Source organism: Oncorhynchus nerka, unplaced genomic scaffold (assembly GCF_034236695.1).
Source record: "Oncorhynchus nerka isolate Pitt River unplaced genomic scaffold, Oner_Uvic_2.0 unplaced_scaffold_1113, whole genome shotgun sequence".
Lineage (NCBI taxonomy): Eukaryota > Metazoa > Chordata > Actinopteri > Salmoniformes > Salmonidae > Oncorhynchus > Oncorhynchus nerka.
In genome coordinates, this window is record NW_027040209.1 from 135,306 (window position 1) to 195,325 (window position 60,020).

Here is a 60,020-nt window from a genome sequence, read left to right on the forward strand (position 1 = left end):
AGGGACTGGGCTGCAAAAGTAAAGTAGTCAGTCTTAACTCTTGATACTCCCATCCCGGATCCGGGAGCGTAATCATCGACTGACACTAATTAGCATAACGCAACGGACATAAATATTACTATAAAATATTCCTTTCATGAAAATCACAATTTAAATATATTGAGACACATCTTAGCCTTTTGTTAATCACCTGTCTCAGATTTTAAAAATAGGCTTTACAGCCAAAGCAAGACAAGCGTTTGTGTAAGTTTATCGATAGCCTAGCATATATTATGTCCAGCTAGCAGCAGGTAACTGGTCACGAAAATCAGAAAAGCAATCAAATTAAATGGTTTACCTTGATGAGCTTCGTTGTTTTCCTCTGAAGACTCCAGTTAGATAGCCAATGTTCATTTTTTTTCCGAAAATATTATTTTGTAGGCCGAAAAAGCTCCGTTTGTTCTTCACGTTTGGCTGAGAAATCGCCCCGGAAATTGCAGTCTACAACGCCCATTTCTTTCCAAATTAGCTCCATAATATCAACAGAAACATGGCAAACGTTGTTTAGAATCAATCCTCAAGGTGTTTTTCTAATATCTATTCGATAATATATCCGTCGGGACAATTCCTTTTTCTCTAGGACCGATTGGAGTAATGGCTACCTCTGTACTTTACGCGAGAAGAATCTCTCTCGGAGCCACAATGTGACCACTTATGCAATGTGCCACCCCCCATACGGCTATTCTTCAACAGAAATGTGTAAAACTACGTCACAATGCTGTAGACACCTTGGGGAATATGTAGAAAGCGTAAGCTCGTTGATGGTACATTCACAGCTGAATAGGGAGTCATTGGAGCGGTTGGCCTTACAAAACCTGGGGCACTTCAGGTGGATTTTTCTCGACTTCGCTTGCAACATCAGTTGTATCATTATGCGTACAGACAATATTTCTTTGAATTTGGAAACTTTAAGTGTTTTCTATCAGCTGTCAATTATATGTATACGTTTTTTTCCAAAAATGACAATACTGCCCCTAGAGTTCCAAGAGGTTTTTAAGGGTGGGACACAGCCAGTTGATTAAGGGTGGGACACAGCCAGTTGATTAAGGCTAGGACACAGCCAGTTGTTTAAGGCTGGGACACTGCCAGTTGATTAAGGCTGGGACACAGACAGTTGATTAAGGCTGGGACACAGACAGTTGTTTAAGGCTGGGACACAGCCAGTTTATTAATGCTGGGACACAGACAGTTGATTAATGCTGGGACACAGCCAGTTGTTTAAGGCTGGGACACAGACAGTTGATTAAGGCTGGGACACAGACAGTTGATTAAGGCTGGGACACAGCCAGTTGATTAAGGGTGGGACACAGACAGTTGATTAAGGCTGGGACACAGACAGTTGTTTAAGGCTGGGGCACAGCCAGTTGATTAATGCTGGGACACAGCCAGTTGATTAATGCTGGGACACAGCCAGTTGATTAATGCTGGGACACAGCCAGTTGCAGTTGATTAAGGGTGGGACACAGACAGTTGTTTAAGGCTGGGGCACAGCCAGTAGAATAAGACATGTGAAATGAAAGCATCCAACAGGAAAATGTGAGTAATGCCAGGAAACAGAGACAGTGGAGCGTGTATTGATACAGTGTGGACATTATTGTAGAGAAAGAGAGAGGATGAGATCTAGTATGAGGGAGAAGGGGGATACAGGAAATTAGTTTAAAGAGTATAGTGAGTAGAACGTCATTAGATATAGTCGCAAATATTTTATCTTTTTTAAGAGCAACGTGGCTGACAGGTAGGATTTAATTTCTCCGTGTCTCTGGCCCACACTCCAGTACAGTAGGTGGCGGTAATGCACCATAATATAGGATGCCAACCGCCGATAAACCCCACCAAAGAAGACGGAATACTGCTTCGTGATTCCAACGCATACCTCGGAGCTCCGGTATCAAATGTAACATAACTATTTAAACATTTAGAATAGGTTTTACTTGATTTGGGAAGTTGTGAATTCCACACGAGACTGATTTTTTTGTCGAGGGAGAGTGACAGCTACACAGATTTGTTTGATAAATATCTGCTCTTCAAATCTATTTCTGTAATTGTTTCTCAGCCTGAACTGCAGCCCGGAGTTTCAGGATAAGACGGTGAACGTGCAGTGTTTGATTTCGGACAAGTTTCTGATCAAAACAGTCATGTAAGTTTGTTACGACTAAACTTCAACGTTGGTCTGCGCTGTCCACTGTGAGTTCATGTCATTTCTAAGTTTGCTTAAAAATGTGTTAATATCTAATTCACATTTGGAAGACTATAACATCTTTACTGTACCACTTTTATATGGAGGGGAGGCTAATCTACATTTCCCCTTTTATATGGAGGGGAGGCTAATCTACATTTCCCCTTTTATATGGAGGGGAGGCTAATCTACATTTCCCCTTTTATATGGAGGGGAGGCTAATCTACATTTCCCCTTTTATATACAAACTGAGTCTACAAAACATTACATGCTCTTTCTATGACCAGGTGAATCCAGGTGAAAGCTATGATCTTTTATATGGAGGGGAGGCTAATCTACATTTCCCCTTTTATATACAAACTGAGTCTACAAAACATTACATGCTCTTTCTATGACCAGGTGAATCCAGGTGAAAGCTATGATCCAGGTGAAAGCTATGATCCCTTATTGATGTAACTTGTTAAATCCACTTCAAATCAGTGTAGATTTGGTGAGGAGACGGGTTTAAGAAGGCTTTTTAAGCTTTGAAACATGGATTGTGTCTGTGGCATTAAGGATGAATGGCCAAGACAATAGTCTGAATGACTAAAACCAGGTAGAAAGTGTGTAGAAATTATTATTAAACTTTTGATTTTATTTATTTAACCTCTGAACTCTTTCTTTCCATTAGTATTTTCAACAGTTATTAGCAGCACTATTTAGTGAATTTGGTAGATTTTTGATCTCAAACCAGTGACTTTAACATTAAAGTATATGGGCAAAACTGAATTATTGACAATGGAAAAGTTGTTCCCTTGTCATGTAATTGGTACATTTACTATCAACCCCCCCCCCCCCCCCCCCAAATGGATCACGACAGACAACCTGGTTCAATTTGGGTCCGAGGCAAAACCAGTTGAGAACCACTGTATTAGGCTAGCCCAATACTGGACTACAGGAGCTTATCGTTACTCCGTGTAGTCCAAGGACCTTAGCTAGCTACATGTTCTGTTTAAAGGCCAATATGGCTCTGGTAGCCGAAACCGACAAAATGCTACATCCTGAACGTGAATCGATTCTCAATTGCGGTACGGTTCTAGAAGCAAAAATCCCTTTAGTTTCTTATCACATCAAAATAATTTCACAACTAAAAAAAATACACTCTTACCGGTTGGTGCCAACAGTATTTTTCTGTGACAACACGTTGGTGGCATCATTCTCCTGTTCAGGAGACGCAGATGGCTAACTGGCATCGGTAGTCCACTCTGTCTTCCATTGACATGCTCTTATATGGACATATGACTGTTGTTGGGACACTAACCATATATCAATTTAACACTAAACCTAACCGTGTATCAATTTAACCCTATTTATATATATATATATAGTGGGGCAAAAAAGTATTTAGTCAGCCACCAATTGTGCAAGTTCTCCCACTTAAAAATATGAGGCCTGTAATTTTCACACAAAATCACATTGTAGGATTTTTTTTAAATGAATTTATTTGCAAATTATGGTGGAAAATTAGTATTTTAAAAATGTACATACAAAAAAAGACTTTAGGGGAGTCTCAAAGTTGGATTTGATTTACCTTGAATATTGCAACCCATTTGTGTAGACTATTAGCCAGACGACCTGCTGAGTTTAACAATAGAGACTGAATTGATCCACCAGGCGACCGCTTTTTCCTCATTGTTAGGCTATTTGATGTGGAATCTTTATGAAGGTTTATGAATGGAAGCTAAATACGGTATATAGATAATACACTGCATGAACTGACGGTAGTATTTGGCGTTAATAGACTGGTTTCGCCGCGACAACTTTCTAACCAAGCTGGGAGATCATTAGAAGGGGACGGCTCATCACTCAGGTTCAACTAAGATTATATATTCAAAACAATCTATTGGTAGCTGATCAGTATGTTGCATAAAAAAAGTATTTTTTACCGATAGCCAGGGTTCAACAGTCACACTGTTTAGTGAGTTCAACAGATCATATCAAATAAAGGTTAAATAAATTAAATCTGGAGGCAGTAGGATGACCGCAGTAGAATGACCGGGTGTAGGATGACCGCAGTAGGGATGACCGCAGTAGGGAGACCAGTAGGAATGACCGCAGTAGGGATGACCGCAGTAGATGACCGCAGTAGGGATGACCGCAGTAGGAATGACCGCAGTAGGGATGACCGCAGTAGGGATGACCGCAGTAAAGGATGACCAGGGATGTTCTCTTTGATTAGTGTGTGTGAATTAGAGCCATTTTCATGTCCTGTAGCATTCAAAACATTACTTTTGGGTTTGAGGGAAAATGTATGGAGTAAAAAGTACATTATTTTCTTTAGGAATCTAGTGAAGTAAAAGTTGTCAAAAAAAAAATATAAATAGTAAAGTACAGATAAATACATAAACTACTAGTAAAAATACTTGGAAAGTACTACTTAAGTACTTTACACCACTACAAGTGAGCCAGCTGTGATCAGTACCATCAGCTGGGAACTGGAGAGTGGGTCAGGCTGGAACCCCACTTGGGTTCTTGAGAGCTAATCTAAAGTAGGAGAAATTGTTTGCTGAATGTATTTGCTGTCAGTAAGAGCTAAACTGTGATATTTTAGTGATTAGCTGAAGCTGTATCGGCTCATGTACAGTATCCCGGACAACTTGTGGGGCGATAGATGTACATACTGTTCCAGCTAACCCTGTCCATGAATCATTCACACCTTACCAGGCTTCTACACCTTTCAAGCTGAACCTGTTCTTATTTATTTCAAATCCCCACATAGCTGATGTGCCCTTGTAATGGAGGCAGCCAGGCCTGTCTGTGTAGTTGTCTGTCTGTCAGCCAGGCCTGTCTGTGTAGTTGTCTACACCCTGATGACCTTGCTGAAACTATTCGCCTGCCTGCCTGCCTGCCTGCCTGCCTGCCTGCCTGCCTGTATTGCTGCCTGTATTGCTGCCTGTATTGCTGCCTGTATTGCTGCCTGTATTGCTGCCTGTATTGCTGCCTGTATTGCTGCCTGTATTGCTGTCTGTATTGCTGCCTGTATTGCTGCCTGTATTGCTGCCTGTATTGCTGCCTGTATTGCTGCCTGTATTGCTGCCTGTATTGCTGTCGTGTAACACTACCTCTCCCCCCTTCTCCAGGGAGATGTTACTGTGGGTGTTAGGGGTGTTGCTGCTGCTGTTCTCCAGTCTGGATGTGTGGTACTTCGTGCGTGCGGCGGTCACGGTGGTCAGGGCCTGGTTCCAGAAGCCGGTGTGGGACGTCCTGGGGGAACAGAGTGTGTCGGGACGCGTCCTGCTTCACGATATCGACCTGGGACACATGAACAATGCCCGATACGTCCGGGAGTGTGACTTCGCCAGGTTAGATGGGTCCCAGGAAGCTGAGTTCTCTGTTAGTTTTAACATATTCCTTTACCCCAGTAGCTCCTAACCCCTAGAGGATTCCTTTACCTCAGTAGCTCCTAACCCCTAGAGGATTCCTTTACCCCAGTAGCTCCTAACCCCTAGAGGATTCCTTTACCCCAGTAGCTCCTAACCCCTAGAGGATTATTTTACCCCAGTAGCTCCTAACCCCTAGAGGATTCCTTTACCCCAGTAGCTCCTAACCCCTAGAGGATTCCTTTACCCCAGTAGCTCCTAACCCCTAGAGGATTCCTTTACCTCAGTAGCTCCTAACCCCTAGAGGATTCCTTTACCTCAGTAGCTCCTAACCCCTAGAGGATTCCTTTACCCCAGTAGCTCCTAACCCCTAGAGGATTCCTTTACCTCAGTAGCTCCTAACCCCTAGAGGATTCCTTTACCCCAGTAGCTCCTAACCCCTAGAGGATTCCTTTACCTCAGTAGCTCCTAACCCCTAGAGGATTCCTTTACCTCAGTAGCTCCTAACCCCTAGAGGTTCCTTTACCTCAGTAGCTCCTAACCCCTAGAGGATTCCTTTACCTCAGTAGCTCTAACCCCTAGAGGATTCCTTTACCTCAGTAGCTCCTAACCCCTAGAAGATTCCTTTACCTCAGTAGCTCCTAACCCCTAGAGGATTCCTTTACCTCAGTAGCTCCTAACCCCTAGAGGATTCCTTTACCTCAGTAGCTCCTAACCCCTAGAGGATTTCCCTTTTCCCCAGTAGCTCCTAACCCCTAGAGGATTCCCTTTACCCCAGTAGTCCTAACCCTAGAGGATTCCTTTACCTCAGTAGCTCCTAACCCTAGAGGATTCCTTACCTCAGTAGCTCCTAAGAGGATCCCCTCAGAGCTCCTAACCCTAGATTCCTTTACCTCAGTAGCTCCTAACCCCTAGAGGATTCCTTTACCTCAGTAGCTCCTAACCCCTAGAGGATTCCTTTACCTCAGTAGCTCCTAACCCCTAGAGGAGCCTTACCTGTAGCTCCTAACCCCTAGAGCAGTGGGTCACCAAACCATTGCCCGCGGGCCGGATACGACCCATCAGCACATTTGGCCCGGCCCTCTGAACAATACCAGAGACGCTATCGAATTTTTTTCCTATTTGGCCTCCAGAAAAAAATCCTAGGCCCGGCCCTGTCAAAGAGAGAACGGAATAATGGCTAAAAGGTTAGGTAAGAGAAAATTGATTCAGAATGCAGGGTATTTTAACCTGCAGTGGACAAACGATTTTTTTTTTGTTCAATGCAAAGAAAAGGCTGTTTGTCTCATCTGTCAAGAGACGGTGGCGGTATTCAAAGAATACAATCTTCGCCCCGACACTATGAATCCCGTCACAAAGACAAGTACGATAGCTTGCAAGGCCAAATACGAGCAGACAAACTCTCAAAGCTAAAAAGTGGACTACTGTCTCAGCAGAATACATTTGTACGCCAAGCTCAGCTGAACCAGGCATCCGTTCGGGCCAGCTTTGGGTTGCTAAACTGATAGCAAGAAGCGGTAAGCCTTTCACTGACGGAGAGTTTGTTAAGAATGTGCGGATGCTGTCGCTGAGGGGTGTGTCCTTAGAAGAAAGATGCATTTAATGCCGTAAGTCTGTCGGCGAGTACAATCACCAGACGCGTTGAAGAAATCGGGAGTAATGTATATGCCCAGCTGCAGCAGAAGACAAAAGAATTTGACTTTTTTTTTTCATTAGCACTGGATGAGAGCACGGACGTGCAAGACACAGCAACTGCTCATTTTTATTCGTGGAGTTAGAGCAAACTTTGAGATATGCGAGAGCTGGCAGCCCTCCAAAGTCTCAAAGGGACTACAACGAGAGGATATTTTTGACAAAGTGTGCCAAACCATGGAGAAGTTGGACCTGACTGGTCAAAAGCTAGCTAGCATCACGACTGACGGGCTCCTAGCATGGTGGGCGAAACTCATGGTCTAATAGGACGCATGAACCGGGAGTTGGAAAAAGGGGTCTCACCGCCCCGCTACGAGTCCACTGCCTAATTCACCAGCAAGCACTGTGCTGCAAAGTGTTGAAGTGGGATTCTGTAATGAAGGTTTGTGGTGCTGCATAAACTTCATCAGAGCAAAGGGACTTAAACACAGGCAGTTCCAAGAATTCCTGTCTGAACTGAGCTCCACGGACGGAGATGTGCCACCACACAGAGGTCCGATGGCTGAGCCGGGGCAGAGTTTTGAGGCGTTTTCTGACTGCTACCCAAATTAACGCATTTCTTCATTTAAAAGACAAAACGGTCCCAGAGCTGATCGACCCAGAATGGAAATGGCACCTCGCATTTTTAACAGACGTGACAGAAATACTTAACAGCCTTAACTTGCAGCTACAAGGCGAGGGGAAACTCATTTAGGCATGTATTCACACATAAAAGCATTTGAGGTGAAATTAGCGCTGCTTTTGGAACAAGTGAAAAGCGCAACTTAGTCCATCTTCCTGCTACCCAAAAACCTGTCGACAGAGAACCCAGTCCCGTTCCCAGCTGAAAAGTGCGTGGAAGCACTGGAAATGCTGAAGGCGGAGTTCGGTGTGCGATTCAGTGAACTACATGTTCATGCAAAAGAAATCCGTCTTTTTCAGAACCCCTTTGTTGCGACATTGATGAAGCCCAGCCTTCATATCAGTTTGAGTTGGCTGAGTTACAGAACTGTGATGTTCTGAAAGACGCATTCAAGCCCAACAGTCTCATTGACTTCTATGCCCCTCCCAAACGACACATCCAAACATCAAAAACACGCAATGAAAATGTCCACAGTTTTTGGCAACGACGTATATTCATGAAAACCTTTCTCGCATGAAACTGCTGAAAACCCGATGAGATCAAGATTGACAGATGAACATTTGCATCAGTGCTTGAGACTGGCTGTAACTAGAATGGAACCTGATATTCAACTTCTCACCAGCCAGATGCAGGCCCACAGTTCACACTGATGAACATACATAGGTAAGCTCACTTTTCTGACTTGAATGAGTCATTCTGAGCATAAACAAATATAATCATAATAAAATCTACTGGGATAAAATCCATCTTTACAACCATACTGGTAGTGAAATGTATTGTGCTGTGTAGGTGCTGTATCACTTAGTTCAGTTTCTCAACCTGCTTCTTTGTGGTTTTCACAGGGAAGTTGATGAGAGAGAGCTGCAAACAGCGGTGTCTACAAGCCTACTGGAACCTACAAAAGGATTATAAGGAAGGAACACAAGAACTTTAAGAGACTGCTCATGTGTCAGAGATTCTGCTCTGGCAACTGAGCTGAACTTTTATCTGTTAAGATTGTGCATGGCACGACAGAAAGTTAATGTTCCATGGCTTTTTTTTCTATGAAGAACCCAGAGAGGGTTATTTAGTTATTATTTATTTCCTGTTTTTTCTGTGAAGAACTCAGAGAGGGTTATTTAGTTATTATTTATTTCATTAATAGTGTTATTATTTGTTTCCTGACTTTTTTTCTGTGAAGAACCTGGAAAGGGTTATTTGGTTATGTGTGGCTTTCTGGAAAACAATAAATTTTTTAAGCTCCCCTACGATCGTCACACTTTTTCTGTTACAAACTGACACCGGCCCCCCATCAGAGAAGGGAAAGTTGTGGCCCTCACAGGAAAAAGTTTGGGGACCCCTGCCCTAGAGGATTCCTTTACCCCAGTAGCTCCTAACCCCAAGACAATTGTGTGTGTGTGTAACGTCCTGTACCCACACAGGGTGTATGATGATGATGTGGAAATGTTGTCCTCTCTCAGGTTCTCCCTGTACAGTCGTAACGGGGTGTTTAAAGCCTGCAGAGCCCTGAGGGCCACCATGGTGGTGGGGGCCACTACTATCCGCCTGCGCCGGGCCCTGTGCCTGGGGGAAGCATTTGAGCTGCGCACCAGAATCGTGGTCTGGGACGAGAAGGCCTTTTACCTAGAGCAGCGTTTCGTCTCCTGCAGGTGTGTGTCTGCTAGTATAATGCCTTATGGACTTCAATGGAACTGTGTATGGCACGGGGACAACTGTGTATGGCGCGGGGACAGCTGTGTATGGCACGGGGACAACTGTGTATGGCACGGGACAACTGTGTATGGGGGACAACTGTGTATGGCGGGACAACTGTGTATGGCACGACAACTGTGTATGGCGCGGGGACAACTGTGTATGGACAACTGTGTATGGCGCGGGGACAACTGTGTATGGCGCGGGGACAACTGTGTATGGCGCGGGGACAGCTGTGTATGGCGCGGGGACAGCTGTGTATGGCGGGGACAGCTGTGTATGGGCGGGGGACAGCTGTGTATGGCGGGGACAGCTGTGTATGGGGACAGCTGTGTATGGCGCGGGGACAGCTGTGTATGGCGCGGGGACAGCTGTGTATGGCGTGGGACAGCTGTGTATGGCGCGGGGACAACTGTGTATGGCGCGGGGACAACTGTGTATGGCGCGGGGACAACTGTGTGTGGCGCGGGGACAACTGTGTATGGCGCGGGGACAGCTGTGTATGGCGCGGGACAGCTGTGTATGGCGCGGGGACAGCTGTGTATGGCGCGGGGACAGCTGTGTATGGCGCGGGGACAGCTGTGTATGGCGCGGGGACAGCTGTGTATGGCGCGGGGACAACTGTGTATGGCGCGGGGACAACTGTGTATGGCGCGGGGACAGCTGTGTATGGCGCGGGGACAACTGTGTATGGCGCGGGGACAGCTGTGTATGGCGCGGGGACAACTGTGTATGGCGCGGGGACAACTGTGTATGGCGCGGGGACAGCTGTGTATGGCGCGGGGACAGCTGTGTATGGCGCGGGGACAACTGTGTTGTTTACAACCTGTTTTGGCTTCATGTGTTACATCCCATATTAATCAGTCTATCATTGTTTCCTCTTCCAGGGACGGTCTGGTGGCAGCTGTCATGTTGTGTAAACAGAACGTCATGCGCAGCAGTCCTGACAAGATCCTACAGTTCCTCTGCAAGAGAAAAGTAAGAGGAGGTGGAAGGGAAGGAGGGGTGTGGGGGAGATGAATGACTGGATGGGAGGAAGATGAATGACTGGATGGGAGGAAGATGAATGACTGGATGGGAGGACGAGCGACGGATGTAGAAGTTGAGAATTGTAAAGGAGGGCTGCTATAAGTTTTAGTCCTCATAAGGAAATGAGGGCTTGGAGGCGTGGCTCTCTCCTGTGTGTGTATGTTTGTACGTGGGAAGAGTTGGGACATCTGCCAAAACACTACAGTTACAGGCACTCAGCCTTCTAGATAACTTTAAACCGTCTAACCAGGAAGTAGCCTGTAACTTTAAACCGTCTAACCAGGAAGTAGCCTGTAACTTTAAACCGTCTAACCAGGAAGTAGCCTGTAACTTTAAACCGTCTAACCAGGAAGTAGCCTGTAACTTTAAACCGTCTAACCAGGAAGTAGCCTGTAACTTTAAACCGTCTAACCAGGAAGTAACCTGTAACTTTAAACCAGGAAGTAGCCTGTAACTTTAAACCGTCTAACCAGGAAGTAGCCTGTAACTTTAAACTTTAAACCGTCTAACCAGGAAGTAGCCTGTAACTTTAAACCGTCTAACCAGGAAGTAGCCTGTAACTTTAAACCGTCTAACCAGGAAGTAGCCTGTAACTTTAAACCGTCTAACCAGGAAGTAGCCTGTAACTTTAAACCGTCTAACCAGGAAGTAGCCTGTAACTTTAAACCGTCTAACCAGGAAGTAGCCTAGACTATCTAGCCAACTTTTTTCTTCAGCCGGTTTGACTTTGGATAGCCTCTCTGGGGCTAGTTAGGAACGTCAATATATTCCACAATGTAAATGGGACAATATTTTCATGTTGCACACCTTTTCTCATTAAATGCTTTCAATATTTGTATATGAATTTCTACAATTCATAGTATCAGGTTTTTAAGTCATTGAATTTGAACATATTGTCATGTACATACATGTACATTGTGTAATTTACTGATGGATATATCCAAAGTCAAACCAACATACCACAGTCAGTGTGCATACCACAGTCAGTGTGCATACCACAGTCAGTGTGCATACCACAGTCAGTGTGCATACCACAGTCAGTGTGCATACCACAGTCAGTGTGCATACCACAGTCAGTGTAGTGTGCGTTCCATTCCCAGGTGTTGGCCATTATGATCGGGTTGCCTTCAGCTCCAAATGGATGATAACTTGGGTACAGCTTTGAGCATGTGGGCATGAATGAAATATACTCAACCCAGGGTTACACTTATACATAGTCTACCCTTCATCTGTCTGGCAAATCTCCACTTTGGACGAGACCAGACTTTATGACCAAAATGTTCCTATTTCCACTTCCTAGTGTATTTTGACACTAAAATACATGGAATATCGCTCAGTCCTCTTCTCTCACTCAGTCCTCTTTCTCTCACTCAGTCCTCTTTCTCTCACTCAGTCCTCTTTCTCTCACTCAGTCCTCTTTCTCTCACTCAGTCCTCTTCTCACTGTGTGTTCAGGTGGAGTGTCCCGACTCAGTCCTCTTCTCTCTGTGTGTTCAGGTGGAGTGTCCCGACTCAGTCCTCTTCTCTCTGTGTGTTCAGGTGTGTTCAGGGTGGAGTGTCCCGACTCAGTCCTCTTCTCTCTGTGTGTTCAGGTGGAGTGTCCCGACTCAGTCCTCTTCTCTCTGTGTGTTCAGGTGGGAGTGTCCCTCTCTCAGTCCTCTTCTCTCTGTGTGTTCAGGTGGAGGTCCTGACTCAGTCCTCTCCTCTCTGTGTGTTCAGGTGGAGTGTCCCCTCTGTGTGTTCAGGTGGAGTGTCCCGACTCAGTCCTCTCCTCTCTGTGTGTTCAGGTGGAGTGTCCCGACTCAGTCCTCTTCTCTCTGTGTGTTCAGGTGGAGTGTCCCGACTCAGTCCTCTCCTCTCTCTGTGTTCAGGTGGAGTGTCCCGACTCAGTCCTCTTCTCTCTGTGTGTTCAGGTGGAGTGTCCCGACTACCCTGAGGATCTACAGCACTGGATCAGCTTCATCTCAGCCAGCAGCCAGGCCCTGAGAGCCCAGAGTGGTCTAGAGGACAAGACTGGACCGCAGGAAGACAAAGACAAGTGATTGAGTGCTGTGCTGTTGTCGACGATATGGGAGCATGAAGGCTCTCTCTGACAGATCTGGGGTGTATTCATTAGTGTCGACTGTAGGAAAACGTTTCTCATTTGAAAATAAGAGTTACTATTAGATTAATGTAGGTAGGTTTGTTCCGTTTGGTTCCTAGTGAATACACCCAAGCTTCAGACTGCTGGACGCTCTATCTCTTCCACTCTGACCTCCTGCTGACTAAGGCTGCGTTTACACAGGCAGCCCAATTCTAATCTTTTTTGCCACTAATTGGTCTTTTGACCAATCAGATCAGGTATTTTGCCACTAATTGGTCTTTGGACCAATCATATATTTTCACATCAGAAATTTTTTTCAGAGCTGATCAGATTTGGGCTGCCTGTGTAAACACAGCCCATGAGACTTCACTTCACTGGTGCCTTCTCTCTTCTAGGCCCAGTCCCAAATGGACCATATGCCATATGTACTTGTGGAGATTTGAGAGAATTTGATTGGTATAAGCGATACGGTGAAACTTCTACCGAGCCTATCAAAGTGGAAGTTGGATCCATTTCCATATCGATTGCATCTGACCAATCATCTCACATCTGTACTAGGGCATAGGGTCCGTTGTGGGACTGGACCTAGAGTCAAATAGGACAGACCTGTCTATGGACCCTCTGCTGTATCCTGGATACTCCTTGTGGAGGGTGGCATGCACAACGGTCTGTTACTACTGACCATTCCATATAGGAATTGGAACATAGGAATCTATAGGAAAGAGGTCAAATGAATTCATCTATATTTTCTATGTTGTAAAATAAAAATCAATTGATTTGAGTTTGTTTGTTTGTTATAGGCTTAATTAATTAAGATCTGATAAAATGGTAACTAAGGTTGATTGTGAAATATTGGGAATAGAAACCTGGTTAAAATGTATTATAGTTTAAGATCTAATCGGGAGAATTTAAAGATTCTCTTGATGCAGACAGTGGGGTCTTTTCTCAACTCCTCGTGTCCTCTCGCCTCCTGCGGGACCTCTGATTTTCTCATCCAATGGGTTTTGAGGATGAGGAAAGAGGACGCGAGGGGTATGCAATTGAGAGAAGGCCAGACTCTCCTCGACCACTCATCGGTTTCCGGGTCACGGAGGAGAGAGGGAGGATGGACTTTTCCCCAAATGAGAAAAGGTCAGGGTTTTTGTTGTGATTAAAAATCAGCGAAGCATGTGACATTATTTGGTTCGTGGTTCAGCTGGGATGTGTACTACCCTGTCAGAGCTTTTGTATCCAGGCCATTGCAGTCAATGTTTTCTCATGTAGACAGTGTTGGCAGACAGGAGCTGAGCTGTAGGATGTCTGGGGAAGATCACTTTGATGTTGATTGTATAGCAGAAGAGAATTACAAAGGAATAAAGTGTAGTAACTGTGGAGGAGAACATGAGGGGAGATCCTTGAATGCCAAAATCAGGGCAGTGGTATAGCGGAAGACGGTGCTTGACTTGGGCAGGAGTTCATCGGAGCTGAGTACCGCACATCAAATGTTCGATTGCTTGAGCTGCTATTCCTGTTATAGAATAGATGTAGCTGCTGTTCCTGTTATAGAATAGATGTAGCTGCTGTTCCTGTTATAGAATAGATGTAGCTGCTGTTCCTGTTATAGAATAGATGTAGGTCCTGCACCTACATATCAAGCTGCCGGCACTGAAAATGAGTACGGGAACTCTTTCAGTCCAAGTCAAGCACTTGGAGGAGCTAAAGAGCAATATGCACCAAGGCCTGCGTGTCACCAGCAGGATCCAGACAGGCTTCAAGTGAAGAACGTGGACTTTATTGCTTTAAAAGCAATGCGCAAATTGGAGGAAAAAAGTCAGCTGAGCTGTTTCTGGGATTAAAAGACTACATGCATTACTGACTCGTGCAGTCACACCCTCACAGGTCCCAGAGCCTGAACAAGGGATTTGAAGTTTAGAATGACTAAAGGAGTGGCAATATATTTGATTAAATTATTTTGTGTAGATTAATGTTCATTTTCTCACACCAGTAGTATAATTCACTTTTCTTTAGTGTTTATTTTTTTTCACCCCCGTCCAGTTGGTGGCGAGAATATACATTTAGCGTGTAGTTCGCCAACAAACCCGAAGAAGACATTGTTTGAACCAATCGAATTGTGGCAGGGTGACCGGCTGAAAGTAAGCACACCGTATATAACCGTTCTCCTAGCAGCAGGATATTAATGCTGACAGCACAATAGCGGATGTTTTTTTTTATTCCTCTTCGAAATAAGAGTCCCTGTGGAAAAGACAAGCTACATTTGAGAATATCGATATTTTTTTTCACTCCAGTGCAGTACAACGTTTAATCACAACATTGCAACCACCTCTTAAAAAGACAATGGGAAATGTTATGTATTTTATTATTGTATTATTTAACCCAGAGTTAAGTTTACATAAATACTCATATGTTGAAAGCTATTGGGTGGGCTATATTTAAAGAAATACACTGTTAATAAAATACAAATATATGTTATTAGAATTACTCAATACAGTCTGCAAAACTTAAATGGGTCTCTTGTGCTGACAGAGTACTGGTGAGCCTTTACTCCACCCACTCCTTTCACTGCACCGCAGGACGCGGTATAAGGGATACTTATTATAGGGGCAGCAGGTAGCCTAGTGGTTAGAGTGTAGGGGAGGTAGGTAGCCTAGTGGTTAGAGTGTAGGGGAGGTAGGTAGCCTAGTGGTTAGAGTGTAGGGGCGGCAGGTAGCCTAGTGGTTAGAGTGTAGGGCCGGCAGGTAGCCTAGTGGTTAGAGTGTAGGGGCGGCAGGTAGCCTAGTGGTTAGAGTGTAGAGTCGGCAGGTAGCCTAGTGGTTAGAGTGTAGAGGAGGTAGGTAGCCTAGTGGTTAGAGTGTAGGGGCGGCAGGTAGCCTAGTGGTTAGAGTGTAGGGGAGGTAGGTAGCCTAGTGGTTAGGGTGTAGGGGCGGCAGGTAGCCTAGTGGTTAGAGTGTAGGGCCGGCAGGTAGCCTAGTGGTTAGAGTGTAGAGGCGGCAGGGTAGCCTAGTGGTTAGAGTGTAGAGGCGGCAGGGTAGCCTAGTGGTTAGAGTGTAGAGGCGGCAGGGTAGCCTAGTGGTTAGAGTGTAGAGGCGGCAGGGTAGCCTAGTGGTTAGAGTGTAGGGGCTTGCAACCGAAAGGTTGCAAGTTCATATCCCAGAGCTGACAAGGTTAAATAAAGGTAAAGTTAAAGGTAAAATAAAATAAAATTGGCTTCTAGAGAGAGAATCTTTCTACCTGCTTCAGCTAAATTGGTCTGGGAAATACTCAGTAGGGTCTCTACTAACCAAATATGTGTAGTTTTGAAGTGGGGCTGTGCTGCACTATGGTGGGAACCATAAGCATACTGAAAGTCTGGTAAGACTGAAAGATGCAATGTAATTCATATGATTCCTCATGAATTTAGAACAAAACAGGACCATGATGATGATTTATTTTTATGAAATGTCGGCCTGGACACTTTTTGAATTCCTAACAACAATAACAAAGCAACTAACTATTGATAACCGTCTACTTGAACTTCAAATGAACGTGCCTGTAAAAAAAAGGTGTTTAGTATGTGTAGTTAATCATATCAGTAATGTAGGTTCAATATATCCGAGCTGTAGCTCCGCCCACCGGTGAAGTGGAGCAGAGCATGCTGGGTGATCTCAAGCCCAGAGATCAGTGAGAGAAAGCTCCAGCCATCCTTGTGTTTTCACCAGTTAGCTTTCATTGTGTTAGCCAAGGCCAGTGGGCATCCTTGTCTTTTCACCAGTTAGCTTTCATTGTGTTAGCCAAGGCCAGTGGGCATCCTTGTCTTTTCACCAGTTAGCTTTCATTGTGTTAGCCAAGGCCAGTGGGCATCCTTGTCTTTTCACCAGTTAGCTTTCATTGTGTTAGCCAAGGCCAGTGGGCATCCTTGTCTTTTCACCAGTTAGCTTTCAGTGTGTTAGCCAAGGCCAGTGGGCATCCTTGTCTTTTCACCAGTTAGCTTTCATTGTGTTAGCCAAGGCCAGTGGGCATCCTTGTGTTTTCACCAGTTAGCTTTCATTGTGTTAGCCAAGGCCAGTGGGCATCCTTGTCTTTTCACCAGTTAGCTTTCAGTGTGTTAGCCAAGGCCAGTGGGCATCCTTGTCTTTTCACCAGTTAGCTTTCATTGTGTTAGCCAAGGCCAGTGGGCATCCTTGTGTTTTCACCAGTTAGCTTTCATTGTGTTAGCCAAGGCCAGTGGGCATCCTTGTGTTTTCACCAGTTAGCTTTCATTGTGTTAGCCAAGGCCAGTGGGCATCCTTGTCTTTTCACCAGTTAGCTTTCAGTGTGTTAGCCAAGGCCAGTGGGCATCCTTGTGTTTTCACCAGTTAGCTTTCATTGTGTTAGCCAAGGCCAGTGGGCATCCTTGTCTTTTCACCAGTTAGCTTTCATTGTGTTAGCCAAGGCCAGTGGGCATCCTTGTCTTTTCACCAGTGAGCTTTCATTGTGTTAGCCAAGGCCAGTGGGCATCCTTGTCTTTTCACCAGTTAGCTTTCATTGTGTTAGCCAAGGCCAGTGGGCATCCTTGTCTTTTCACCAGTTAGCTTTCATTGTGTTAGTTGTAACTTTTTTTTTTACCAATAATGAAAATGTTGTCACAGTTATGTTGAGAATGGTGGGCTGTAGAGAAGTGTTCTACTGTCTCAGCTAAAGTGGGGTGGGAGATAATCAGTAAGATTTCTCTTATGTGTATTTTTAGAGGGGGACGGTTTCGTACACAACCATAAGCAGCACTTATAGCTGCACTCAATGCATTATGGTGCCATAGGCAATCCAAATCACTGTAGGGGAGGACTTGGTGGCCTGTATATTCTTTGAATGAGTTATACACGTTGCAATGTTTTGAAATACGGGCTTTTATTTTTAACATTTCCTCATTACCATACCAACCGGAAGTCATCGTTTGTGCTGCTGGCAGAATACCGGCTCGTCATTTACGGCTTCTTCCACTTCGCAGCACATCTCCAGATAAACGCAGTAAGTTTACCGGCTATTCAATTATGAAAATTAAAAACATACCTTGTACATGTTAACATCTGTCTAGAAATATATATAATACAACTTCAATGATAAAATAAGATTCAATACAATCCCGACCCCACATTTGAGCTAGCTAATTTAGCTAGCAGATTACCTGAGGTAGCGCGCTAACGTTTGTTGGTCTGTACTTGAACGTTATTGAACAAGCTAACGCTAGTCATCTAGTAATTCAATTACATTTTGCTCAGTGTTTGATTTCAAGTTGAATGTGTAGTTTACGCTGCTGATGATTTACAGTGGTTGCCAAGGGAAAGCCACGTTTCCCCAAATAATATATATATATTTTAAACAACCATATATATATAATAATTTCGGGAATCTCTTGTGTTTCATAAATGTCCAATCAATTCGCAAGAGGCTGAATGTGTCTCACTGGAGAAAGCGAACGAAACAACGCCCCTCTGTCTCAGTATGTGTAGTGTATCTATCTGATGCTGTCTGGTCAGAAAGAGTATGACACTGAAGACACCCATAGCATTAAATGCAAGGGAAGCCAGTGAGCATTTGGCCTCCCTTGATAAAAACATAAAATAATAGCCCATCAGCGTTCTTTCCTCTCTTCCTGCAAGTGTATACTCGTCAGACGTCATGATATGTCATTAGAAGTGTCCACTTCATTTGAGGGCTGAGGGGATAGGGTGTGTCTTATAAGTGTTTGGGCTACAGCCAGGGATTTGTACAGTTTTACTTAATTCTCTGTACTGGCCAATGACGATAACAGGGATTCAGATCCAACCATTAATTCATACATTATGCCCCTGGTCTGGGAGGATGGAAGTTTAATATGTAGCTGGAGGTAGTATGCGAGCAAGCATTTTAGTCAGGTAGTTTAGGACAACAAAACTGAAAGGTGGTACTGTATGACATAGACCGTTTAGACAACATGAAAGATGAGGATGGCATCGGTGTTTCTCTACAAGTAGGGTTAGTCAACATGTATTTTTCTTCTACACACAGATGTGCAAAAATCAGTACAATTGACAGCCACATCATATTTAGCTTACTTTGATTGGACTAAATAGTTTTTGGTATCTTTTAGTTGTCAACTGTATTAGACTAAGAGGAGGTGATTAGATGCTGAAATGGTGTGGGTTTGTCATTCAATAGAATCCAACTGATGCGTTCTGCATACAACAAAATCTGTTTCATAGTTTGTTTTGGTATGTTGCATTGAAAATAGCTAATAGGGCTTTGATTTGATCACAATTCCCACAATAGAGGGGAACGTTGATAGTGTTAACTAAGGGGGAAAACGAGAAAGGTGAGAAGTTCAATCTTGTGCTTGTCTGTGCAGCAGTACCAGAGAGCTGCACACTCGCCACTTAGGGGGAACGTTGATCACAACACATACGTTGTAATATGGCATTATGTTCTGGATTGGCTTCCCCGGTGATTTAACCCACGCTAATGTTGATTTAACAAATGACCCTAGCTAGCTAGTGAGTAGCCATAATCCCAATAAGACATTCATTACCTTCTCTCTCTAATGTTGATTTAGCAATGATAGCTTGGCTAAATACAGGGAGTACCAGTACCTAGTCAATTATAGCTTGGCTATATACAGGGAGTACCAGTACCTAGTCAATGACAGCTTGGCTATATACAGGAAGTACCAGTACCTAGTCAATGATAGCTTGGCTATATACAGGGAGTACCAGTACCTAGTCAATGATAGCTTGGCTATATACAGGAAGTACCAGTACCTAGTCAATGATAGCTTGGCTATATACAGGGAGTACCAGTACCTAGTCAATGATAGCTTGGCTATATACAGGGAGTACCAGTACCTAGTCAATGATAGCTTGGCTATATACAGGGAGTACCAGTACCTAGTCAATGATAGCTTGGCTATATACAGGAAGTACCAGTACCTAGTCAATGATAGCTTGGCTATATACAGGGAGTACCAGTACCTAGTCAATGATAGCTTGGCTATATACAGGGAGTACCAGTACCTAGTCAATGATAGCTTGGCTAGATATACAGGCTGCACTGTATATGTAAATAATGTGCTGTGTACGTTGACACATTCCCCCTCTTTTCCCACGTTTTATTTTTTATTTTTTTTACCTTTATTTAACCAGGCAAGTCAGTTAAGAACACATTCTTATTTTCAATGACGGCCTAGGAACAGTGGGTTAACTGCCTGTTCAGGGGCAGAACGACAGATTTGTACCTTGTCAGCTCGGGGGTTTGAACTCACAACCTTCCGGTTACTAGTCCAACGCTCTTACCACTCGGCTACCCTGCCGCCCCCGTTGATTTAAACCCCCCTGCAAAATAAAGTAGGTTTCATACATTGTAAAATACAGTGCATTCAGAAAGTATTCAGACCCCTTGACCTTTTTCACATTTTGTTACGTTACAGCCTTATTCTAAAATGGATTAAAAACAAAAACAAATCCTCAGTCAACTACACACAATACCCCATAATGACATCACAATACCCCATAATGACATCACAATACCCCCATAATGACATCACAATACCCCCATAATGACATCACAATACCCCCATAATGACATCACAATACCCCATAATGACATCACAATACCCCATAATGACATCACAATACCCCCATAATGACATCACAATACCCCCATAATGACATCACAATACCCCCATAATGACATCACAATACCCCCATAATGACATCACAATACCCCCATAATGACATCACAATACCCCATAATGACAAAGTGAAAACAGGTTTTTAGAAGTGTTTGCAAATGTATTAAAAACAAACAACAGATACCTTGTTTACGTAAGTATTCAGACCCTTTGCTATGAGACTCCTGTTTCCATTGATCATCCTTGAGATGTTTCTACAACTTGATTGGAGTCCACCTGTGGTAAATTCAATTGATTGGAGATGATTTGGAAAGGCACACACCTGTCTATATAAAGGTCCCACAGTTGACAGTGCATGTCAGAGCAGAAACCAAGCCATGAGGTTGAAAGAATTAGAGCTCCAAGACAGGATTGTGTCGAGGCACAGATCTGTCAAAGGGTACCAAAACAATTCAGAAGCATTGAAGGTCCCCAAGAACACAGTGGCCTCCATCATTCTGCAGCATTGAAGGTCCCCAAGAACACAGTGGCCTCCATCATTCTTAAATGGAATAGGTTTGGAACAACCAAAACTCTTCCTAGAACTGTCCGCCCAGCCAAACTGAGAAATCGGGTGAGAAGGGCCTTGGTCAGGGAGGTAAGAGCAAAGAGCAGAGCTCCCTTGGAGTTTGCCAAATGGCACCTAAAGACTCTCAGACCATAAGAAACAAGATTCTCTGGTCTGATGAAACCAAGATTGAACTCTTTGGCCTGAATGCCAAGTGTCACGTCTGGAGGAAACCTGGCACCATCCCTACGGTGAAGCATGGTGGTGGCAGCATCATGCTGTGGGGATGTTTTTCAGCTGCAGGGACTGGGAGACTAGTTAGGATCAAGGGTAAGATGACCGGAGCAAAGTACAGAGAGATCATTGATGAAAACCTGCTCCAGAGCCTCAGGACCTGAGACTGGGGCGAAGGTTCACCTTCCAACAGGACAACGACCCTAAGCACACAGCCAAGGCAACGCGGGAGTGGCTTCGGGACAAGTCTCTGAATGTCCTTGAGTGGCCCAGTCAGAGCCCGGACTTGAACCTGATCGAACATCTCTGGAGAGACCTGAATATAGCTGTTCAGCGACGCTCCCCATCTAACCTGACAGAGCTTGAGAGGATCTGCAGAGAAGAATGGGAGAAACTCCCCAAATACAGGTGTACCAAGCTTGTAGCGTCATACCTAAGAAGACCCAAGGCTGTAATCGCTGCCAAAGGTGCTTCAACAAAGTTCAAACTAAGAGTCTGAATACTTATGTAAATGTGATATTTCCGTTTTATTTTTTATAAATTTGCAAATATGTCAACCTGTTTTAGCTTTGTCATTATGGGATATTGTTTGTAGATTGAGGGTGAAATAACTAATCGATTTTAGAATAAGGCTGTAACGTAACAAAATGAGGGAAGAGTCTGAATACTTTCCGAATGCACTGTTTTCAACAGTACAAATACCACATTTCACTGCATTCAACACTACAAATACACCATTTCACTGTATTCAACAGTGCAAATACAACATTTCACTGTATTCAACACTACAAATACACCATTTCACTGCATTCAACACTGCAAATACAACATTTCACTGTATTCAACAGTGCAAATACAACATTTCACTGTATTCAACACTACAAATACACCATTTCACTGTATTCAACAGTGCAAATACAACATTTCACTGTATTCAACAGTACAAATACACCATTTCACTGCATTCAACACTACAAATACACCATTTCACTGCATGCAACACTACAAATACACCATTTCACTGCATTCAACACTACAAATACAACATTTCACTGCATTCAACAGTGCAAATACCACATTTCACTGTATTCAACAGTACAAATACACCATTTCACTGCATTCAACACTACAAATACACCATTTCACTGTATTCAACACTACAAATACACCATTTCACTGTATTCAACACTACAAATACACCATTTCGCTGCATTCAACACTACAAATACACCATTTCACTGCATTCAACACTACAAATACACCATTTCACTGCATTCAACAGTGCAAATACAACATTTCACTGCATTCAACACTACAAATACAACATTTCACTGCATGCAACACTACAAATACACCATTTCACTGCATTCAACACTACAAATACAACATTTTCACTGCATTCAACAGTGCAAATACCACATTTCACTGTATTCAACAGTACAAATACACCATTTCACTGCATGCAACACTACAAATACAACATTTCACTGTATTCAACACTACAAATACAACATTTCACTGCATTCAACACTACAAATACACCATTTCACTGCATTCAACAGTGCAAATACAACATTTCACTGCATTCAACACTACAAATACAACATTTCACTGTATTCAACAGTACAAATACACCATTTCACTGCATTCAACACTACAAATACAACATTTCACTGTATTCAACAGTACAAATACACCATTTCACTGCATTCAACACTACAAATACAACATTTCACTGCATTCAACACTACAAATACACCATTTCACTGCATTCAACAGTGCAAATACAACATTTCACTGCATTCAACAGTGCAAATACAACATTTCACTGCATTCAACACTACAAATACAACATTTCACTGTATTCAACAGTACAAATACACCATTTCACTGCATTCAACACTACAAATACACCATTTCACTGCATTCAACACTACAAATACACCATTTCACTGCATTCAACACTACAAATTAGAGGTCGACCGATTATGATTTTCAACGCCGATACCGATTATTGGAGGGCCCAAAAAAAAGCCTTTGCCGATTAATCGGACGATTTTTAAAAATCTATTTGTAATAATGACAATTTCAACAATACTGAATGAACACTTATTTTAACTTAACCTCTTACCTCTACCTGGGACGCTTGCGTCCCAACTAGAGCTCTGGAAATGCAAATGTGCTACGCTAAATGCTAATAGTATTAGTTAAAACTCAAAAGTTCATTAAAATACACATGCATGGTATCAAATTAAAGCTACACTCGTTGTGAATCCAGGCAACAAGTCAGATTTTTAAAATGCTTTTCGGCGACAGCATGAGAAGCTATTATCTGATAGCATGCACCAATACACTACAACAGAAAAGCACAGCAGGGGACGTAAACAAAATAATTAGCATTTCGGCGTTACACAAACCGCACAATAAAATAGAAAACAGTCATTACCTTTCACCATCTTCTTTGTTTTCACTGCATTTCACTGCATTCAACACTGCAAATACAACATTTCACTGTATTCAACACTACAAATACACCATTTCACTGCATTCAACACTACAAATACACCATTTCACTGCATTCAACACTACAAATACACCATTTCACTGCATGCAACACTACAAATACACCATTTCACTGCATTCAACACTACAAATACAACATTTCACTGCATTCAACAGTGCAAATACCACATTTCACTGTATTCAACAGTACAAATACACCATTTCACTGCATTCAACACTACAAATACACCATTTCACTGTATTCAACACTACAAATACACCATTTCACTGTATTCAACACTACAAATACACCATTTCGCTGCATTCAACACTACAAATACACCATTTCACTGCATTCAACACTACAAATACACCATTTCACTGCATTCAACAGTGCAAATACAACATTTCACTGCATTCAACACTACAAATACAACATTTCACTGCATGCAACACTACAAATACACCATTTCACTGCATTCAACACTACAAATACAACATTACAAATACAACATTTCACTGTATTTAACAGTACAAATACAACATTTCGCTGTATTCAACAGTACAAATACAACATTTCACTGTATTCAACACTACAAATACACCATTTCACTGTATTCAACAGTGCAAATACAACATTTCACTGCATTCAACAGTGCAAATACAACATTTCACTGCATTCAACAGTGCAAATACAACATTTCACTGCATTCAACAGTGCAAATACAACATTTCACTGCATTCAACAGTGCAAATACAACATTTCACTGCATTCAACACTACAAATACACCATTTCACTGCATTCAACACTACAAATACACCATTTCACTGCATTCAACACTACAAATTAGAGGTCGACCGATTATGATTTTCAACGCCGATACCGATTATTGGAGGGCCCAAAAAAAAGCCTTTGCCGATTAATCGGACGATTTTTAAAAATCTATTTGTAATAATGACAATTTCAACAATACTGAATGAACACTTATTTTAACTTAACCTCTTACCTCTACCTGGGACGCTTGCGTCCCAACTAGAGCTCTGGAAATGCAAATGTGCTACGCTAAATGCTAATAGTATTAGTTAAAACTCAAAAGTTCATTAAAATACACATGCAGGGTATCAAATTAAAGATACACTCGTTGTGAATCCAGGCAACAAGTCAGATTTTTAAAATGCTTTTCGGCGACAGCATGAGAAGCTATTATCTGATAGCATGCACCAATACACTACAACAGAAAAGCACAGCAGGGGACGTAAACAAAATAATTAGCATTTCGGCGTTACACAAACCGCACAATAAAATAGAAAACAGTCATTACCTTTCACCATCTTCTTTGTTGGCACTCCTAGATGTCCCATAAACACTATTGGGTCTTTATTTCGATTAAATCGGGCCATATAAAGCCAAGATATCGTTATATGTAGACTGTGTGATAAACGAAAAAAACAGCGATTTCACAACGTAACGTCATTTTTTAAAACTTTCACAAAACACTTCGAAATACGTTTGTAATGCTACTTTAGGTATTAGTAAACGTTAATAAGCGATAAAAATCATCCGTAGGCGATGTACATATCATTAGCTGTCGTTTTGGAAAAAATTTCAGGAGAGAGCTCTTCCGGAATGATCTGGGCGGAGACCGGAGGTACGTCGTGCCCCTCTTTCGGTTCAACCAAGAATCAAAGAGGATTAAATTCACAAGATACTCGACTACATGGGGATGCTGTGGGAGTTGAATGCTCGGTCTTATCTAATTCGGCTCACTGTTAACAATTGCTGGAAGTGGCGCAAGGATATTTATTTCCATTTTCTGTGATCAGGTTTTCCTGCGCTTTCCGATGTAACGCACGTTATGTAATAGCCACAGTCGTGATTTAACCAGTTTTAAAAACGTCCGAGGGTTTCCTATACACACATTCTAACCATATGAACGTACTATATTCCTGGCATGAGTAGCAGGGCGATGAAATGTTGCGCGATTTTTAACAAAATGTTCAAAAAAGTAGAGGGTAGGAGTAAGAGGTTAATATAATACATCAATCTATTTAGCCTCAAATAAATAATGAAACATGTTCAATTTGGTTTAAATAATGCAAAAACAAAGTGTTGAAGTGCAATATGTGCCATGTCAGAAAGCTAACGTTTCAGTTCCTTGCTCAGAACATGAGAACATATGAAAGCTGGTTGTTCCTTTTAACATGAGTCTTCAATATTCCCAGGTAAGAGGTTTTAGGTTGTAGTTATTATAGGAATTATAGGACTATTTCCCTCTATACCATTTGTATTTCATTAACCTTTGACTATTGGATGTTCTTATAGGCACTTTAGTATTGCCAGTGTAACAGTATAGCTTCCGTCCCTCTCCTCGCTCCTCCCTGAGCTCGAACCAGGAACACAACGACAACAGCCACCCTCGAAGCAGCGTTACCCATGCAGAGCAAGGGAAACAACCACTAGAAGGCTCAGAGCGAGTGAAGTTTGAAACGCTATTAGCGAGCGGTAACTAGCGAGCCATTTCACTTCGGTTACACCAGCCTCATCTCGGGAGTTGATAGGCTTGAAGTCATAAACAGCGCAATGCTTGACGCACAACGAAGAGCTGCTGGCAAAACGCACGAAAGTGCTGTTTGAATGAATGTTTACGCGCCTGTTTCTGCCTACCACCGCTCAGTCAGATGCTTAGATACTTGTATGCTCAGTCAGATTATATGCAACGCAGGACACGCTAGATAATATCATCAACCATGTGTAGTTAACTAGTGATTATGATTGATTGTTTTTTATAAGATAAGTTTAATGCTAGCTAGCAACTTACCTTTGCTTACTGCATTCGCGTAACAGGCAGTCAGTCTCCTTGTGGAGTGCAACGAGAGAGAGGCAGGTCGTTATTGCGTTGGACTTGTTAACTGTAAGGTTGCAAGATTGGATCCCCCGAGCTGACAAGGTGAAAATCTGTCTTTCTGCCCCTGAACGAGGCAGTTAACCTACCGTTCCTAGGCCGTCATTGAAAATAAGAATGTGTTCTTAACTGACTTGCCTAGTTAAATAAAGATGAAATATGGAAGTACACTATACATACAGCAGTATGAGACCCCTTCATCCACTATATATACAGCAGTATGAGGACACCCCTTCATCCACTATATATAGAGCAGTATGAGGACACCCCTTCATCCACTATATATACAGCACTATGTGGACACCCCTTCATCCACTATATATACAGCAGTATGTGGACACCCCTTCATCCACTATATATACAGCAGTATGAGGACACCCCTTCATCCACTATATATACAGCAGTATGAGGACACCCCTTCATCCACTATATATACAGCAGTATGTGGACACCCCTTCATCCACTATATATACAGCACTATGTGGACACCCCTTCATACACTATATATACAGGACACCCCTTCATCCACTATATATACAGGACACCCCTTCATCCACTATATATACAGCAGTATGAGGACACCCCTTCATCCACTATATATACAGCAGTATGAGGACACCCCTTCATCCACTATATATACAGCAATATGAGGACACCCCTTCATACACTATATATACAGGACACCCCTTCATCCACTATATATACAGGACACCCCTTCATCCACTATATATACAGCAGTATGAGGACACCCCTTCATCCACTATATATACAGGACACCCCTTCATCCACTATATATACAGCAGTATGAGGACACCCCTTCATCCACTATATATACAGCAATATGAGGACACCCCTTCATACACTATATATACAGGACACCCCTTCATCCACTATATATACAGGACACTCCTTCATCCACTATATATACAGCAGTATGAGGACACCCCTTCATCCACTATATATACAGCAGTATGTGGACACCCCTTCATCCACTATATATACAGGACACCCCTTCATCCACTATATATACAGCAGTATGTGGACACCCCTTCATCCACTATATATACAGGACACCCCTTCATCCACTATATATACAGCAGTATGGACACCCCTTCATCCACTATATATACAGGACACCCCTTCATCCACTATATATACAGCAGTATGTGGACACCCCTTCATCCACTATATATACAGCAGTATGGACACCCCTTCATCCACTATATATACAGGACACCCCTTCATCCACTATATATACAGCAGTATGTGGACACCCCTTCATCCACTATATATACAGCAGTATGTGGACACCCCTTCATCCACTATATATACAGGACACCCCTTTATCCACTATATATACAGCAGTATGGACACCCCTTCATCCACTATATATACAGGACACCCCTTCATCCACTATATATACAGGACACCCCTTCATCCACTATATATACAGCAGTATGAGGACACCCCTTCATCCACTATATATACAGGACACCCCTTCATCCACTATATATACAGCAATATGAGGACACCCCTTCATACATTATATATACAGGACACCCCTTCATCCACTATATATACAGGACACTCCTTCATCCACTATATATACAGCAGTATGAGGACACCCCTTCATCCACTATATATACAGCAGTATGTGGACACCCCTTCATCCACTATATATACAGGACACCCCTTCATCCACTATATATACAGCAGTATGTGGACACCCCTTCATCCACTATATATACAGGACACCCCTTCATCCACTATATATACAGGACACCCCTTCATCCACTATATATACAGGACACTCCTTCATCCACTATATATACAGCAGTATGTGGACACCCCTTCATCCACTATATATACAGCAGTATGTGGACACCCCTTCATCCACTATATATACAGGACACCCCTTCATCCACTATATATACAGCAGTATGTGGACACCCCTTCATCCACTATATATACAGCAGGACACCCCTTCATCCACTATATATACAGACACCCCTTCATCCACTATATATACAGGACACCCCTTCATCCACTATATATACAGGACACCCCTTCATCCACTATATATACAGCAGTATGAGGACACCCCTTCATACACTATATATACAGGACACCCCTTCATCCACTATATATACAGCAGTATGTGGACACCCCTTCATCCACTATATATACAGCAGTATGTGGACACCCCTTCATCCACTATATATACAGGACACCCCTTCATCCACTATATATACAGCAGTATGTGGACACCCCTTCATCCACTATATATACAGCAGTATGTGGACACCCCTTCATCCACTATATATACAGGACACCCCTTCATCCACTATATATACAGGACACCCCTTCATCCACTATATATACAGGACACCCCTTCATCCACTATATATACAGCAGTATGTGGACACCCCTTCATCCACTATATATACAGGACACCCCTTCATCCACTATATATACAGCAGTATGTGGACACCCCTTCATCCACTATATATACAGCAGTATGAGGACACCCCTTCATCCACTATATATACAGCAGTATGAGGACACCCCTTCATCCACTATATATACAGCAGTATGAGGACACCCCTTCATCCACTATATATACAGCAGTATGAGGACACCCCTTCATCCACTATATATACAGGACACCCCTTCATACACTATATATACAGCAGTATGAGGACACCCCTTCATACACTATATATACAGGACACCCCTTCATCCACTATATATACAGGACACCCCTTCATCCACTATATATACAGCAGTATGTGGACACCCCTTCATCCACTATATATACAGCAGTATGAGGACACCCCTTCATCCACTATATATACAGGACACCCCTTCATACACTATATATACAGGACACCCCTTCATAGACTATATATACAGCAGTATGAGGACACCCCTTCATCCACTATATATACAGCAGTATGTGGACACCCCTTCATCCACTATATATACAGGACACCCCTTCATCCACTATATATACAGGACACCCCTTCATAGACTATATATACAGCAGTATGAGGACACCCCTTCATAGACTATATATACAACAGTATGTGGACACCCCTTCATCCACTATATATACAGCAGTATGAGGACACCCCTTCATCCACTATATATACAGCAGTATGAGGACACCCCTTCATCCACTATATATACAGGACACCCCTTCATACACTATATATACAGGACACCCCTTCATACACTATATATACAGCAGTATGAGGACACCCCTTCATCCACTATATATACAGCAGTATGAGGACACCCCTTCATCCACTATATATACAGGACACCCCTTCATACACTATATATACAGGACACCCCTTCATAGACTATATATACAGCAGTATGAGGACACCCCTTCATCCACTATATATACAGCAGTATGTGGACACCCCTTCATCCACTATATATACAGGACACCCCTTCATCCACTATATATACAGGACACCCCTTCATAGACTATATATACAGCAGTATGAGGACACCCCTTCATCCACTATATATACAGGACACCCCTTCATCCACTATATATACAGGACACCCCTTCATACACTATATATACAGCAGTATGTGGACACCCCTTCATACACTATATATACAGGACACCCCTTCATCCACTATATATACAGCAGTATGAGGACACCCCTTCATCCACTATATATACAGGACACCCCTTCATCCACTATATATACAGCAGTATGTGGACACCCCTTCATACACTATATATACAGCAGTATGTGGACACCCCTTCATCCACTATATATACAGGACACCCCTTCATACACTATATATAGCAGGACACCCCTTCATACACTATATATACAGGACACCCCTTCATCCACTATATATACAGCAGTATGTGGACACCCCTTCATCCACTATATATACAGCAGTATGTGGACACCCCTTCATCCACTATATATACAGGACACCCCTTCATCCACTATATATACAGGACACCCCTTCATCCACTATATATACAGCAGTATGAGGACACCCCTTCATCCACTATATATACAGGACAGTTCATATACTATATATACAGGACACCCCTTCATCCACTATATATACCACCCCTTCATACACTATATATACAGCAGTATGAGGACACCCCTTCATCCACTATATATACAGCAGTATGAGGACATCCACTATCATTCATCCACTATATATACAGCAGTATGAGGACACCCCTTCATCCACTATATACAGGACACCCCTTCATCCACTATATACAGCAGTATGAGGACACCCCTTCATCCACTATATATACAGCAGTATGTGGACACCCCTTCATCCACTATATATACAGGACACCCCTTCATCCACTATATATACAGGACACCCCTTCATCCACTATATATACAGGACACCCCTTCATCCACTATATATACAGCAGTATGTGGACACCCCTTCATCCACTATATATACAGGACACCCCTTCATCCACTATATATACAGGACACCCCTTCATCCACTATATATACAGGACACCCCTTCATCCACTATATATACAGCAGTATGAGGACACCCCTTCATCCACTATATATACAGGACACCCCTTCATCCACTATATATACAGGACACCCCTTCATCCACTATATATACAGCAGGAGGACACCCCTTCATCCACTATATATACAGCAGGACACCCCTTCATCCACTATATATACAGCAGTATGAGGACACCCCTTCATCCACTATATATAGCAGTATGAGGACACCCCTTCATCCACTATATATACACCCCTTCATACACTGACACCCCTTCATCCACTATATATACAGGACACCCCTTCATCCACTATATATACAGGACAGTATGAGGACACCCCTTCATCCACTATATATACAGGATGTGGACCCCTTCATCCACTATATATACAGGACACCCCTTCATCCACTATATATACAGGACACCCCTTCATCCACTATATATACAGGACACCCCTTCATCCACTATATATACAGGACACCCTTCATCCTATATAGCAGGACACACCCCTTCATCCACTATATATACAGGACACCCCTTCATCCACTATATATACAGCAGACACCCCTTCATCCACTATATATACAGCAGTATGTGGACACCCCTTCATCCACTATATATACAGGACACCCTTCATCCACTATATATACAGGACACCCCTTCATCCACTATATATACAGGACACCCCTTCATCCACTATATATACAGGACACCCCTTCATCCACTATATATACAGGACACCCCTTCATCCACTATATATACAGGACACCCCTTCATCCACTATATATACAGGACACCCCTTCATCCACTATATACAGGACACCCCTTCATACACTATATATACAGCAGTATGTGGACACCCCTTCATCCACTATATATACAGGATGAGGACACCCCTTCATCCACTATATATACAGGACACCCCCTTCATCCACTATATATACAGGACACCCCTTCATCCACTATATATACAGCAGTATGTGGACACCCCTTCATACACTATATATACAGGACACCCCTTCATACACTATATATACAGGACACCCCTTCATCCACTATATATACAGCAGTATGACACCCCTTCATCCACTATATATACAGGATGTGGACACCCCTCATCCACTATATATACAGTATATATACAGGACACCCCTTCATCCACTATATATACAGCAGATGTGGACACCCCTTCATCCACTATATATACAGGACACACCCTTCATCCACTATATATACAGCAGTATGTGGACACCCCTTCATCCACTATATATACAGGACACCCCTTCATCCACTATATATAGCAGTACACCCCTTCATCCACTATATATACAGCAGTACACCCCTTCATCCACTATATATACAGCAGTATGACACCCCTTCATCCACTATATATACAGCAGTATGAGGACACCCCTTCATCCACTATATATACAGGACACCCCTTCATCCACTATATATACAGCAGATGAGGACACCCCTTCATCCACTATATATACAGGTATGAGGACCCCCTTCATCCACTATATATACAGGACACCCCTTCATCCACTATATATACAGCAGTATGTGGACACCCCTTCATCCACTATATATACAGGTATGTGGACACCCCTTCATCCACTATATATACAGCAGTATGTGGACACCCCTTCATCCACTATATATACAGGACACCCCTTCATCCACTATATATACAGCAGTATGAGGACACCCCTTCATCCACTATATATACAGCAGTATGGGACACCCCTTCATCCACTATATATACAGGACACCCCTTCATCCACTATATATACAGGACAGTATGTATATATACAGGACACCCCTTCATCCACTATATATACAGGACACCCCTTCATATTCACTATATATACAGGACACCCCTTCATCCACTATATATACAGGACACCCCTTCATCCACTATATATACAGGACACCCCTTCATACACTATATATACATGAGGACACCCCTTCATCCACTATATATACAGGATGTGGACACCCCTTCATCCACTATATATACAGGACACCCCTTCATCCACTATATATACAGGAATGACACCCCTTCATCCACTATATATACAGCAGTATGAGGACACCCCTTCATCACTATATATACAGGACACCCCTTCATCCACTATATATAGCAGTATGTGGACACCCCTTCATCCACTATATATACAGGACACCCCTTCATCCACTATATATACAGCAGTATGGGACACCCCTTCATCCACTATATATACAGCAGTATGTGGACCCCTTCATACACTATATATACAGGACACCCCTTCATCCACTATATATACAGCAGTATGTGGACACCCCTTCATCCACTATATATACAGGACACACCCTTCATCCACTATATATACAGCAGTATGAGGACACCCCTTCATCCACTATATATACAGGACACCCCTTCATCCACTATATACACAGTATGTGGACACCCCTTCATCCACTATATATACAGGACACCCCTTCATCCACTATATATACAGGACACCCCTTCATCCACTATATATACAGGACACCCCTTCATCCACTATATATACAGGACACCCCTTCATCCACTATATATACAGCAGTATGTGGACACCCCTTCATCCACTATATATACAGGACACCCCTTCATCACTATATATACAGGACACCCCTTCATCCACTATATATACTACACCTATATATATAGGACACCCCTTCATCCACTATATATACAGCAGGACACCCCTTCATCCACTATATATACAGGACACCCCTTCATCCACTATATATACAGCAGGACACCCCTTCATCCACTATATATACAGGACACCCCTTCATCCACTATATATACAGCAGTATGTGGACACCCCTTCATCCACTATATATACAGGACACCCCTTCATCCACTATATATACAGACACCCCTTCATCCACTATATATACAGCAGATGTGGACACCCCTTCATCCACTATATATACAGGACACCCCTTCATCCACTATATATACAGCAGTATGTGGACACCCCTTCATCCACTATATATACAGGACACCCCTTCATCCACTATATATACAGGACACCCCTTCATCCACTATATATACAGCAGTATGAGGACACCCCTTCATCCACTATATATACAGGACACCCCTTCATCCACTATATATACAGCAGTATGAGGACACCCCTTCATCCACTATATATAGCAGTATGGACACCCCTTCATCCACTATATATACAGGACACCCCTTCATCCACTATATATACAGCAGTATGTGGACACCCCTTCATCCACTATATATACAGGATCCACTATATATAGGACAGGACACCCCTTCATCCACTATATATACAGCAGTATGACCACCCCTTCATCCACTATATATACAGCAGTATGACACCCCTTCATCCACTATATATACAGGACACCCCTTCATCCACTATATATACAGCAGTATGAGGACACCCCTTCATCCACTATATATACAGCAGTATGTGGACACCCCTTCATCCACTATATATACAGCAGTATGAGGACACCCCTTCATACACTATATATACAGCAGTATGAGGACACCCCTTCATCCACTATATATACAGCAGTATGTGGACACCCCTTCATCCACTATATATACAGCAGTATGTGGACACCCCTTCATCCACTATATATACAGGACACCCCTTCATCCACTATATATACAGCAGTATGTGGACACCCCTTCATCCACTATATATACAGCAGTATGTGGACACCCCTTCATCCACTATATATACAGGACACCCCTTCATCCACTATATATACAGCAGTATGAGGACACCCCTTCATCCACTATATATACAGTATGAGGACACCCCTTCATCCACTATATATACAGGACACCCCTTCATCCACTATATATACAGGACACCCCTTCATCCACTATATATACAGCAGTATGAGGACACCCCTTCATCCATATATACAGGACACCCCTTCATCCACTATATATACAGGGACACCCCTTCATCCATTATATATACAGGACACCCCTTCATCCACTATATATACAGGACACCCCTTCATCCACTATATATACAGGACACCCCTTCATCCATTATATATACAGCAGTATGGACACCCCTTCATCCACTATATATACAGCATATACAGCAGAATGAGGACACCCCTTCATCCACTATATATACAGGACACCCCTTCATCCACTATATATACAGCAGTATGAGGACACCCCTTCATCCACTATATATACAGGACACCCCTTCATCCACTATATATACAGGACACCCCTTCATCCACTATATATACAGGACACCCCTTCATCCACTATATATACAGGACACCCCTTCATCCATTATATATACAGCAGGATTGGCACCCCTTCATCCACTATATATACAGGACACCCCTTCATCCACTATATATACAGCAGTATGACACACCCTTCATCCATTTTATATACAGGACACCCCTTCATCCACTATATATACAGCAGTATGAGGACACCCCTTCATCCACTATATATACAGCAGTATGAGGACACCCCTTCATCCACTATATATACAGCAGTATGTGGACACCCCTTCATCCACTATATATACAGCAGTATGTGGACACCCCTTCATCCACTATATATACAGCAGTATGTGGACACCCCTTCATCCACTATATATACAGCAGTATGTGGACACCCCTTCATCCACTATATATACAGCAGTATGTGGACACCCCTTCATCCACTATATATACAGGACACCCCTTCATCCACTATATATACAGCAGTATGTGGACACCCCTTCATCCACTATATATACAGGACACCCCTTCATCCACTATATATACAGGACACCCCTTCATCCACTATATATACAGCAGTATGTGGACACCCCTTCATCCACTATATATACAGGACACCCCTTCATCCACTATATATACAGCAGTATGTGGACACCCCTTCATCCACTATATATACAGGATGTATATATACAGGACACCCCTTCATCCACTATATATACAGCAGTATGACACCCCTTCATCCACTATATATACAGCAGTATGAGGACACCCCTTCATCCACTATATATACAGGACACCCCTTCATCCACTATATATACAGGACACCCCTTCATCCACTATATATACAGTATGACACACCCTTCATACACTATATATACAGGACACCCCTTCATCCACTATATATACAGGACACCCTTCATGAGGACACCCCTTCATCCACTATATATACAGCAGTATGTGGACACCCCTTCATCCACTATATATACAGGACACCCCTTCATCCACTATATATACAGCAGAATGTGGACACCCCTTCATCCACTATATATACAGGACACCCCTTCATCCACTATATATACAGGACACCCCTTCATCCACTATATATACAGGACACCCCTTCATCCACTATATATACAGGACACCCCTTCATCCACTATATATACAGGACACCCCTTCATCCACTATATATACAGGACACCCCTTCATCCACTATATATACAGGACACCCCTTCATCCACTATATATACAGCAGTATGTGGACACCCCTTCATCCACTATATATACAGGACACCCCTTCATCCACTATATATACAGCAGACACCCCTTCATCCACTATATATACAGGACACCCCTTCATCCACTATATATACAGCAGTATGACACCCCTTCATCCACTATATATACAGGACACCCCTTCATCCACTATATATACAGGACACCCCTTCATACACTTCATATATACAGCAGTATGTGGACACCCCTTCATCCACTATATATACAGGACACCCCTTCATCCACTATATATACAGGACACCCCTTCATACACTATATATACAGCAGACACCCCTTCATCCACTATATATACAGGACACCCCTTCATCCACTATATATACAGCAGTATGAGGACACCCCTTCATCCACTATATATACAGGACACCCCTTCATCCACTATATATACAGGACACCCCTTCATCCACTATATATACAGCAGTATGTGGACACCCCTTCATCCACTATATATACAGGACACCCCTTCATCCACTATATATACAGCAGTATGAGGACACCCCTTCATCCACTATATATACAGGACACCCCTTCATCCACTATATATACAGGACACCCCTTCATACACTATATATACAGGACACCCCTTCATCCACTATATATACAGGATGTGGACCCCTTCATCCACTATATATACAGGACACCCCTTCATACACTATATATACAGGACACCCCTTCATCCACTATATATACAGGACACCCCTTCATCCACTATATATACAGGACACCCCTTCATCCACTATATATACAGCAGTATGTGGACACCCCTTCATCCACTATATATACAGCAGTATGTGGACACCCCTTCATCCACTATATATACAGGACACCCCTTCATCCACTATATATACAGCAGTATGTGGACACCCCTTCATCCACTATATATACAGGACACCCCTTCATACACTATATACAGCAGTATGTGGACACCCCTTCATCCACTATATATACAGGACACCCCTTCATCCACTATATATACAGTATGACACACCCCTTCATCCACTATATATACAGCAGTATGAGGACACCCCTTCATCCACTATATATACAGGACACCCCTTCATCCACTATATATACAGCAGTATGTGGACACCCCTTCATCCACTATATATACAGCAGTATGAGGACACCCCTTCATCCACTATATATACAGGACACCCCTTCATCCACTATATATACAGGACACCCCTTCATCCACTATATATATATACAGGACACCCCTTCATACACTATATATACAGGACACCCCTTCATACACTATATATACAGGACACCCCTTCATCACTATATATACAGGACACCCCTTCATCCACTATATATACAGCAGTATGTGGACACCCCTTCATCCACTATATATACAGGACACCCCTTCATCCACTATATATACAGGACACCCCTTCATCCACTATATATACAGCAGTATGTGGACACCCCTTCATCACTATATATACAGCAGAATGTGGACACCCCTTCATACACTATATATACAGCAGTATGTGGACACCCCTTCATCCACTATATATACAGGACACCCCTTCATCCACTATATATACAGCAGTATGTGGACACCCCTTCATCCACTATATATACAGCAGTATGTGGACACCCCTTCATCCACTATATATATATATATACAGCAGGACACCCCTTCATCCACTATATATACAGCAGTATGGGACACCCCTTCATACACTATATATACAGGACACCCCTTCATCCACTATATATACAGGACACCCCTTCATACACTATATATACAGCAGTATGTGGACACCCCTTCATCCACTATATATACAGCAGAATGAGGACACCCCTTCATCCACTATATATACAGGACACCCCTTCATCCACTATATATACAGGACACCCCTTCATCCACTATATATACAGGGACACCCCTTCATCCACTATATATACAGGACACCCCTTCATCCACTATATATACAGGTATGGACACCCCTTCATCCACTATATATACAGGACACCCCATCCACTATATATACAGGACACCCCTTCATACACTATATATACAGGTATGTGGACACCCCTTCATCCACTATATATACAGCAGAATGAGGACACCCCTTCATCCACTATATATACAGGACACCCCTTCATCCACTATATATACAGGACACCCCTTCATACACTATATATACAGGACACCCCTTCATCCACTATATATACAGGACACCCTTCATCCACTATATATACAGGTATGTGGACACCCCTTCATCCACTATATATACAGGACACCCCTTCATCCACTATATATACAGCAGTATGACACACCCTTCATCCACTATATATACAGGACACCCCTTCATCCACTATATATATACACCCCTTCATACACTATATATACAGGACACCCCTTCATCCACTATATATACAGGACACACCCTTCATCCACTATATATACAGGACACCCCTTCATCCACTATATATACAGCAGTATGTGGACACCCTTCATACACTATATATACAGGACACCCCTTCATCCACTATATATACAGCAGTATGTGGACACCCCTTCATCCACTATATATACAGCAGTATGTGGACACCCCTTCATCCACTATATATACAGGACACCCCTTCATCCACTATATATACAGGACACCCCTTCATACACTATATATACAGCAGTATGAGGACACCCCTTCATCCACTATATATACAGGACACCCCTTCATCCACTATATATACAGGACACCCCTTCAAACCACTATATATACAGCAGTATGTGGACACCCCTTCATCCACTATATATACAGCAGTATGTGGACACCCCTTCATACACTATATATACAGGACACCCCTTCATTATATATACAGCAGTATGTGGACACCCCTTCATCCACTATATATACAGCAGTATGTGGACACCCCTTCATCCACTATATATACAGCAGTATGTGGACACACCCTTCATACACTATATATACAGCAGTATGTGGACACCCCTTCATCCACTATATATACAGGACACCCCTTCATACACTATATATACAGGACAGTATATATACAGCAGAATGGACACCCCTTCATCCACTATATATACAGGACACCCCTTCATATATATATACAGCAGGACACCCCTTCATCCACTATATATACAGGACACCCCTTCATCCACTATATATACAGCAGTATGTGGACACCCCTTCATCCCCTTCATACATCTATATATACAGGACACCCCTTCATCCACTATATATACAGCAGTATGTGGACACCCCTTCATCCACTATATATACAGCAGTATGTGGACACCCCTTCATCCACTATATATACAGGACACCCCTTCATACACTATATATACAGCAGTATGTGGACACCCCTTCATCCACTATATATACAGGACACCCCTTCATACACTATATATATACAGGACACCCCTTCATACAGGACACCCCTATATACTATATAGGACACCCCTTCATCCACTATATATACAGCAGTATGAGGACACCCCTTCATCCACTATATATACAGGACACCCCTTCATCCACTATATATACAGGACACCCCTTCATACACTATATATACAGGACACCCCTTCATCCACTATATATACAGGACACCCCTTCATACACTATATATACAGGACACCCCTTCATCCACTATATATACAGGACACCCCTTCATCCACTATATATACAGGACACCCCTTCATCCACTATATATACAGCAGTATGTGGACACCCCTTCATCCACTATATATACAGGACACCCCTATGTCTATATATACAGGACACCCCTTCATCCACTATATATACAGGACACCCCTTCATCCACTATATATACAGGACACCCCTTCATCCACTATATATACAGGACACCCCTTCATCCACTATATATACAGGACACCCCTTCATCCACTATATATACAGCAGTATGAGGACACCCCTTCATCCACTATATATACAGCAGTATGAGGACACCCCTTCATACACTATATATACAGGACACCCCTTCATCCACTATATATACAGGACACCCCTTCATACACTATATATACAGGACACCCCTTCATACACTATATATACAGGATGTGGACACCCCTTCATACACTATATATACAGGACACCCCTTCATACACTATATATACAGGACACCCCTTCATCCACTATATATACAGGACATGAGGACCCTTCATACACTATATATACAGGACACCCCTTCATCCACTATATATACAGCAGTATGTGGACACCCCTTCATCCACTATATATACAGGACACCCCTTCATCCACTATATATACAGCAGTATGTGGACACCCCTTCATACACTATATATACAGGACACCCCTTCATCCACTATATATACAGCAGTATGTGGACACCCCTTCATACACTATATATACAGCAGTATGTGGACACCCCTTCATCCACTATATATACAGGACACCCCTTCATCCACTATATATACAGGACACCCCTTCATCCACTATATATACAGGACACCCCTTCATCCACTATATATACAGCAGTATGTGGACACCCCTTCATACACTATATATACAGGACACCCCTTCATCCACTATATATACAGGACACCCCTGAGGACACCCCTTCATCCACTATATATACAGCAGTATGTGGACACCCCTTCATACACTATATATACAGGACACCCCTTCATACACTATATATACAGCAGTATGTGGACACCCCTTCATCCACTATATATACAGGACACCCCTTCATACACTATATATACAGCAGTATGTGGACCCCTTCATCCACTATATATACAGCAGTATGACACACCCTTCATACACTATATATACAGGACACCCCTTCATACACTATATATACAGGACACCCCTTCATACACTATATATACAGGACACCCCTTCATCCACTATATATACAGCAGTATGTGGACACCCCTTCATACACTATATATACAGCAGTATGTGGACACCCCTTCATCCACTATATATACAGGACACCCCTTCATACACTATATATACAGGACACCCCTTCATACACTATATATACAGGACACCCCTTCATCACTATATATACAGCAGTATGTGGACACCCCTTCATCCACTATATATACAGGACACCCCTTCATACACTATATATACAGCAGTATGTGGACACCCCTTCATCCACTATATATACAGGACACCCCTTCATACACTATATATACAGCAGTATGTGGACACCCCTTCATACACTATATATACAGGACACCCCTTCATCCACTATATATACAGCAGTATGTGGACACCCCTTCATCCACTATATATACAGCAGTATGTGGACACCCCTTCATCCACTATATATACAGCAGTATGTGGACACCCCTTCATCCACTATATATACAGCAGTATGTGGACACCCCTTCATCCACTATATATACAGCAGTATGTGGACACCCCTTCATCCACTATATATACAGCAGTATGTGGACACCCCTTCATCCACTATATATACAGCAGTATGTGGACACCCCTTCATCCACTATATATACAGCAGTATGTGGACACCCCTTCATACACTATATATACAGCAGTATGTGGACACCCCTTCATTCACTATATATACAGGACACCCCTTCATACACTATATATACAGGACTCCCCTTCATACACTATATATACAGCAGTATGTGGACACCCCTTCATCCACTATATATACAGTATGAGGACACCCCTTCATCCACTATATATACAGGACACCCCTTCATCCACTATATATACAGGACACCCCTTCATACACTATATACACAGGACACCCCTTCATCCACTATATATACAGGACACCCCTTCATCCACTATATATACAGGACACCCCTTCATACACTATATATACAGGACACCCCTTCATCCACTATATATACAGGACACCCCTTCATACACTATATATACAGGACACCCCTTCATCCACTATATATACAGCAGTATGAGGACACCCCTTCATCCACTATATATACAGGACACCCCTTCATCCACTATATATACAGGACACCCCTTCATCCACTATATATACAGGACACCCCCTTCATCCACTATATATACAGGACACCCCTTCATACACTATATATACAGCAGAATGAGGACACCCCTTCATACACTATATATACAGGACACCCCTTCATCCACTATATATACAGCAGGTGGACACCCCTTCATCCACTATATATACAGGACACCCCTTCATCCACTATATATACAGGACACCCCTTCATCCACTATATATACAGCAGAATGTGGACACCCCTTCATCCACTATATATACAGGACACCCCTTCATACACTATATATACAGCAGTATGTGGACACCCCTTCATCCACTATATATACAGGACACCCCTTCATCCACTATATATACAACAGTATGAGGACACCCCTTCATACACTATATATACAGCTGTATGTGGACACCCCTTCATCCACTATATATACAGGACACCCCTTCATCCACTATATATACAGCAGTATGTGGACACCCCTTCATCCACTATATATACAGCAGTATGTGGACACCCCTTCATCCACTATATATACAGGACACCCCTTCATCCACTATATATACAGGACACCCCTTCATACACTATATATACAGGACACCCTTCATCCCACTATATATACAGGACACCCCTTCATCCTATATATACTATATATACAGGACACCCCTTCATACACTATATATACAGGATGTGGACACCCCTTCATACACTATATATACAGGACACCCCTTCATACACTATATATACAGGACACCCCTTCATACACTATATATACAGCAGAATGTGGACACCCCTTCATACACTATATATACAGCAGAATGTGGACACCCCTTCATACACTATATATACAGCTGTATGTGGACACCCCTTCATCCACTATATATACAGGACACCCCTTCATCCACTATATATACAGCAGTATGTGGACACCCCTTCATCCACTATATATACAGCAGTATGTGGACACCCCTTCATCCACTATATATACAGGACACCCCTTCATCCACTATATATACAGCAGTATGTGGACACCCCTTCATACACTATATATACAGGACACCCCTTCATCCACTATATATACAGGACACCCCTTCATACACTATATATACAGCAGAATGTGGACACCCCTTCATACACTATATATACAGCAGAATGTGGACACCCCTTCATCCACTATATATACAGGACACCCCTTCAAACACTATATATACAGGACACCCCTTCATCCACTATATATACAGGACACCCCTTCATACACTATATATACAGGACACCCCTTCATCCACTATATATACAGGACACCCCTTCATACACTATATATACAGGACACCCCTTCATACACTATATATACAGCAGAATGAGGACACCCCTTCATCCACTATATATACAGGACACCCCTTCATCCACTATATATACAGCAGTATGAGGACACCCCTTCATACTCTATATATACAGGACACCCCTTCATACTCTATATATACAGGACACCCCTTCATCCACTATATATACAGCAGTATGTGGACACCCCTTCATACACTATATATACAGGACACCCCTTCATACACTATATATACAGCAGTATGAGGACACCCCTTCATACACTATATATACAGGACACCCCTTCATACTCTATATATACAGCAGTATGTGGACACCCCTTCATACACTATATATACAGGACACCCCTTCATACTCTATATATACAGGACACCCCTTCATACACTATATATACAGCAGTATGTGGACACCCCTTCATACACTATATATACAGCAGTATGTGGACACCCCTTCATACACTATATATACAGGACACCCCTTCATACACTATATATACAGGACACCCCTTCATACACTATATATACAGGACACCCCTTCATACACTATATATACAGCAGTATGTGGACACCCCTTCATACACTATATATACAGGACACCCCTTCATACACTATATATACAGCAGTATGTGGACACCCCTTCATCCACTATATATACAGGACACCCCTTCATACACTATATATACAGCAGTATGTGGACACCCCTTCATACACTATATATACAGGACACCCCTTCATCCACTATATATACAGCAGTATGTGGACACCCCTTCATCCACTATATATACAGCAGTATGTGGACACCCCTTCATCCACTATATATACAGCAGTATGTGGACACCCCTTCATCCACTATATATACAGCAGTATGTGGACACCCCTTCATACACTATATATACAGCAGTATGTGGACACCCCTTCATACACTATATATACAGCAGTATGTGGACACCCCTTCATCCACTATATATACAGCAGTATGTGGACACCCCTTCATCCACTATATATACAGCAGTATGTGGACACCCCTTCATACACTATATATACAGCAGTATGTGGACACCCCTTCATTCACTATATATACAGGACACCCCTTCATACACTATATATACAGGACTCCCCTTCATACACTATATATACAGCAGAATGAGGACAGGACACCCCTTCATCCACTATATACACAGGACACCCCTTCATCCACTATATATACAGCAGAATGAGGACACCCCTTCATCCACTATATATACAGGGCACCCCTTCATACACTATATATACAGCAGAATGTGGACACCCCTTCATCCACTATATATACAACAGTATGAGGACACCCCTTCATCCACTATATATACAGGACACCCCTTCATCCACTATATATACAGGACACCCCTTCATACACTATATACACAGGACACCCCTTCATCCACTATATATACAGGACACCCCTTCATACACTATATATACAGGACACCCCTTCATCCACTATATATACAGGACACCCCTTCATACACTATATATACAGGACACCCCTTCATACACTATATATACAGCAGAATGTGGACACCCCTTCATACACTATATATACAGGACACCCCTTCATACACTATATATACAGGACACCCCTTCATACACTATATATACAGGACACCCCTTCATACACTATATATACAGCAGTATGAGGACACCCCTTCATACACTATATATACAGGACACCCCTTCATACACTATATATACAGGACACCCCTTCATACACTATATATACAGGACACCCCTTCATACACTATATATACAGGACACCCCTTCATACACTATATATACAGCAGAATGAGGACACCCCTTCATACACTATATATACAGGACTCCCCTTCATACACTATATACACAGGACACCCCTTCATCCACTATATATACAGGACACCCCTTCATCCACTATATATACAGGACACCCCTTCATCCACTATATATACAGCAGAATGTGGACACCCCTTCATACACGATATATGCAGGACACCCCTTCATACACCCTATATACAGCAGTATGTGGACACCCCTTCATCCACTATATATACAGGACACCCCTTCATCCACTATATATACAACAGTATGAGGACACCCCTTCATACACTATATATACAGCTGTATGTGGACACCCCTTCATCCACTATATATACAGGACACCCCTTCATCCACTATATATACAGCAGTATGTGGACACCCCTTCATCCACTATATATACAGCAGTATGTGGACACCCCTTCATCCACTATATATACAGGACACCCCTTCATCCACTATATATACAGGACACCCCTTCATACACTATATATACAGGACACCCCTTCATCCACTATATATACAGGACACCCCTTCATACACTATATATACAGGACACCCCTTCATACACTATATATACAGGACACCCCTTCATACACTATATATACAGGACACCCCTTCATCCACTATATATACAGCAGTATGTGGACACCCCTTCATACACTATATATACAGGACACCCCTTCATACACTATATATACAGGACACCCCTTCATACACTATATATACAGCAGAATGTGGACACCCCTTCATACACTATATATACAGCAGAATGTGGACACCCCTTCATACACTATATATACAGCTGTATGTGGACACCCCTTCATCCACTATATATACAGGACACCCCTTCATCCACTATATATACAGCAGTATGTGGACACCCCTTCATCCACTATATATACAGCAGTATGTGGACACCCCTTCATCCACTATATATACAGGACACCCCTTCATCCACTATATATACAGCAGTATGTGGACACCCCTTCATACACTATATACAGCAGGACACCCCTTCATCCACTATATATACAGGACACCCCTTCATACACTATATATACAGCAGAATGTGGACACCCCTTCATACACTATATATACAGCAGAATGTGGACACCCCTTCATCCACTATATATACAGGACACCCCTTCAAACACTATATATACAGGACACCCCTTCATCCACTATATATACAGGACACCCCTTCATACACTATATATACAGGACACCCCTTCATCCACTATATATACAGGACACCCCTTCATCCACTATATATACAGCAGTATGGACACCCCTTCATCCACTATATATACAGGACACCCCTTCATCCACTATATATACAGGACACCCCTTCATACACTATATATACAGCAGTATGTGGACACCCCTTCATCCACTATATATACAGGACAACCCTTCATACTCTATATATACAGCAGAATGTGGACACCCCTTCATCCACTATATATACAGGACACCCCTTCATCCACTATATATACAGGACAACCCTTCATACACTATATATACAGCAGAATGTGGACACCCCTTCATACACTATATATACAGGACACCCCTTCATACACTATATATACAGCAGAATGAGGACACCCCTTCATCCACTATATATACAGGACACCCCTTCATCCACTATATATACAGCAGTATGAGGACACCCCTTCATACTCTATATATACAGGACACCCCTTCATACTCTATATATACAGGACACCCCTTCATCCACTATATATACAGCAGTATGTGGACACCCCTTCATACACTATATATACAGGACACCCCTTCATACACTATATATACAGCAGTATGAGGACACCCCTTCATACACTATATATACGGGACACCCCTTCATACACTATATATACAGGACACCCCTTCACTATATATACAGGACTTCATATATACAGGACACCCCCTTCATCCACTATATATACAGGACACCCCTTCATACACTATATATACAGGACACCCCTTCATCCACTATATATACAGCAGTATGTGGACACCCCTTCATACACTATATATACAGCAGTATGTGGACACCCCTTCATACACTATATATACAGCAGTATGTGGACACCCCTTCATACACTATATATACAGGACACCCCTTCATCCACTATATATACAGCAGTATGTGGACACCCCTTCATCCACTATATATACAGCAGTATGTGGACACCCCTTCATACACTATATATACAGGACACCCCTTCATACACTATATATACAGCAGTATGTGGACACCCCTTCATCCACTATATATACAGGACACCCCTTCATGTATATATACAGGACACCCCTTCATACACTATATATACAGGACACCCCTTCATCCACTATATATACAGGACACCCCTTCATCCACTATATATACAGCAGTATGAGGACACCCCTTCATCCACTATATATACAGGACACCCCTTCATACACTATATATACAGGACACCCCTTCATCCACTATATATACAGGACACCCCTTCATCCACTATATATACAGGACACCCCTTCATACACTATATATACAGCAGTATGTGGACACCTTCATCCACTATATATACAGCAGTATGAGGACACCCTTCATCCACTATATATACAGCAGTATGAGGACACCCCTTCATCCACTATATATACAGGACACCCCTTCATACACTATATATACAGGACAGTATGTGGACACCCCTTCATCCACTATATATACAGCAGTATGAGGACACCCCTTCATCCACTATATATACAGCAGTATGTGGACACCCCTTCATACACTATATGAGGACACCCCTTCATCCACTATATATACAGGACACCCCTTCATACACTATATATACAGGACACCCCTTCATCCACTATATATACAGCAGTATGAGGACACCCCTTCATCCACTATATATACAGGACACCCCTTCATCCACTATATATACAGGACACCCCTTCATGACTATATATACAGGACACCCCTTCATCCACTATATATACAGCAGATGTGGACACCCTTCATACACTATATATACAGGACACCCCTTCATCCACTATATATACAGCAGTATGAGGACACCCCTTCATCCACTATATATACAGGACACCCCTTCATCCACTATATATACAGCAGTATGTGGACACCCCTTCATCCACTATATATACAGCAGTATGACACCCCTTCATACACTATATATACAGCAGTATGAGGACACCCCTTCATCCACTATATATACAGGACACCCCTTCATACACTATATACAGCAGGACACCCCTTCATCCACTATATATACAGCAGTATGTGGACACCCCTTCATCCACTATATATACAGGACAGTTCATGATATATACAGGACACCCCTTCATCCACTATATATACAGCAGTATGTGGACACCCCTTCATACACTATATATACAGGACACCCCTTCATATATACACAGCAGTATGTGGACACCCCTTCATCCACTATATATACAGCAGTATGTGGACACCCCTTCATACACTATATATACAGCAGACACCCCTTCATCCACTATATATACAGCAGTATGTGGACACCCCTTCATCCACTATATATACAGGTACACCCCTTCATCCACTATATATACAGGACACCCCTTCATCCATTATATATACAGCAGTATGAGGACACCCCTTCATCCACTATATATACAGCAGTATGTGGACACCCCTTCATCCACTATATATACAGCAGTATGTGGACACCCCTTCATCCACTATATATACAGCAGTATGTGGACACCCCTTCATCCACTATATATACAGCAGTATGTGGACACCCCTTCATCCACTATATATACAGGACACCCCTTCATCCACTATATATACAGGACACCCCTTCATCCACTATATATACAGCAGATGGGACACCCCTTCATCCACTATATATACAGTATGTGGACACCCCTTCATACACTATATATACAGGACACCCCTTCATCCACTATATATACAGGACACCCCTTCATCCACTATATATACAGGACACCCCTTCATCCACTATATATACAGCAGTATGATTCTGGACACCCCTTCATCCACTATATATACAGGACACCCCTTCATCCACACTATATACAGGTTTGTTGGACAGACACCCTTCATCCACTTGATATACAGCAGTATGAGGACACCCCTTCATCCACTATATAACAGGACACCCCTTCATCCACTATATATACAGCACTATGTGGACACCCCTTCATCCACTATATAATGTGGACACCCCTTCATCCACTATATATACAGCAGTATGTGGACACCCCTTCATCCACTATATATACAGGACACCTTCATCCACTATATATACAGCAGTATGAGGACACCCTTCATCCACTATATATACAGCAGTATGGACACCCCTTCATCCACTATATATATACAGCAGTATGTGGACACCCCTTCATACACTATATATACAGGACACCCCTTCATCCACTATATATACAGACACCCCTTCATCCACTATATATACAGCAGAATGGGACACCCCTTCATACACTATATATACAGCAGTATGAGGACACCCCTTCATCCACTATATATACAGGACACCCCTTCATCCACTATATATACAGCAGTATGTGGACACCCCTTCATCCACTATATATACAGCAGTATGAGGACACCCCTTCATCCACTATATATACAGGACAGTTCATGACTATATATACCCCTTCATCCACTATATATACAGGACACCCCTTCATCCACTATATATACAGCAGTATGAGGACACCCCTTCATCCACTATATATACAGGACACCCCTTCATCCACTATATATACAGCAGTATGAGGACACCCCTTCATACACTATATACACAGCAGTATGTGGACACCCCTTCATCCACTATATATACAGCAGTATGTGGACACCCCTTCATACACTATATATACAGGACACCCCTTCATACACTATATACACAGCAGTATGTGGACACCCCTTCATCCACTATATATACAGGACACCCCTTCATCCACTATATATACAGCAGTATGAGACACCCCTTCATCCACTATATATACAGGACAGTTCATGATATACACACCCTTCATCCACTATATATACAGGACACCCATCTTCATCCACTATATATACAGCAGTATGTGGACACCCCTTCATACACTATATATACAGGACACCCCTTCATCCACTATATATACAGGACACCCCTTCATCCACTATATATACAGCAGTATGTGGACACCCCTTCATACACTATATATACAGCAGTATGTGGACACCCCTTCATCCACTATATATACAGGTGGACACCCCTTCATCCACTATATATACAGGACACCCCCTTCATCCACTATATATACAGGACACCCCTTCATCCACTATATATACAGCAGTATGGACACCCTTCATCCACTATATATACAGGACACCCCTTCATACACTATATATACACCCCTTCAGGATATGTACAGGACACCCCTTCATCCACTATATATACAGGACACACCCTTCATCCACTATATATACAGGACACACCCTTCATCCACTATATATACAGGATGTGGACACCCTTCATCCACTATATATACAGCAGTATGTGGACACCCCTTCATCCACTATATATACAGGACACCCTTCATCCACTATATATACAGGACACCCCTTCATCCACTATATATACAGCAGTATGTGGACACCCCTTCATCCACTATATATACAGCAGTATGTGGACACCCCTTCATCCACTATATATACAGGACACCCCTTCATACACTATATATACAGGACACCCCTTCATACACTATATATACAGCAGTATGAGGACACCCCTTCATCCACTATATATACAGGACACCCCTTCATCCACTATATATACAGGACACCCCTTCATACACTATATATACAGCAGTATGTGGACACCCCTTCATCCACTATATATACAGGACACCCCTTCATCCACTATATATACAGTACACCCCTTCATCCACTATATATACAGGACACCCCTTCATACACTATATATACAGCAGTATGAGGACACCCCTTCATCCACTATATATACAGGACACCCCTTCATCCACTATATATACAGGACACCCCTTCATCCACTATATATACAGCAGTATGAGGACACCCCTTCATCCACTATATATACAGCAGTATGAGGACACCCATTCATCCACTATATATACAGGACACCCCTTCATCCACTATATATACAGGACACCCCTTCATCCACTATATATACAGGACACCCCTTCATCCACTATATATATACAGCAGGACACCCCTTCATACACTATATATACAGGTATGAGGACACCCTTCATCCACTATATACAGCAGTATGAGGACACCCCTTCATACACTATATATACAGGACACCCCTTCATCCACTATATATACAGCAGTATGTGGACACCCCTTCATCCACTATATATACAGGACACCCCTTCATCCACTATATATACATCAGTATGAGGACACCCCTTCATCACTATATATACAACAGTATGAGGACACCCCTTCATACACTATATATACAGGACACCCCTTCATCCACTATATATACAGCAGTATGTGGACACCCCTTCATCCACTATATATACAGGACACCCCTTCATCCACTATATATACAGGACACCCCTTCATCCACTATATATACAGCAGTATGAGGACACCCCTTCATCCACTATATATAGTATGGGACACCCCTTCATCCACTATATATACAGGACACCCCTTCATCCACTATATATACAGGACACCCCTTCATCCACTATATATACAGGACACCCCTTCATCCACTATATATACAGCAGTATGGACACCTCTTCATCCACTATATATACAGGACACCCCTTCATACACTATATATACAGGACACCCCTTCATCCACTATATATACAGGACACACCCTTCATATACTATATATACAGGACACCCCTTCATCCACTATATATACAGGACACCCCTTCATACACTATATATACAGCAGTATGTGGACACCCCTTCATCCACTATATATACAGGACACCCCTTCATCCACTATATATACAGGACACCCCTTCATCCACTATATATACAGCAGTATCTGGACACCCCTTCATCCACTATATATACAGCAGTATGGACACCCCTTCATCCACTATATATACAGGACACCCCTTCATCCACTATATATACAGGACACCCCTTCATCCACTATATATACAGCAGTATGAGGACACCCCTTCATCACCTATATATACAGCAGTATGTGGACACCCCTTCATCCACTATATATACAGCAGTATGAGGACACCCCTTCATCAACTATATATACAGCAGTATGAGGACACCCCTTCATCCACTATATATACAGGACACCCCTTCATCCACTATATATACAGGACACCCCTTCATCCACTATATATACAGCAGTATGAGGACACCCCTTCATCCACTATATATACAGGACACCCCTTCATCCACTATATATACAGCAGTATGAGGACACCTCTTCATCCACTATATATACAGGACACCCCTTCATCCACTATATATACAGCAGTATGTGGACACCCCTTCATCCACTATATATACAGGACACCCCTTCATCCACTATATATACAACAGTATGAGGACACCCCTTCATCCACTATATATACAGCAGTATGTGGACACCCCTTCATCCACTATATATACAACAGTATGAGGACACCCCTTCATCCACTATATATACAGCAGTATGTGGACACCCCTTCATCCACTATATATACAGCAGTATGTGGACACCCCTTCATCCACTATATATACAGGACACCCCTTCATCCACTATATATACAGGACACCCCTTCATCCACTATATATACAGAACACCCCTTCATCCACTATATATACAGGACACCCCTTCATCCACTATATATACAGGACACCCCTTCATCCACTATATATACAGCAGTATGAGGACACCCCTTCATCCATTATATATACAGCAGTATGTGGACACCCCTTCATCCACTATATATACAGGACACCCCTTCATCCACTATATATACAGCAGTATGTGGACACCCCTTCATCCACTATATATACAGGACACCCCTTCATCCACTATATATACAACAGTATGAGGACACCCCTTCATCCACTATATATACAGCAGTATGTGGACACCCCTTCATCCACTATATATACAGGACACCCCTTCATCCACTATATATACAGGACACCCCTTCATCCACTATATATACAGGACACCCCTTCATCCACTATATATACAGGACACCCCTTCATCCACTATATATACAGGACACCCCTTCATCCACTATATATACAGCAGTATGAGGACACCCCTTCATCCACTATATATACAGGACACCCCTTCATCCACTATATATACAGGACACCCCTTCATCCACTATATATACAGGACACCCCTTCATCCACTATATATACAGCAGTATGATGACACCCCTTCATCCACTATATATACAGGACACCCCTTCATCCACTATATATACAGCAGTATGAGGACACCCCTTAAAGTTAGTGGATTCAGCTTTTTCAGCCACACCCGTTGCTGACAGATGAAAACAATCGAGCACACAGCCATGCAATCTCCATAGACAAACAGTGTCAGTCGAATGGCCTTACTGAGGAGCTCAGTGACTTTAAACGTGGCACCGTCATAGGATGCCACATTTCCAACAGTTAGTCAAATTTCTGCCCTGCTAGAGCTGCCCCGGTCAACTGTATGTGCTGTTATTGTGAGGTGGAAAACATCTAGGATCTACAACGGGCTCAGTTCTGTTCTCGGTTGCAACACTCACTAAACTGCCGTAAAGCTCGCCGCCATTGGACTCTGGAGCAGTGGAAACGCGTTCTCTGGAGTGATGAATCACGCTTCACCATCTGGCAGTCCTGACGGACAAATCTGCCCCAATGATAATACAGTGACCACTGTAAAGTTTGGTGGAGGATGAATAATGGTCTGGGACTGTTTTTCATGGTTCAGGCCCTTTTAGTTCCAGGAAAGAGAAAGCTTAATGCTACAGCATACAATGACATTCTATTACAGGGGCTGAGTCACTGGCTTACTGGGGCTCTCTCATGCTGTCCCTGGAAGGGGTGCGTCACCTGAGTGGGTTGATTCACTGATGTGGTCATCCTGTCTGGGTTGGCGCCCCCCCCCTTGGGTTGTGCCGTGGCAGAGGTCTTTGTGGGCTATACTCAGCCTTGTCTCAGGATGGTAAGTTGGTGGTTGAAGATATCCCTCTAGGTGTGTGGGGGCTGTGCTTTGGCAAAGTGGGTGGGGTGATATCCGTCCTGTTTGGCCCTGTCCGGGGGTGTCCTCGGATGGGGCCACAGTGTCTCCTGACCCCTCCTGTCTCAGCCTCCAGAATTTATGCTGCAGTAGTTTATGTGTCGGGGGGCTAGGGTCAGTTTGTTATATCTGGAGTACTTCTCCTGTCCTATTCGGTGTCCTGTGTGAATCTAAGTGTGTGTTCTCTAATTCTCTCCTTCTCTCTTTCTTTCTTTCTCTCTCTCGGAGGACCTGAGCCCTAGGACCATGCCGCAGGACTACCTGACATGATGACTCCTTGCTGTCCCCAGTCCACCTGGCCATGCTGCTGCTCCAGTTTCAACTGTTCTGCCTTATTATTATTCGACCATGCTGGTCATTTATGAACATTTGAACATCTTGGCCATGTTCTGTTATAATCTCCACCCGGCACAGCCAGAAGAGGACTAGCCACCCCACATATGCTCTCTCTAATTCTCTCTTTCTTTCTCTCTCTTGGAGGACCTGAGCCCTAGGACCATGCCCCAGGACTACCTGACATGATGACTCCTTGCTGTCCCCAGTCCACCTGACCGTGCTGCTGCTCCAGTTTCAACTGTTCTGCCTTATTATTATTCGACCATGCTGGTCATTTATGAACATTTGAACATCTTGGCCATGTTCTGTTATAATCTCCACCCGGCACAGCCAGAAGAGGACTGGCCACCCCACATAGCCTGGTTCCTCTCTAGGTTTCTTCCTAGGTTTTGGCCTTTCTAGGGAGTTTTTTTCTAGCCACCGTGCTTCTACACCTGCATTGCTTGCTGTTTGGGGTTTTAGGCTGGGTTTCTGTACAGCACTTTGAGATATCAGCTGATGTACGAAGGGCTATATAAATACATTTGATTTGATTTGATTTAGAAGATTTTGTGCGTCCAACTTTGTGGCAACAGTTTGGGGAAGGCCCTTTCCAGGTTCAGCATGACAATGCCCCCGTGCACAAGGCGAGGTCAATACAGAAATGGTTTGTCGAGATCGGTGTGGAAGAACTTGACTGGCCTGCACAGAGCCCTGACCTCAACCCCATCGAACAAAGCCGATTGCGAGCCAGGCCTAATCGCCCAACATCAGTGCCCACAGCAATGTTCCAACATCTAGTGGAAAGCCTTCCCAGAAGAATGCCTGTCAGTCTACTGTCTCCACTACAACCTGCCTGTCAGTCTACTGTCTCCACTACAACCTGCCTGTCAGGCTACTGTCTCCATTACAACCTGCCTGTCAGGCTACTGTCTCCATTACAACCTGCCTGTCAGTCTACTGTCTCCATTACAACCTGCCTGTCAGGCTACTGTCTCCATTCCAACCTGTCTGTCAGGCTACTGTCTCCATTACAACCTGTCTGTCAGGCTACTGTCTCCACTACAACCTGCCTGTCAGTCTACTGTCTCCATTACAACCTGCCTGTCAGGCTACTGTCTCCATTACAACCTGTCTGTCAGGCTACTGTCTCCACTACAACCTGCCTGTCAGTCTACTGTCTCCACTACAACCTGCCTGTCAGTCTACTGTCTCCATTACAACCTGTCTGTCAGGCTACTGTCTCACTTTCAACCTGCCTGTCAGGCTACTGTCTCCACTACAACCTGCCCCAGGCAACCAGTAGAGATAAAATCACCATAACATCATAACCCCCAACCAGTAGAGATAAAACACCAACACATCATAACCCCCAACCAGTAGAGATAAAACACCCAGCACCAACACAACATAACCCCCAACCAGTAGAGATAAAACACCAACACATCATAACCCCCAACCAGTAGAGATAAAACACCAACACATCATAACCCCCAACCAGTAGAGATAAAACACCAACACATCATAACCCCAACCAGTAGAGATAAAACACCCACATTATAACCCCCCCAACCAGTAGAGATAAAACACCAACACATCATAACCCCCAACCAGTAGAGATAAAAACACCACCACACATCATAACCCCCAACCAGTAGAGATAAAACACCAACACATCATAACCCCCCAACCAGTAGAGATAAAACACCAACACATCATAACCCCCAACCAGTAGAGATAAAACACCAACACATCATAACCCCCAACCAGTAGAGATAAAACACCAACACATCATAACCCCCCAACCAGTAGAGATAAAACACCAACGCATCATAACCCCCAACCAGTAGAGATAAAACACCAACACATCATAACCCCCAACCAGTAGAGATAAAACACCCAGCACCAACACATCATAACCCCCAACCAGTAGAGATAAAACACCAACACATCATAACCCCCAACCAGTAGAGATAAAACACCAACACATCATAACCCCAACCAGTAGAGATAAAACACCCAGCACCAACACAACATAACCCCCAACCAGTAGAGATAAAACACCAACACATCATAACCCCCAACCAGTAGAGATAAAACACCCAACACCAACAATCATAACCCCCAACCAGTAGAGATAAAACACCAACACATCATAACCCCCAACCAGTAGAGATAAAACACCAACACATCATAACCCCCAACCAGTAGAGATAAAACACCAACACATCATAACCCCCAACCAGTGAGATAAAACACCCAGCACCAACACATCATAACCCCCAACCAGTAGAGATAAAACACCAGCACATCATAACCCCCAACCAGTAGAGATAAAACACCAGCACATCATAACCCCCAACCAGTAGAGATAAAACACCAACATCATAACCCCCAACCAGTGAGATAAAACACCAACACATCATAACCCCCAACCAGTGAGATAAAACACAACACATCATAACCCCCAACCAGTGAGATAAAACACCAACACATCATAACCCCCAACCAGTGAGATAAAACACCAACACATCATAACCCCCAACCAGTGAGATAAAACACCAACACATCATAACCCCCAACCAGTAGAGATAAAACACCAACACATCATAACCCCCAACCAGTGAGATAAAACACCCAGCACCAACACAACATAACCCCCAACCGGTAGAGATAAACACCAACACATCATAACCCCCCCCAACCAGTGAGATAAAACACCAACACATCATAACCCCCAACCAGTAGAGATAAAACACCACCAACACATCATAACCCCCAACCAGTGAGATAAAACACCCAGCACCAACACAACATAACCCCCAACCAGTGGGAGATAAAAACAGCACCAACACAACATAACCCCCAACCAGTAGAGATAAAACACCAGCACCAACACATCATAACCCCCAACCAGTAGAGATAAAACACCCAGCACCAACACAACATAACCCCCAACCAGTAGAGATAAAACACCAACACAACATAACCCCCAACCAGTGAGATAAAACACCAACACATCATAACCCCCAACCAGTAGAGATAAAAACACCAACACAACATAACCCCCAACCAGTAGAGATAAAACACCAACACAACATAACCCCCAACCAGTAGAGATAAAACACCAACACATTATAACCCCCAACCAGTAGAGATAAAACACCAACACGCAACACATCATAACCCCCAACCAGTAGAGATAAAACACCCAGCATCAACACAACATAACCCCCAATCAGTAGAGATAAAACACCCAGCACCAACACATCCCCATAACCCCCAACCAGTAGAGATAAAACACCAACACATCGCCCCCAACCAGTAGAGATAAAACACAGCACCAACACAACATAACCTTTAACCAGTAGAGATAAAACACCAACATCATAACCCCCAACCAGTAGAGATAAAACACCCAGCTGTAACACAACATAACCCCCAACCAGTAGAGATAAAACACCAACACAACATAACCCCCAACCAGTAGAGATAAAACACCAACACATCATAACCCCCAACCAGTAGAGATAAAACACCACACATTATAACCCCCAACCAGTAGAGATAAAACACCAACACACCAACACATCATAACCCCCAACCAGTGAGATAAAACACCCAGCATCAACACAACATAACCCCAATCAGTAGAGATAAAACACCAACACATCATAACCCCCAACTAGTAGAGATAAAACACCAACACATCATAACCCCCAACCAGTAGAGATAAAACACCCAGCATCAACACAACATAACCCCAATCAGTAGAGATAAAAACACCAACACATCATAACCCCCAACCAGTAGAGATAAAACACCAACACATCATAACCCCCAACCAGTAGAGATAAAACACCAACACATCATAACCCCCAACCAGTAGAGATAAAACACCAACACATCATAACCCCCAACCAGTGAGATAAAACACCAACACATCATAACCCCCAACCAGATGAGATAAACACCAGCACATCATAACCCCCAACCAGTAGAGATAAAACACCAACACATCATAACCCCCAACCAGTAGAGATAAAAACACCAACACATCATAACCCCCAACCAGTAGAGATAAAACACCAACACATCATAACCCCCAACCAGTAGAGATAAAACACCACACATCATAACCCCCAACCAGTAGAGATAAAACACCCAGCACCAACACATCATAACCCCCAACCAGTAGAGATAAAACACCAACACATCATAACCCCCAACCAGTGAGATAAAACACCCAGCACCAACACATCATAACCCCCAACCAGTAGAGATAAAACACCAACACATCATAACCCCCAACCAGTAGAGATAAAACACCAACACAACATAACCCCCAACCAGTAGAGATAAAACACCCAGCACCAACATCATAACCCCCAACCAGTAGAGATAAAACACCAACACATCGCAACCCCCAACCAGTAGAGATAAAACACCCACATTATAACCCCCAACCAGTAGAGATAAAACACCAACTGTGCATAACCCCCAACCAGTAGAGATAAAACACCAACCCATCATAACCCCCAACCAGTAGAGATAAAACACCCAGCACCAACACAACATAACCCCCAACCAGTAGAGATAAAACACCCAGCACCAACATCATAACCCCCAACCAGTAGAGATAAAACACCAACACAACATAACCCCAACCAGTAGAG

General features: G+C 42.9%; 1 protein-coding gene across 2 annotated transcripts; it reads left to right on the forward strand.

Moving 5' to 3' along the window:
- Positions 1-1,831: 1,831 nt before the first annotated feature.
- LOC135570092 (protein THEM6-like) lies at positions 1,832-13,472 on the forward strand. Of its 2 annotated transcripts, none has more exons than XM_065016159.1 (6): positions 1,832-1,933; positions 2,093-2,223; positions 5,335-5,556; positions 9,349-9,537; positions 10,468-10,558; positions 12,522-13,472. In XM_065016159.1, the coding sequence occupies exons 3-6, from the start codon at positions 5,339-5,341 to the stop codon at positions 12,648-12,650; spliced, it is 627 nt and encodes a 208-aa protein (XP_064872231.1). In that variant the 5' UTR covers positions 1,832-1,933; positions 2,093-2,223; positions 5,335-5,338; the 3' UTR covers positions 12,651-13,472. The 2 variants fall into 2 exon arrangements, with proteins under 2 accessions (XP_064872231.1, XP_064872230.1); XM_065016158.1 differs by having other exon boundaries at positions 2,093-2,176.
- Positions 13,473-60,020: the final 46,548 nt, after the last annotated feature.

Coding starts and splice junctions, on each gene's coding strand:
- LOC135570092 (XM_065016158.1), top strand. Junction 5,557..9,348: donor CGGGAGTGTGACTTCGCCAG/GTTAGATGGGTC, acceptor GTCCTCTCTCAG/GTTCTCCCTGTACAGTCGTA. Junction 9,538..10,467: donor CAGCGTTTCGTCTCCTGCAG/GTGTGTGTCTGC, acceptor TTCCTCTTCCAG/GGACGGTCTGGTGGCAGCTG.